The 71,171-nt window shown below is 49.5% G+C and overlaps 1 protein-coding gene across 1 annotated transcript; it reads left to right on the forward strand.

Moving 5' to 3' along the window:
* Nucleotides 1–815: 815 nt before the first annotated feature.
* Nucleotides 816–53,444, forward strand: NTN4 (netrin 4). The gene is made up of 10 exons (XM_054184926.1): nucleotides 816–933; nucleotides 4,684–5,195; nucleotides 23,523–23,810; nucleotides 34,135–34,261; nucleotides 35,581–35,769; nucleotides 42,050–42,266; nucleotides 43,062–43,174; nucleotides 44,327–44,395; nucleotides 45,885–46,055; nucleotides 51,680–53,444. Exons 1-10 carry the CDS (start codon nucleotides 867–869, stop codon nucleotides 51,814–51,816), a joined length of 1,890 nt encoding a protein of 629 aa, XP_054040901.1. The 5' UTR covers nucleotides 816–866; the 3' UTR covers nucleotides 51,817–53,444.
* Nucleotides 53,445–71,171: the final 17,727 nt, after the last annotated feature.

Below are 71,171 nucleotides of genomic sequence, written 5' to 3' on the forward strand. Positions count from 1 at the left end.
AAGAAGTACGAAAACATTTTGTAAAACGCTTGCAACACGCTCATCTCCCAGGTTAGGTTCAGATAAGCAAAAAAAGTGACTGCTCTGAAGCGCTCCACCCTTGCTCTCCTAAAGTTCCTCTGCTGAGGTCTAAAAAGGTAATGATCTGGCGGTGAAAAATAGATGGAACTGTGTCTTTTCCTATTTTCAGAGCCCAGAAACTTCTGTTGAGATATGATGACCAGTGCTATTGAACTGATCAGACTACATGGGACTTCACAGCTCTTAAAAATTGTGAGTTAAGCCACAGATTGCCAAATGATGGGAAAGAAGGGAAAACCTCTTGGGTTTTACGAGGCGCCATCCCTCAGTCCTTCAGTCCCCCGAAAAGAGCTAATTAAACATGGAAAGTCTTCAAAGTTTTGAGCAACTCGGGCTTGGCTTGGGGCTATTTAGTTCGCTCTGTCAAAGCCGAGCCTGGCCGGCGTTTCAAAGCCGGGCTCCCCCCGCCTCCGCCCCGACGGCGCGCCCGGGGCGCGGGTCTCTCTCCCGGGCACCAGCCCTCCCGCCCGGGGCTGCGGGGGCTGGCGGCGGTGGCGGCTGCGGTGCCCTCCGCTGCAGTACCGCGCTTCGCCGCGCACCGGCAACCGCCCCCCCGCGGCGGGGAGGGCGGGCGGGCGGAGTGTCGGCGGCGGGGCGGTGCGCGGTGGGCGGCGGGGCGCGGTGGGCGGTGGGGCGGTGCGGGGCGGTGCGCTGCGGGCGGGCGGGCGGGCGGGTGGTGGCGGCGGCGGGGCGGCGCGCGCCCGCCCGCCGGTGCCGCGCGGGGCGCTGATGCCGCGCGGGGCCGGTCGCGCCGCGGGGCGGCGGGGCGCGCGGGGCGGGCGGCCATGGGGCGCGGGATGCGGCTGCCGCCGCTGCTGCCGCTGCTGCTGCTGCTGGGCACCGCCGCTGCAGGTGGGTCGCGACCGTCCGGCGCTCGGCGTGTTCCGCCCGCCGCGGGCGTACGAGGCAGGTTGCGGGGCCGTATGGACGGACGTATGGGCGCGTGGGCAGACGTACACGCGCGCGCGGGCGCGCGCGTGTGTGTGTATGTGTATACGCGTTATGTGCACGCACGCCTCTGTGCACCGCGTATCGCGTACGCCTGTGCGCACTATGAGCGCACGCGTACGTCTGCGTACGCGCCTTTCTGTATACCCGCGCGTACGCGTGTACATACGCATATATATATATACACACGTACATACGCATATATGTATGCACATGCTGTGTATGCGTGTGCCCGCACACGCTGTGTGTGTAGGTAGGCGGTGTGTGTACGCGGGAGCGCTGGGGGGGGTGGGCCGGGGCTGCGCTCCCAGCCCCTCGCCGCAGACAAAGCGGGGTCCGGCCGCGCCGCGCCGCCCGCCGAGGCTCCCGAGGGGCGGCGGGGGGGGGCGGGCTCGGCCCCGGGGGGCTGAGAGCCGGGGAGCCGGGGGGTGCCCACGAGAGCCGGGCACGGCTGCGGGGGGGACGCGGAGGAAAGACGGTGCGTGGGCTCCGCAAGCGCTTTGGGGCGGCGGTGCCCCCCAGCCGTCGGGGTGCGGAGGGCAGGGCAAGGCGGGCAGGGTTTTCAAAGCCCTTCTCCCGCAGCGTAAAACACTTTGCGGTGAGATCTGCCCGCAGCGGGGTCCCGCCGCGCCGCAGCAGAGGCAATTGGGCATAAACAGTTTGCGTAACGCTTCTTCCCCGGCCCGTCGCAAGCCGGGTGCCAACTTTCTTCTTTAAAAAGAAGAGAAAAACCCAGATGGGAAACAAACATTTAATCGGGCACAAGATAAAAATGAAACATCACAAGGCAAGTGTTGCTAAAATGCTTAAGCAGGAAGCATATGATTTTCCATGGATGTTTTACAGGTGAGTCATGGTATTAGCTGCATGCTCTTACTCATTGCTGAAGATCCTGGTCCGGTGGCATGTACAGTATATAGAATGGGAGTATTTAGTCAGGCAGATTCATTAAGTGCAAGAAAGGAAAAACACCTTTTCCAGGGCTGTGGCAGAGCAGTTGCGCGCGTGGGGCTGACGGCATGGAAATCTTTATCCTCTCATTTGTCCTTTTCCTGAATTCCTGTGGCAGCCAGCATTACACTAGAAAGCTGTCACTTTTCATAACAAGCGGTGCTCTGCATCCGTCGTCGTGCAACTCCTTCCAATTCAAGTGAAAACAAACACCCGTTTCAAAGGGGGTTTCCTCTCCCCCCTTCCCTCCCCTGGGATGGGAAGTGGGGTCTGCGTGCCAGCAGCATTTCTCAAATCCTACTGAAGCCAAGGTCCCCGGCCCCAGATCTGGCCCCAGGTGAGGAAGGGACCCTCTGTGCCTGGCCCAAAGACAACTGCAGTCAGTGACCGTGTGTGACCGGGGCTGGAGCATACCAGGAGCTGGGAGCAATCGAATACTCTCAGCTCACAGGGTCTCGCATGGGAATTTGGTAGCCAATCCCTCCTGGACGGGCTCAGGCAGAGCCTTGCCCCTGCCCCGGGACAGCTATGCCAAGCCCTGCCACCCCTGTCACCAGGAAACCTCCCACTGACCAGCTCCTGCTCCACTGCCTCCTGGGGGGCGGTACACCACCACGAAAAACAGAGGGACTTCACAAGCACGAACAATAATCTCGACCTGTCTCAGGGTGCTGACTGAGCCCCCCTCTATTTACCTCTTCTCAAATCCGCCTTGCAGTCCCGCAACTGAGGGAACCGCGGTAAATGTTCATCTGTTTGTTCAGCGAAGAACTGCACTGTGTTACATGTAGCCAAAGAATCCAGGAAAGCAGCCAAAGACATAAATTAGGCCAACTTGTGGCAAGCCTAACTGATAGTATGATAATAGCACTTACTTACCTACCCCTCAGGAGGACTGCGTAGGTTAGTTAATGTTTATACAACACTTTGAAAAGGATGTTCAGGAGATGTAAGTGATATTGCATTAATTTTATGGTTACATTTGTTTACTTTTCTAGACTAAACGTATTCTGCACAGTTAATATATATCATCTCAGACACAGTTTTACCGGGTCCCTGTAAGAAGCTAACTTGACTGAGCATTTCTTGTTCACTAAAAATTTCCCAAGACTGTTCACCTGGTGAAATCTAGAGACTGGATTCAGAAGTGCTTTGTAATGGGTGCATAACTAGCAGCAGTCCACATCTGTTCTGAATAATTGGTATAGAAAACCTGTATAGACCTTTGGTGGTAGAAATGTTTTCTTTCCAGTGTGTTTCTTGAGGAGCAGGAGAAGTGGGGAATGCTGTCAGGCTTTGAAGGCTTAGCCTCTGCTAGTGCGTAATATAGCTTAATTGCAACTATGAGCCTGTAGACAAAAGTTGAATAAACCCCAAATAAAGGATTTATTGGATGCTAAACTGAAACAACCTTTGGACGTAACAAAAATGCCAAGAAGAAGCAATAATAATTGGTGCACAAAGCTGACTATGTATGACTGGCCCGGTGATAAAAATGACATTACGTACCTCAGATGGTTTGGCTTGCCCACATTCAAGTCATCAGAGCCTTTTTTTTTTTTTTAATGTTAAATAGTTGTGGTTCATCACATACAGCCTTGACCTTCTGTTACATTTATTAATAAAGAGGTGGAGAGCCCCTAATCAAACATTCCTGCACCAGGAGGGTTACATTGCAGATGTTTTCACACCAAACCCCATGGTGATTTTATTTTTCTTTGACACTTTAACTGTGGATTTTTAAATGGACAAGGCTTCCAGAGAAACTGGAACAAAAACCACAGAACATCAGCTGCGAGGCAGCTTGCCAGCATCATTTCAACCAAGGATTATTTATTTTTTTTCCCCCTCCTTTACACACAGCAGTGACAGCTTTTCTAAACTTAAGCAGTGCTTCATTCGATTCGACCCTGACCTCAGCAGCAGTTTGGGGTAGGGACGGAGGGCTGGGAAAGGGGGTGAAGATTTGAGGTCATTGGTGGCAGAAGATATTCCTGCAAGGAGGGTGAAGATTGAGGTCATTGGTGGCAGGAGATATTCCTACAAAGGGGGTGAAGATTTGAGGTCATTGGTGGAAGGAGATAATCCTACAAGGGGGGTGAAGATTGAGGTCATTGGTGGCAGGAGATGTTCCCACAAGGAGGGAGATTTGAGGTTAGTGGCAGGAGATATTCCTACCAGCTCTCACACCCCTGGCACCCAATCTGCCACACGGTGAGCTGGGGTACAGCAATGCTGTCCCCCTTGGCCGTCTCCTCGTCTTGGCTTCCCCGGTGTCGCTGGCATCCCGTCTTTCTCGTGGTCCCCTTCCTCAGGACCACCTGGATGCCCTTGGAGGCCTCGGGGCAGGGGTGGCATGGCCATGGCTGCTGCCCCCAAAGCCTCAGTCCTGCTCTGGGTTCCTCGGGGTAGTAGGGTGAAGTGGAGGCATCTCTCCTCCCGTGTTGCCTGCTCTGCTCCACAGCTTACCATAGGGATTTTCCCAAGTGCAGGGAAGCCCTGAGGGTTTTTTGGTTTGTTTTGCTGTTATAGAGACACTGAGCTCCATGGAGGGGAGAGCCGAGGAGCAGTGCTGCCCTCTCCCTCGGCCCCTCTTGGGGGTCTCACTGGGGGACAGCATCCCCAAAAAGTGTCCTGGGGATGGGGTGGGATGTGCCCACCTTGGGAGCCGGCTTCACCCCCCTCCTGCTCTCTATCTTGTAGGTCTGGGCAGCCCCTGCGAAAAGGCCTGCAACCCCCGGATGGGCAACCTGGCGCACGGTCGGGCGCTGCGGACGGAGACAGCCTGTGGGCGCCATGCCGCCGAGCCCTTCTGTGCCTACGCCGAGGATGCCCAGCGCCGCTGCAAGCGCCCGGCTTGTGGCCGGTGCAGTGGATCCCATGCCGGGCTGGCCCACCCCCCCGCCGCCATGGCCGACTCGCCCTTCCGACTGCCCCGCACTTGGTGGCAGGCGGCTCAGGACGCCCCCCGCGAGACCATCCAGCTGGACCTGGAAACCGCCTTCTACTTCACTCACTTGATCTTGGTCTTCAAGTCGCCCCGGCCAGCCGCCATGGTGCTGGAGCGCTCCCAGGACTTTGGCGAGACGTGGAAGCCTTACAAATATTTTGCTGCTAACTGCTCGGCCACCTTCGGGCTGGAGGATGACGTGAGGCAGAGGGGAGCCATTTGCACTTCCAGATATTCCAGTCCCTTCCCCTGTACCGGAGGAGAGGTAGGTCTGCCGGGATCGGGAAGAGAAAGCCCTCGCTTCAGCCCTCTTTCACTCTGCAATCTCTGCACAGGCGTTTATTCCTCCTTACCTCACAGCCATCCCTTGTCATTGAATGTATTTCGCAAGGTGAATTCACATAATTCATTCCAAGCTGATATAGGCATCGCCCTGCCCCTCACTTTGCTGAGGGGCTCGTAATCTCCCTCTTTTTCCTAAAAATTCCTCTCCCCTCTCCTGAGGAAACTGCCCAGCACAACTGCAAATAAGTCGGATGCTGCCGATTCCTCGGGAAAGCCAACGGGAACGTCATCGCTCTTGATGGTCTTCTCTGGGTCTTGCAATTGTGTGGTTTGGGGTGATGCAAATCAGTCCAACCTGGACCAAAATGCAACTAGGTTAAAATTAACGGTCACCACATTCACTTTTAATAGTGACCACCTTCGCTGAGAAGTAAGCATGTAACCAGTCAAAATAGCTACTGACCACACTGAAGTATGGTTCCCATAAACCAGATTAGCCAGGTAATTAAGGAACTTACAATTTATCTTTCTTTTTTTTTTTTTTCTTTTCTGTGCACACTTATGCTCTTGTGAAAAGAGCTTGACAAAATGAAGAAAAACATCACATTTGCTAAGAGGAAAAATATATGGGAAGAAATCAGATTATTTTCAATATCAGAAACAGCAGATAATAAATCATGCATTTGGAGGTGCTACCAATAATGCTTTTCCCTTTGGTGCCTAAGCCTGTCCCGTGGTGCCAGAGAGCCTCCCCTGGGAACCACGGCCGTGGGGCTGTCCTCCGGGGTCCCCACTTGTGGGGAAGTCTCCCTAGTGACCAGCTCTGGACTTTAAAGGCTGCTCCCTCTAGTGGCCTTATTTAACGAGCTTGTCGGAGGGTTTAATGAAACTTAAAATTGCCCTCTGACCTAACTCAGAGAAAGGAGCAAATTCAATTAGTGAATCAGGTTATATCATTTTAGATTCTGCTGGTAACATGTTTTGAGGTGAAAGCCTGGTTCTTGGAGACCAACATTAATGTCTGAGAAAAATTACGTGTTCGGACGCCTTTGCAGTCATTTGGGGTCACCTCTAGCCATGCTCCAGCTAGGAAGCCACTCTCTGCAAAAATACAGAGAGCTGTTTTTTCACCAAAGTGTATCTCTTAGCTGCATCTCAGGATGCATCCAATGTCCTGCTCTAGGAGAAGCTGCTCTGTGCTCTTGTCAGCTCAGGAACCAGGATCTCCAGACTTACCAGACAGACCCAGGGTGGTTATTCCACTAGCCCAGAGAAGAGTTTAAATCAGATGGCTGGCAAGAGAAACTGCTGTCTTCCTCTATTCTCCTGCCTCCTTTTGCTCGTGCCCCCAAAAAGCTGCCTGAACTTCCTTTCACAGTGAAATATGTAAAGGGGCTTATAAGAAAGGTGGAGGAAGATGTTTCCCCAGGGCCTGTTCTGAGAGGACAATGGGCAATGGTTTAAACTGAAATTGATTTAGATTGGATATAAGGAAGAAATTTGTTACAGTGTGGGTGGTGAGACACTGAAACAGGTTGCCCAGAGGACCTGTGGATTCCCCATCCCTGGAAGTGTTCAAGGCCAGGCTGGATGGGGCTTTGAGCAGCCTGGTCTAGTGGGAGGTGTCCCTGCCCGTGGCAGGGGCATTGAACTAGATGATGTTTGAAGGTCCCTTCCAACCCAAAACACTCTGTGATTCTGAGTCGGGGCTAACTACAAAGTAAGACCTAAAAAAAACGATGGATGTACCTTGATGGGAATTTTCCAGGTCCTCAGCATTCCTGCCAGTCTCTGTGTTCCACCACCTGAATCATAAGGCCTGCAATACAGGGCAGGGGCTGAAATCTATAGCTCTCAGGCCAGCCAGCAGGACGTGTCTGGGCTTCTCTGACTTGCACGCTCCTTTTTCAGCTTTCCCAGGGATAATTCTCAGGGGTGAGAAATGCAAGGCATCATGCAGGGCAGTATTTGTCCCGTTTGTGCTGGGTCCTGTGTAGCTAGCACCTCAGTGTGCTTTTCGCCGTGGTCACCTCATTCATGTGCCTGCACACCAGGACGGGGTCTGGCGAGAACCTCTGCAAATTCCGACCTCGCGAGGGCTCCTCTGTAGGTTGGTGCAATGCATGGTGACAGTAGGATGGAGGTCTTGTGTGTAGAGACCGGTGCCTGTCTCAGGAAGGAAAGGAATTTGTTGTGTTTGATGCATCTGCAGTAGCATGCTGCAAAACCAGACTATTTACCGAGCTTGCTCCTGTGGGATCTGTTCTTTTGGCATCGCTTTAGCTTGTGTTATTGCAAAGAAGCTATAAAAGTCAAGATCATTTCATTATTCCAGGTTTTAAACAAAAGTTGAGTCCAAGGGGCTGGAGCTTATAAGGTTTTATTTATATGGCACACTTCAGTTCCCTGCACTTAAACACCACTTTTTACCTGCAAAGTAATAACAGCAGCTTTCTGGTGACCAGATGGCAAGCCTGCATGCTTAGCAAATATCACATTTAATTTATTACAGTGCGCTACATTCCAGCAATTACTTGTAACTGCCAATGGCAACATGTATCTCACCTAAAGAAACATCAGAGTTTTGTGTTCTGTTTGGAGTTATGTTGTGCCGTACTCCCACTTCTGGTAGCACCTAATTTCAGACATATGGAAACAGTAATTGCACTTGAAACAGTGGTTTCAAATATGCAGTCATCTGAAATGTCCAGGTCTGAAGGGTATTATTTAATTGCAGCTCAGTTGCCGCCGTTTTCCTTAAAGCGCAAGCATAAGTTCTGCGAGTGCTACCGGATTTCTTTGTTAACTTTTTAAAGTTCTTTGGAATTGCGATGCAACAACTGTAACCCGTCATCCAAACTGCGCATCCCACCATCTGTATAGCACTTTCTCCCACTTCAAACGTTTCAACCCCACACGTGCGTTGCCAGGCGCAGAGTCGGGGCTCGCAGGGTTGTGCGGGACGGTGGGGTCTCTGCACGCTGCCCACAGCTCGGTCGCCTCCGCCTTGTCCCCCTGGATGAGCAATTTGCAAAGCTCAGGGGAAGGCTCAGGAGACGGCGTCTCACCCCAAACGGCGCCGGAGCTGATCCGCCTGCGTTTCTGCCGAGCATCACGCTGCCTGTGAGCCCCGTTTCAAGGCAGCAGCATGCAGAATCTCATAGTACTCGGGGGCTCACGGCCTCTTTTTTAATAAATCACGTGCTAATTTGGAACAAGCATGTATCTGCTTCAGTTTTTATTGAAAAGTGAGGCTTTTTGCATTTCTTCTGCCCTCGTCATCATGAGTCATTCCTCAGATGCCTAGTTCAAGTCTTATGACAAATATCCTCCCTCATCACAAATTTGCCATGATGTTGATTTTGAGGAGATTTATGTTACCGCAGAAAGCAAGCTGCCAGGTCTCTGGGTTCATTGCAAAGACCCAGAGCTCCAAGCTTGTGGAGAAATGAGAGATGCTGAATTGGCTCTGGGAGATGCCTTTCATCTTTCTTCTGTAGTAGAGTGGCTCTGGGCTTCCCCTTGCGGTGGTGGGACTGGGGTGGTGAAGGGTGCTGGGAGAGCGGTCTGTGCTCGGAGGTTGGCACCATGCTGCGGTCACCCAAGCTGGGTGCCACCACAGAGGTGGGGGAGGTAATGTCACATGCCATGTGTGGCACTTGGCAAGTCTACTGATGGGTAGAGTCACCTCAACAGGGACTTGGCAGGTCTCTGCTCTTCTTTGTTACCTGTTGCTGATGCTGCAAAACTACCAGGCATGGTTGTGCTCTGCTTAGTGTGCACCTGAGTCCTCTACCCTGAAGCAGGCATGAGCTGGAGGATCAACAGCCCAATGGTGGGATTAGGAAGGAAAGGGCACATCCGGACAGAACCAGAGAGGAAAGAAGTTGAAGGCTGCATGGCACAGTGGTGATGTCAGGAACACTGAACCGATGCCCTGGGTTTGGTCTTAGAGGCTTTCTCAGTGGAAGTAAGCATGAGTTCACAGGTCAGCACATGCTCAGAGACTTTGCCGATGCACATGCTGGAGCAACCTGGCCATAGTCTGGCCTTATGCGAAGAAGAACCACCCTTTCAGCAGCCAGGAAAGCTTCTCTGCAAGGATCCAGGAGCCAAACAAAACATCTGAGCCCTTCCTCAGTAGGGAACAGAGGAAACGAGGCAGATGGTGGGCGCCCACCTCCTGCCCCATCATCCCCAGGGACTCAGTCCATGTTCATAAAATCGCCTGCAGGCTGGCACTGCTTTTGGGACCTCTCACCACTCAACATCTAGGGCCAGGCTGTCCCCTGTCCTGGCGCCCATCCAGTATGGGTGAAGGAGAAGCAAGAAGGAGGTGGAAACCTCAGTACAACCAAGTCGGGTTTCCAGCAAGCTTCAAGCATCTGCCAGTTTGAGGGGTTGGATTTGCAACACTGATCAGCTGCACACAGAGGGGCCACTAAAGTCTTTCTCCATGCTTAATTTAGTGAATTAATTGTCTCACAGCAGCAGTTGGTTTAGCATAGGCAGAAACCTCTATATGCTGGCCTTATATGATCAGTGTTTTAAAAGAAAGGCTAAGTTTTAGCCTGGATCATCCAAATGTGCTACAAACCCAGAGTGTTTCCACTGTTTTCCAGGGTGTAACCCTTCAGCCACATTATTGCAAGGGAAATCAGAACGGGATTCAGCAGCCAAACATAATCTGATCTAAGTAAACAAGATGCAGAAATAAACTCTCTCATGCTCAAATAGGAATGCCAATTTTTATTAGTAGGCGTAAAAGGCTGTCTTCCCTCCCATAGTTCAGATCGTATTAATATTTCTTCCTTTACAGCCTAATCTGATCGCTGTTAAGGGCTCATTGACAAGGGGCCCTTAGCAGATGTTAATTCTTTAACCGTGAGCGAGAGTGACTGTCCACTCTGCAATGCAATTATCTCATTCACTTTACATTCCCATCTGTGGTCAATTCAGATTAGCTCGCCTGAGTGTCCCCATTTAGACAAGCTCCAGGATAAAAGGACTTAGTGAAGCAGAGTCTCCTTGACAAGATTTTAGTAAATTAGTAACTTATTTGAGTGTTCATCTATTCAGAATACTGCTAATAAATCACTTTGAGACCTCAGCTATTGTTGCTGTTTGCTATTAATAGGAGAGGCGTATTTGCAGCTTGACTATATTCCAGCAACAAATTCTAATGTGCTTTTAACTTTTGAAACATCACATGCTGCTGTTTTACTGCGGGGTGTGTGTCTTGCTGAACATTTTATTGATCTCATGTGCCTCTGTAGCAGAAAAACCTTCAAATGTTTTGCCTCGCACTGTTACTGCATGCAGCCTGCCTCTTGTTCCTTAAGGATTTGGGCACCAGTCCTACTGGTTCTACCTGAAATTAGCTGCATAGAGGACAATTAAATTGTGTCCTGCTACTCACAAGTTTGGCCCTGATAGACAGTGAGGAACTGTAACACTTGCCGACGCAAACAGGAGTTAAAGATGCTCAGTGATTTTTATTTTGGAGCCCTAATTTTGGGTTGTAGAAATACTATGTTGCAACCTAGAAGCCTTTGCCCATTTTTTTTGCCTGTCTTTTAGGCCTGAGTAAGGTTATCACTGCTGTCCTTAACTGAAGCTACATCTCCATTGCTCTGACATCCTCCAAGGATCTTGTGGGTCACGGGAGGTTTGAGTTCAGTCACTCGCAGGACTTGGGACTCTACAAAGAACCTGGGCAAATATGCAAGAATAACTTCAAAACAGCCTGGGATGTCAGCCCATTAGAAGGCTGCAAATGGCTTTTTTAATTGTTCTGTGCCACTGGTGTCTGCACAGAGAGAAAACAAAGGCCCAAACTGACACGAAGAAAAGAGGGAAACTGGCTGGTGTTCAGTTGTGCTCAGGACACATGAGGACGCAGCTAGGGAACTGTGTTTTCCAGTCCCATCTCTACACTTTGTAGAAGTGCATTTTGCGGGGGGGGGAACAACCACAAAAAAATCCTCTTTAACAGCATCTTCCTGTTCATTCGGTCTTTGGAAAAACACAAATTGTCAGTCTCTGTACAAAAATGCCACATGCGAAAGAGAGTTTGTTCAGCTAGGGGCCAGGGGTGATGGGTCTGATGGCCAGACCAAGCCCAACTCCTTGCATTATATCCATGAATTTAGCAAAGCACGGGGGACATTATTTCATAAGCACAAGAATAACGATTTCTAGGGGAAAATTTAATGAGACGAAGTAAACAAAGTCAGGCCGGAGTCAATGAAATGGTGTAGGAACCTGGAAATCCCAGGCTGCAGCAGCTGGCCATTCATCATGGGGTGGCTGGGGAGGGTTCCTGAGAGCCGAGCAGGATGCCTCCTTGCCGGCCTGCACGGCACAGGGCTCGCTGCTTGCAGCAGTGCTGGCAGCTGCGGCACACCAGCAGGATGCTGTCCCTCCACCAGCCACCTTGCTGATGGCTGTGGTGGGATGCATCTCTTGGCTTGGCCACCAAGCTTTCCCTCCTGGCAGGGAAGCCCGTCTTCCCAAGCCCTGTGCGGGGTTTCCACTGGCTTTAGCACAGTGAGGTGGAGGGGAGCTTCCCCCTTTAAATAATGGGGCAGCAAAAAGGGGATTCAGGGAAAAAGGGGAAACCTGAGCTTAGTTTTTAATCTGTGCCTGAGAGGACAGGAGATGAGGGCAGTTCTGGGCACATGTGGAGACAAACCTTCAGTCTCCAGGGAATTTTACCATGAAAGGTACTTTCCCTCTAGAGATTGGGTGCCATCAGGGCCGAGTGACACAACTGCTGTTTTCCGGGCACTGGCACCTGCTTTTTAAGCTTTCCGTACGTGGAGTACCAGGGATGATACTGTCAGGTCTCTGGGCCAGGTTGTGTCAAAACACTCCCTCTCTGCTGCAGGCAGTCCCAGAGCAGTGACATGTCCCTTTGCTGGGCCTCCCAGGTGCTCAGCATCTCTGGAGGACCAGGACACGCAAGGGGCAAGACGCTTCTTCAGCCTGCCTGGTGATCCTCCGCATGATTCTCCCCATTGCAGCTAGCCCATGGGAAGGTCTCATCATCTCCTTTTCTCCCTGGCTTTCCCAGTGCTTTTGACACTTGGAGGTTGGCCCTCCGCTTGGCCAGCTCTTGAAACGCAGCCGTCCCTGAGATGGAGCATAGCCAGTGTTTAACAGTGCATATCGGCGGTCCTCTGTTGAGAACAGCAAGTTTCTAACAACGTGTGGATCAGAGCTTCTGGATCGGCCTCCAATTATGGCTAAAACAAATTATTCCTCAGAGTGAGCTTGACTGGTCTGTGAAAGGGGACATATTGTAGGCTGCCAACAGCAGGAGGGAATGAGTCCCAGGGCTCCAGGAGACCCTTTCCAAACTTCTTATGTAGGAAGTGAAGAGCACTGTACCCACACGAAACAAGAGGAATTTGGGTAGGCAGAATTTAATTCTCTAAATTGGCATCTGGCCTTGTTAGCGGGGACTATTGCTTCCCTTGAGAAAAGTGCTGAGGGGTTTTAGCAGCGCAGCCAGGGCCGCTCTTCAGGCACTGCACCCCACGGCTTCATTTTCACAGTTCATTTTTGGCGTGAAGGGCGGACTGGCCCACTTATTTGTCTCCCAGTTCGCTGGCTGGAAAGTAGGGCTGCCATGTTTCTCTTTGGGATTCCTGGATACAACCGGTTACACGGGAAGTGTGTAACCTAAAGCAGTGAATCGACACATCTCAGAAGTTTTGGATCAAAAGCTCATGGGGACTTAATCTGAGATTAATCGCCGTGCACAATGGGTGTCGGCGTGAGATATCCTGTCTACCAACATTCAAAATCCTACACAAATGGTGAAGTCCTGAAATTCTCCCTGGGCAACATTTCCAGGAAGAAAAGAAGTTAATGTCCAAAAACAAACTCACTAGACGCATATGCCATGGCTCCCTCACCGGTGTCTGCGCAGCGTCACTCATTGCTGTGTAGCCGTGAGTTGAAACGGCAGTGCTGTTTCTCATGGCCTTTTTGACTAGGCGTATTTACATATAATTCAGACAGGTGTTCTCTTTCCCAAAATTAAGTGTAGCTCATGGTAACTGGATGGTTTAAGCAGCCAGCTCTATAGACAGAAAGCCTTTTCATTATAGGCAAGAGCAATTGAAAAATATTCATGAAATCGGGTTACTCTTAGGTTGAAAGAAATCCCCTTGATCCCTAGTACTGTTGCAGGCATTCTTGCTGAAACGCTAACCTGCTGCCTTGCGGGCTTTTGCAGTGCTGCATCGTGCTCAGAAGCTGTTAAAGGAGTTATTCTGCAGCTCTGGGGAGTGAGCCAGCTTTTCTTACAGCCCTGCCTACAAACAAGCAAGTCCAGTTCACTGTTGGGCTCTTTGGAGGCAGCTCCAGGTTTTCTTGGTCTTCCATATGCACAACAGGTACTGCTGGCAGGCCAAGGCTGAGAACATAAATCTTTGTGGGGATAGGGAAAGGAGGGGAATTGCTGGAGGGAAGAGTATTTAAATACCATCTTTCTTGCCAAGCAGTCAAAGGACTTCTTCATATCATCAGCTGAAATGTGCTGGTTCATTTTCCTATGCGGGACAGTGGAGCCTTGGAAACGGTGATTCTGAAGATGAGAAAAAAGCAATAATTATTTTCCTTGATACTGCACAGTCAATGATATCATGCATCTGGAGGGTTTTGTGAGCCAAGAAACTGAGTGTTTTCTGTTTGATGAGTGAAGGTAGCGATTAGGCAAAATAAAACCATTGTGGAATAAACTGTCAATTCTTGGAGCAGCACTGTTAACTGGAGGTGAAGAAATCCAAGTGTTTTGAGCTGTTTGAGCTGGAGAGAGATTTTTCTGGTAAGAATATTGCCTCTGTGATCATCGTCTGCATGAAGACAGGCATGACCTAGCAGTGTTTCATTTTCATCTAACGGAATTGTGCTGAAGGGAAGCTGAGAAGATGACTCTTGTCTGACTGATTATTGCCAGAGATGTCATGGATCCTGGAGAAATCCCAAGGCTCTTGCCTATCTCTCCTCGTGCTTTTTCCAGCCCCCCAACCAGCCGGCTGCTGCGCATGAGTAGGAGCTCGTCCCATACAGCTTCTTGCCTTTGAGAATGGCATAAGAATGCCTTGAGTTTCCCAAAAGATAAACGTTGCCTTGGTATAAATTAACTTGCCAAGGTCCCCGCAAGGGCTGGTTATTTGAAATAGTTGTATTTTCCTCCTGAAGTCTTCGTAAGACTGCCTAACTTTTGGATGGCGAGACAAAGGATTATTTGCCTTGTTTTATGCACTGTAAAAGATTGTAGAAGGTCTGTAGGCATGGGCCAAATGCTGTCCTTTGTTAAAATATATGAAGCAGCCATAACAGCTGCAGGAGTGCCATTTCTCCAGCATCTTGAGAAGCTCAGGGGCTGCTGCTAGTGGTTCGCGGTGGGTTTCTGTCACCGTTGCTCGGGGATGTGGACAGTGTGCTTTAGGCCATTGCTTGAAGGACAGGCTCCACTGCTCACTTTGTTCTTAGTGTCTCTGATGGTCACCTCTCTGCAGTGGCCAGGCAGGTTTACCAACTTCTCTTGCTGTTTCATCTCACCCGAGTGGTGCTGAAGTGTGCACCGTGAATGTGAACATGCAGGGGATGGTCAGAGGTCTCCAGGAGAAAAAGAGAATCTCTTCTTTCCTGCGATCCACTTGGTGTGACAGGCAGAAAACCATATTAGAGGAGCTGGTGGGTGATTATCTGCCCAGTTTAGGCTGATGAACTTCCCACACCATGTGAATTATTTACAGCATCTGCCAAAAAAATCTTTTTTTAGCCTAGGGTCATTGCAATGAACATAGCACAGAGAGGCACATGGGTTTCTCTCTTAAAAGCTCTTTTACTTGGTGTGGTAATACATCAAATAAGTCCGTTTTGTCAATAGAGCGTTACCAGCATTGTGGCTCTAGCAGTCTTCTTCACAGGGCAAGGAGTCCATGAGGCTTGATTTTGTGAAGGAACAAGATTGTTTTCATAAAACTTTTAGGAGCTTAACATCTTTAAGATATATTTTGCAAATGTTGAAGTTAGCCAGCAGTTTCAAAAGTTTTTAGGGTGGACTGATGGACAGGCACATAGATACACATGCAGTGCAATGGCACAAGGCCTATTTCAGTAGGGAACTAACCTGAAAGATATGGCTGTAAAGGCTTTGCAAGCGAAACACTCCTCTGCAGGCACAGCTCTCCCCTCCAGGAAGAGCCAAGGAGACAGCCTGGCAGAAGGTGACCACACTGACGCAGAAAATGCTGGCATGGGGTTGAGCCCTCAATACTGAAACTGGGAGACAAGAAAAACCCATCTGCAGGATATCTGTCTCTCTCAGAGGATGTATGTGGGCAGGGAATATGGTGGTTGTTGTTGGCACTAGGTCTGGTGGTTAGACCATGCATCTGACAGATGAGACGCCTGAGCTGCTCCTGCTCTGGGAGGGCTGAGGGAGCCCTGTTAGACAGGGTGGCTTCTGTGCCTGAGGCTTCCTGATGTAAAAAGGGGTCCCCAAAGGTGTCAGGTAGGAATGTTGCTGCTCCCCGTAGGTACCAAATAGGATTTATCGCTGTGGAGTGGGTCTCACTGCTTGGCGCAGCAAACCTTGCAAGTCAAGCCATCCTCACGTGTACAGTAAGACAGTCTCACCTCAGTCTTGCATGTGTTGTTGGGTGTTAGGCTTAATTAGACTTAATTACTCTTTCCTGGGAAGGTGCAGGGGGATGAGCAGGGAGCAGTCCCAGCCCCAAGGCTCCTCTGTACCACCAGGAGGTGACCGAGCAGGGGTGAGCGAAGGAGGTGTGATGACACTCTCTCTGAAGCAGGAGCAGCTGGCTGGTGCTGGATTTTTGCAGCTAAATTTATATCCAATTCCCTCTGCAAGTGAAAAAAAGAAAAGGCTTATCAGGCTTTTGTGGTGATGATGCAGTTTCTTGGGTGGAAGGTGAAATCAGATGCCGTGGCAGGTTCGTGTTGTAGAAAGCCCCAGGGGGCACACACATGTCATATCATTGTTACTATTCTTTCCATTACCCATTTCTACAACTCAGCCTTATTGCCCCCTGTGAGCTTTCTGTAACACTTACCGGGAGAAATGATGACGACTTTTAACTTTTACATCTGTTGAGAAGGAAAACCTTAATTGGCCCAATAAAATTTCCCAGCTAAGTTTCTCCTGAACAAGACTAGCCAAGGCTGAAAGCGGTTGCCACTTCTGGGTAGTCCCTGTGGGAGGGGGCCTGGGCTGTTAGATGGTCTGGGCTGGCTGTGGAGAGAGGCACAGGGGGACGGGGCACGGGTGCAGGGACACAGGAGCTGGGGGTGGCAGAGGTGTCCTGGGCAGCGGGTATAGCTCGGAGCATCTCAGCTTGAGCCATGGTTGCGTGCGGCTGCGAGCAACAGCCGGGGCCTGTGGGCACCAGCAGATGTGAAGCGATGCTGGGCACACAGCTGGAAATGCCGGGGTTGGGAGGTGGGGGACGAGGGCTCCCCTTCGCCTTAGCCCCAAGCGCCTGGCAGGCGGTGCCTAACCTCAGCCATGTGCCGGGCTCCAGGGAAATTCTTCTGGAGGCAAAAGGATGAGGTCCTGGACGCGCTGGCAGAGGTCTACCACTGCCTTTACTGCCTACACTTTCAGAGCGTTGTCCAGGCACTAAATAAACCAGATAGCGTCGAGTGACATGGAGATTCAACAGGGCCCCATAATACAGGCCAATTAGCCACATTTATTTAGTGCCTGCGTACCAAGAGGCACTGCAGACTCCTAATGCAAACCTTTTCTGTTAAACACTTACCCAGATATCACATGCCCTTTTGTAATGTGGTGCATGTCCCTCCTTGCTTTTGCTCTCTCTCTACTTGGAGAAGATAGCAAACCTTACATTCTTTTTATTCTTCTTATTATTTTTTTTTCCTGTGTTCCTGTAAAATACATTGAAAGGAATAAAACCACCAGCAAAAATCAAATAAACCAGTAATGAATTTATCAAATGCCCATGAGCCAAATAGATGAATCAAAAATATGGGTAGGTCATTATTATAGAGTGCTCACAGGGGCATTTTCATCAGACAATACAGGGTAGAGTCCATCAGTCTCTTTTGGCAAGAAAACACAGACACTTCATGCAGTGCTACCACCTTGGTTTTCATTTACAACCAAATAAAAATGTGGTTATGTTTTTAATATTTGTTTATTGCTTTTATTTCTGCTGTATTCCTGTTTGTTGGCTTGTTCCCATGCGTGTATGCTTGTTGAGCCTCCCATCCGTTTTTTCTCTCTGTAATTTGCTAGTGTTGTCATTTTGTGAACCACCCCCTGATGCCTTCCAGGCTTGGAGGGGAGAAACTCTGGCCGAGGCCGGGCTCCCACTTGGAGTTTGGAGCGTGGCACCTCTAGCCAGGCACTGGGATCCGTGGAAGAGGCACATGTTGTGGGGCTGCAGGTCCCTGTCCACAGCCTCTGTGGCTGTGCCTATTTTTGAAGGTCTGTGAGGAAGAAGCTTCTTGTGGATCAAGTGTGTCTCTTCAGTGTCGTGGCCATGTGTGACCCAAAGGGCCCCACTTCATCAGTGTGGCCACTGGTATCTTGACAAAAGTCTGGGCCCCCGTAGCTGCGGTGGGTGGAGGCTCCAGTGGTCTGAGACGCACCCGTGACTCATCGAGAAGGCTTTGCTGACAGCAAATCTTTCATTGGATTTGTTGACTTCCTCAGGCAACTTTGACTTCAGAGCCTATTTTGTTGCTCTCAGCATCGTTCATTACCATTTTCCTTCCCACTGTGGATATATATAAAGATGTCCTTTCATTGCCTCTCGAGTGTAAACATACTAGGGTACTTCTTGCAAAGGGACTTTTATGTATTTATAAATCGAGGTCATTGTGGTGCAAGCGGTTACTTGAGTGCACCATGCACATGGCTGCCGTTTTATTTATATACAGGGCTACATTATTGCATCTGCGGAATGGCAAGTAGCTAAGGCTTCTTGTGCCACTAAGACAAAATAAAGTGATCAACAGAGCAAGAGCTGCTCATGACAGCCCATAAGGAAATTGAAACGCTGTGAAAATTTATAAGAGGGCATCTATGTAATGATGTGCCCGAACTGCAGACAGCTGGGAGCGGTCTGGCTGAAGAGCAGAATATTTTTACTCCGTGGCATAAGCAAGGCACCGCGGGGCAGTTTCTCTGCTCCCACTTTCCTGGGAGGGGAGAGGGCTCCCTCCTGCCACCCACCTGCCGGACATCCCACATGGGAGGTGAACCCGACCTTCTTGAGGGATAGCAGTGGCATTCCTCACTCAGGGATTGCAGCCCATGGTTCCTATTTGGCTGTGTAGAAACACTTCTCCCCCACCAAAAAAATCCCCATGCAGCTTTTAAATCCCTCCTCCATTGATGGTGCTTCATGCAAAGGTTGCATTTATAGGACATGGAATCCAACAGCATTAATTCCATGTGACATGGAAGTAACGTTACCCCAAATACTAGATATTTTGTTTTAAAGGCAGAAGTTCTTTTTATTTGCCTCCTGGTTTGTTACATGTGCTGTTCAGATATGAGATATTGCTCGATACTTAGTTTTAAATGGAAGCTGAGATAAAGATTCGGTTCCTGGGACTGCGTTAAAGAAGAATCCCAAATATCATAAGATTTACAGTGAGCTAGCAACACTGGGAATGAAAATGTCTTTCTGATAGGATATATTATGGCATGTCTAGCATAGAAGTCCTGTGGATTTTCCATTTATTACTTCCTACTTGTTCTACAAAATAGAAAATTTGGATTAGTGCATGCACATAAGAGTCACTGATGTAAAGATCCAGGTCTCCCACCCTTTGCTATCATACGTGCTGCTGACTACTGGGAGAAGTCACATCGTCTACCTAATGTTGTAATGATAGGTTTTGACACGTTGTTGGTAAGATACATACACAGAGACAGACTTGAGCAGAAAAGCCGCAGGTCTGGTCACCATGGGGTGCTTTCTGATGAGGCTTGCTGCATGCAGATGGCCAGATTCTGCTGCCATTGCTCCACCGCCAAGGGGGTGTGTTCCCCTGAATGGGGTGGAGCTTTCTACTGGCAGATGCCTCACTCTGTGAAAACAAGAATGGTGTCATCTATCAAAAAGGAAGTTCTCCCGTACCTTATTGAGCTATTTATCTCCCTTGTGTAATCACAGCGCTGCTCTTTGGCAGGACCCTCGGGCACGGTTTCTTCCAGCACTTTTGGGATAAGAAGAGTAATGGACTTGATGGCTCTGCAGGCAGTGACTTCGCTGTGGGGGGGTGGGAGGGAACTGCACTCCCCCCGTAGTGTCTGGCAGAGGAGCTGCCCCAACAGCTAAAAAGCTGACATGACATGTGTCCGTGTCAGCCAAGACCACGACTGCGGTGGCAGAGTCACTGGGGAGAGTTTCTCTCCCTGTTAGTTGAGCCTGGCGCACATGGTTTCTATGTGGCTTTAGCAGGATAAACCCAGAGGGCTTTGGGAAGCTGTCAGGAAGAGGAAGTGATGGCTGTGGGTTGGGGACATAACCACGAGCATCCCAGAGCAGCTGGGGAGCCCTGGACCAACAGCGTCGATCAGAGGAGCTGGCTGCCTGCGGCCAGGCAGCGGGACCGAAGTCCTGCCCAGTGGCACCAGGGAGATGATGGGCTTGCAAAACCCCATCATCAGATGCACGTGTATGTCAGCAATGCATTCTTCTCAAATCCTGCCTACATGCTTCCCCTGCACCATTAAAACTAAAAAATATTTTCATTGAAGAGGCCTCTGGCTGTGGTGGCCAGGGGTGCCAGCAGAACCACAGGCGTGAAAACCCAGTCAGGTTTGCTGTGCGAACCATGGTTTGTTCATAGACAGGATGCTGCAGCCCTGGGATGGTCCTGTCAGTGGGAGAATTGCACAGAAAAGTCCAAGGAGAGGTAAAAGCAGGAAAACTGGCACCCACGTATGTGTGTACGTGGGGCTGGGGTGCTGGGCAGCACAGGGGTGCAGACCCATAGCAGCTGTACGAGGGTGTTGTGGCCCCAGAGATGTGCTGACTTCTGAGACGGGCTGGAATAAATCAGCGAGGTTAACAACTGAACGGGGAAATCTTGCTGGGAAACACGTCCTTGACCTTATTATGCAGCCTCTGGGGGCTCAGCTCAATCGGCCTGGGGCAGAGCAGAGAATTGCTGTTTGTATGGCGTCCCACATGTTATAATGACTGGCTTGTATTTTATTAAAACAGAACTACTAGCGTCTGGGACGGAGGGATGAGGGTGTTTACTGTGTTGGCAGCGCTGAGACCAGGCTCACTGTGTTATGTTGCCCTGCTGCAGGGTCCAGCGCGGCTCTGGATCCAGGGCTGGGGATGCTGGGCATGACGGGAGCAATATGGGGCAGCTGGGGGGAGCGGGTGAGAGCCCTGGGAATTACAAATGGGGCTCATGTTTAGCATCACTCTTTTCAAGTAGCCATAAAAAGAAATGTTTGTAACGTTTTAAGGCCTGAGAAGGAATACTGGCTCCATTGAAATCTGCGGTATAACTCCCCCTGAATTCCACACAGGCAAGATTTAACTCTCTCTGCATGAAGGCGCCTCAGGGTTATTGACTTCCTTGCTGTGATTGCCTTTACTAGAGCTGCAGGCATCAGTCACGCGCATTAAATGGGCATAGATAAACAAGAAAAAGTGAAAATTATGAGAAGAAAGTCTGCTGCTAAATCTAGCATAAGTTGTTCCCGTTTATGTATTTCCTTCACCATTCACATCCAAATCAGGACGAACAAAGAATTCTCTGAGATGCAATTTATATAATCGCAAGGAACCCAAACTGCTAATTTTTACTGAAAAATTTCAGCATGGCATTTTCCATCATCTCCACTAAAAGGAAATCAATGTCTTCAGTTTGGATGTTTCCCAAGGAATTTTCTTTCCATATGTGAAAGCATCTTGTGTTCACAAAGCCACTAACGAGTAAATGTGATCAGAATGACATTGATTTAAATTTGGGTAAATAACAAGCCTTGGGGAGGGGTGCAGGGCCTGGTAGTTGGGTTCTCCTGTGTTTCTGTTCATATCAGCTTGATATTTTTATTTTACAAGAGCAGAAAAAACTCTGTATGTTCCTGAAAGAGAGAGGGAAAAAAATGTTTTTAAAATGTGTCACTATTTACTAATATCCCTCATCAGACTCAACACTTCTGCACAAGGGGTGTAGCGCTCACCAGCCTTGCCCTCTGACCACCTCTCCCGGTTAACCTTCTCCCTTATCGAGATCTTTCTGGCAGAAGACGCTGGAATACCTTTGGGAGGAAGCGTTTGCAGGATGGCAGCATGGAGATGCAGCCACGATGTCCGTGCCAGCACGCTGTGTCCAGCACCAGCAGGCCCAAGCCCCGCTGTCACTGGCACATTGGTCGCAACCGTGCTTGGCAGGCTGACGGGATGCTCAAAAGCACACTGCTGCCATTCAGCTCCAAAACCAGCTCTAAATGTCCATCCAGGCCGGGACAAAGCTCCCTCCGGCTGGATCCTGGCAGTCCTGGAGAAAAGCCAGGTCACGGCCAGGAGCGGTGCCAGCAGCCGCGGGGCTGGTGGAGGCGGTGGCTGGCAGGCAAAGCCCACGGGCAGGCAAGCTGGCAGCACCGGGGTCATTATTTCCAGGATATGTGAATCCTGGTGATATAAAAGGGAAGCCTTCGTCAGCTGAAGGTGTATCAGCCACAGTTGGGAGGAGTGGATTTAGGGAGAGGTGGCTGTGATCCCCGTAAGTGTTGCCGGCAGGCTCACACGCTTCCTTTTGCTGGGCACCTCCTGGCAAGAAATGATGGTCGCCCTTCGCTGCCTCACACCTCGGCAGGAGGCTGGCCGGCATTTCAGGTGGTGTGGGTGCTTATCGGCAGGGCAAGCAGGGTGGTTTGAGGAGGTTTTAAGCCGCTGCTGGGAGCAGTGCATCAAGCCATGAGACGGCGTCACACACTCGAACACTCATCGAGTGGCTGTTTGGATGTTGCTTACAAATATTGTAGTTCATCGGGCCTTTGGCGGCTTCGCAGTGAAGAGCTATTTAACTGCTTAGAAAGTGTCACTGTAAATTAAATGTACAAGTAACTGATACACGTGTTGTAAATACGTCGTTTTATGTGAATGGTAGTTATATGCTGTTTCTGGTGTCACGCTTTAGGCAGCTAGACCAAGTTTAAAATAAACCTCTTCAAGAAAACTGGTTATTTTTATCCAGTGCTCTCAATTTTCAGCTTGAGCCAATATTTACCTACCCAATCAGGCCGAAGTTAAAATAAAGACTGACTGATAAGTATCTGTTTAAACTTCAGAAGCCCCCCACTTTTCTTTCTTTCTTATCTCGGTTTTCTCAACTATCAGCTTGCTGTCGCTAATTGCCATGCCTAATCACTTTTCCACTAGGAAGCAGCCTGGGACTGATAGGAGCCAAATATTTGGAAAACTGAGCTTTATTTGCTAAAAAAACCCCACCCATTCTGAGGGAGGGAAGATTAATGAAGAGTGCCCTGCCTGAGCATCACCTGCAGCACTGCTGGTCCCCGTGCTGGGCCACGCCATGTGCCAGCAGCACCAACCTCTGCCTTAAGTTAATGGCAAAATGTCGCTTGATACCCGTAGGGTCCAACCTTCGTGTGGAAAGGGGCATAGGGGATCACAGGGGGTCACTTCGCATGCACGGGGGTGGAGGTGGATTTGCTGCTCCCACTGCTTGTGGAGGGGGAAGAGCATCCCAAGAGCCTGGTGCATGCTCCCAGGGGATGTTCCCACCGCCATCCCAACCCCCAGCCCACCACAGGGCTGGCTGCAGTCAGCAGTCTGTGACTTCATCTACTTTGAAACAGGCTCAGTAGAGAGTTTATCAATGAACTGTCTAGTAAGACTTATTTATTTTTTAAAATAGCACCCCCCTAAACCTGCTCCCCTACCCCAACTTTCCATAGCTTGTGTCTCCCATGCCAAATGTATTGCTAGAAGTAGCTGAACTCTTCTAGTTGCACCTTCTGAAAATCAGCTTTGCAAATCTGAGTGTGCATCTATATCACAAAAAAATGAAAACTGTCTTTAAACCAAAAGTAACAGCCTGCCTGGGCTATGTGCATTGTTATTTCTACCTTTTGTTGGATAGATATGAAACGATGATTAGTTTTGAGTACTCTACCTCTGCAGCTTATCTGTGTAATATATTCATGTATTTTCTTTAATTATATCCGTTTAACTTGATTAGTTATGGAGTTAAGACGTCCTCCTTTCTGCTTCCCTTGCTGCGTTTCTCTGCCCAGGTGATATACCGAGCCCTGTCACCGCCTTACGCCGCAGAGGACCCCTACAGCGCAGAAGCCCAGGAGCAGCTGAAGATCACCAACCTGCGGGTGCGGCTGCTGGAGCGGCAGGGCTGCCCCTGCCTCCCGGCCACCCCGGCCCCCCGGCCCCCGCAGCCCCCGCCGCCCCTGCACTACGCTGTCTATGACTTCATCGTCAAGGGCAGCTGCTTCTGCAACGGCCACGCTGACCACTGCGTCCCCGTCGCCGGATTCAAGCCCGTCAAGGCAGCCGGCGTTTTCCACGTGGTATGTGCGCGCACGCAACAATGTCTGCACTGCAGGACAGCAGAGTTTTAAAAATGTTAGGGAGAAGTATAGAGTATGGTATACGTCCAAGTAGATGGTATTTGACATGTGATGCCCTTCAGGTTCTTCTCAGTGGTGCCCAGTGACAGAACAAGGGGCAACAGGCACAAGCTAGAACATAGGAAATTCTGTCTCAATATGAGGAAAAACTTCTTTACTTTGAGGCTGGCAGAGCACTGGAACAGGCTGCCCAGAGAGGTGGTGGAGTCTCCTTCTCTGGAGATATTCAAAACCCGCCTGAATGCGTTCCTGTGCAACCTGCTCTAGGTGACCCTGCTCTGGCAGTGTCTAGATGATCTCTGAAGGTCCCTTCCAGCCCCTACGATTCTGTGAATTCCAAGCACAGTGAGCAAGAGCGGTGTTTACACAGGGGGTGGTCTGAGGCTGAGGTGCTGGACTTCTCTTGTGCCTCAGTGTAGGATCCACCGGGACTCTCATTCTTCAAGGGTGCTCCAGAGTAATTTAAGTTTATTTATTTCAGGTGGATTCTTAAAATAAATCAAAATTGCTGACTCCCTTCTTCCACCAAATGCTAACTCTCGATAGCACAATATCTAAAAGATAATAAATGCAGGCTATTTTGATGATAGAGTTTTAATGATAGAGAGGGAGGAGAGCTTCCTCGAATGTACTAGGTATCTTGTGATTGCCATTGCTTCTGGAGGATCCTCAAACACTGAATTGTATCCTGAGCTGAAAGGCAGGAGAGCTGGGATTTGCCTCTCACTCCCAGGCTTTCCATTGCACTTTGTGATACCTTTCTCCGGATAAAAACCTGTTTTAAAACCTCCAGTTTTGAGGGGACTCCCATCACAAGAGCTCTGAGCTCAAATCCCTTGGGAATGACCAAGACCTGAACCCCAGTCCTCCCACATCACAGAGAAGCGAGAGCTGCTAACCCGTTGGGGAGGTGACGGGCACAGCAGCAGCTGATGTGTTGGACACCTGCGGCATGGCGTGCCCACACCCTGCCAGCCCGGGGACACCCCGATCTCGTTGCCCTCAACACATCATGTCCTTTCTCTGCCTGTCTTGGCTGGCTCTGAAAGTACTGGCTTTGGTGACGGAGGAGCAGTAGGGAAAGCCGGGGCAGTCAAACATATTGTGCTGAATAATGTTAGAAAGGGAAAGATCATAAAAAAAAAAACCCAAAACATCAGGCAGTTACTCGAGGTAAGGAGGTCTGGCGTCTGGCCAGCTCTTCGGGGAACTCTCATTTCACTTAAATTATGGTCTCAGACATGAAGCAGACAGCATGTTTCCCTTCTAATAGAGCTAGTCCTGCAACAGCTCAAAAATACGGCAATTTGAAAGCGTGCAGTGCTATGATTGATAAGGCTGTTTCAAGTAGCGCCGCTCTGCTTTCCACAGATGTTCCCTGAGCGAAAGTCTTTGAAAAGGGGCTGTTTGCTCAGCATTATTTCAGTGGGATACAATTGCACGGGAGCATGCCTCGGAGCACCGCTGAGAGTTGTGACAGCCTTTAGCCAAAAACGCTTCTGGTGCGGCTATAGCCTATGGAAACCATAGCGCACAGGTAACAGGCGGTGCTGTGGGAAGGAATCAAGTGCCAGAATCGCACAGAAAACCAAAGCAAGAAATAGCAACAAACCCCTGCGCCAGCCCCGAGGGGACTGGAAATTCAACTCCGGTTAGAAATGTTTCTGTGGCAGGATTCCCAAAGGTGACGTTTCTGCAGTGAGGCTGACTCATTTTACTGTGCCTTACAGCTTATCCCGCGTGTCCCATAAGGGATGTGCCTGTGTAGGGGTGACGTAGCCCTGTGGTTTGCAGGGCGGGCCAGGGAGTGGTAAGATGTTTCCTCTCCCAATTCCACTTTTTCCAACATAGGACTGGGGCTTCTGGGGCCAAGCCCGGTCTGTGCCAGGCTCCTGCCTGGCATGAGGCTGCTACCATTTGGGGACTGTGGTGGCACCGCACAAGGCTGGGGTTTGCCAGTGTGTTGCTTCAAGATGGGAAGAGCGGATTATTTCCAACACGTGTGTGAATGAACAGAAAAGGGACGAAAGACTGTGGGGTGTGTGGCTGATTAGCTGAGAGAAGTCAGGGGAATTTCTGAAAAGAGAGTAGGACTCCAGAGAGGGAGCATTTTTGCATATTTCACCTGAAAAAGTCAGTTACATAAAAGACAATTCTGAAGAATTGTGGTCAGTCTGTCAAGTGTAAGATGGGAACTTTAGTCTTCTTGTCTTTATGTAACGGTATCTATAAGGGGTTTTGGCAGAACCTTCACTGTAAAACCGCAGACAGCAAAAGCTGAGAAACACATTACCATTTCTCAATATAGTTATAAAATCTAACTTCTTTTTTATGCTTGTTTTGACCAGAGCATTCCTGGAGAATATCCCCTAAGTTAGAGAGTTAAGATCAAAATTTAAGCAAGTTTAAGATCCTTTTAAAAAAAAAACCAAAAACAACTTTTCTGAAAAAGTTATACACAAGTTTTCTTAACCGCCTGCTTGGTCTTAGCCCACAGGCAAAATCCGACCTGCAGGCTTTAGTTTCAGTCCCTACTTGACCAGTGGAAGAACTGGGCATGATATATTTGTTTTTCTCTTGGGCTGCTCTGGGCAGTAAGCCGGGGTGTCCTGGCAGCACTGGGCATGGCTGCCAGGTCTCGGGCAGATCTCACAAAGCCACCAGAAGCATTTCAGCCATCTCACCCAGAGAGGATCTGACCGAGCCACGTGGGGATGCAGGGATGCTGCTGGCTGCTGCTCAGGCCGGTTTGGTGCAGGAGCCTGACCCAGGGGGGCAGGACGCTCCACTCAGCCTGGGACGTTGGCCCGGCTTGCTGCCAGGGGATTCCTACCATCAGATACATTTTTTCTTGACGGCAGGGCCATTGTGTGCTGGGAGTGCCTGAAGGGAGGCTAGAAGTCCAGCCTGGCCATGAGATAATACTGACCCAGGACATCCTTGGGGCATGGGAATGAGATGCGAGCAGGGTGGCTTTATGGACAATAAGGGGCTCCTTCCACCCCAGCAGAAGCAGCTCTATCTCCATTCACTGGGGTGGGATAACCCACTTTGTGATCCCTCTGAATCAGGTCAGAGCAAAGGGGGACTAAAGTCCAAACACTTGCTGTGAGAAAAAATTGCTTCACGTTAGCCCCAACAGCAAAAGTCGATAGGCGAGACCTGGTAAGAGAAGAGGTTTGGTCCTGTGCCCTCAATACTCTCCATCTGCAAAACTCTTGCCTACGTCAAGAATCGGACCTGCTCTGTAATCTGCCCGTGATCTGAGTAGAATCATAGTTCATAGAATTGTTCAAGTTGGAAAAGACCTTTAAGGTCATCGAGTCCAACCGTTAACCTCTTACTGCCAAGTCCACACTAAACCACGTCCCTCAGCACCACATCTACACGTCTTTTAAATACCTCCAGGGACGGTGACACCACCACTTCCCCTGGGCAGTCTGTTCCAATGTTTAATAACCCTTTCAGTGAAGAAATTTTTCCTAATATCCAATCTAAACCTCCTCTGGCACAACTTGAGGCTGTTTCCTCTTGTCCTCAGGAGCCATCTGATCTCTCTAGGCTCCTTCCGTAGTTTTGAAGGGGTGGGGGGATACAGTATGGCTAGGATCCCGGGTAGACCAAGCTACCATGCTAAAGCACTTCTGTATAGTCGTGAAGGGTGAATATTCCTCCCCCTTCCCACATGGCTAACCCAGTGGCTGTTATAAATTGTTATCATGCTACTGACATCAAAAGATGCTGAAGGTCTTCTCCAGCAGCACTGACAGAAGCCTATTGTACAAGGAATTAAAAAAAAACCCACCAGACAGCCCCCACACCCTGGACAACAAGCTTTGTATTCTTTCACAAGAACGAGATAGGATATGAGAATTTTCTCATGCATAAATTTGGTTGTCTGGTGCTTTGGGAAAGAATACCTCCCTGCATGCTGACAGCAGCCAGTACACATCGGTTCTAAAATTGGCACAGTGGCTCGACTGCAACACAGTTTAAAAGCTATCGTTACAGAGTCGACGTGAATGCCGTGATTTTCCTTTAGGCTGATATCACGCCCGTTTTCCATGAAAGTAAAAAAAAAAAAAAAAAAGAGAAAATACAATTTTAGCCGTTCCAAGAAAGAGACTCTATTAAAAGCAGTCGCCCCTCCCAGCTATTTAGCCTATTTAGACTGTCAGGTCTTTGGGACATTGTTTTTCTCTTAGTATGCATTTGTGTTGGACTCTATATAGTGGGTGAATTTTTGCCATATAAACCAATTCATAACAGGTGACTGAAAGCATTTTTCCCTCAACGCAGCATTTCTTTCTCACTGCCCAACATTTTGGAACATGATAAAGAGGGAGGAAAGTATTTTATAAGCCTCAACTAAAGAAGAAAACCCATGTATTTGCAATCTGAAAGGAAGCGCTGGAAGGTTATAATTCAGCAACAAAAGGCTCTGGAAGGAAGCATGCCCTAGCAACTGTCTTTGTATAGAGAAATCAGTCGCTCGTTTATCTTACAGAAGTCAACTTTTGTAACACTGTTTGCATTGTGCCCTCTAATGACTGACGTTGCGACGGGGCTGTCGAGCTAAGAAGGGAAACAGTGTGAAAGTGAACTGGGATGTAAAGGCCCATGACAAAATGAAAAATGGTATGAGAAGGCTTTGCCGCTTAAATGAGTCGAGAGCCGTGTGAATGCTTAAAGGGGGGAGACGTACTGGGAATTGTGTTTGTGTACTTAGCGATGCTCCAGAATGACCCAAGTGGGTGCGCCTTGCAGTTAAATGTAAATCGAAGCGAATGAAAAGGGAGGGAAAAATGTCCTCTTTCCCTTGTTGATGTGTGGGGGTCACATTCTGCCTTCCGAAAGGTGCTGAGATGCCAGAGAAAATTCCATGGCCAGGTACATCATTTCCCTGATCTACCTTGGGTCCCAGGAGAGCTGCTGGGCTGGTTTCTCAGCCCCGGCTCCCAGACGCTCCCGGGCATGACAGGGAGTTTACAGGGCATCGCAGTCTCGCATCTGGCCTTCCTGCAGCTCTTACAGGCATTAATTTCACCTGGTGTAGGCAGTCGGTTGGCTGTTTTTCACCTGCCGCTGCTTCTGTTTTCCTTCTGTTACCCCTTCTTGTCCTTTCTTTCTCCTATTTTCAGCTGTCACAGTATTTCTTTATAACTAAAAAAAAAAAATACACCTGTCTGCCTCTGGGCTGCAAGAAAGAGCTTGATAATATTCGCCTTCTTTTGTTGTTTCTGATGCATAAAAATCTCTTCTGTCATGCTGGAATTATGTAGAAGAAAAAAGAGATTTTCTTCAATGGGATAAAACTAGGATGGAGAGATATTTAAAGCAGAGCTCTTTTGGGGAGTAATCATCATAATGCTACGGAAAGAGAATGAATACATCAGCCTGAGGCAAGGTTTTTGAAGCACTTAGGTCCGACTTTCATTACATTTCTGGAAAAAAGCAATAGGGAAAAAAAGGTATTAAGTAAACAGTTGTACTGAGGAACAAGTTATTAAAGAGCTGGTTTCCCTCCCCTCATTTGGTAGAGATGGGCCATTTAGCTGTTCAGCTTGTTCATTAGCAGGTCTGCACCCCGCTCTGCCTGGCTGAGAGGGGTCAGGGCCACCGTGGGACCCAGGGGGACCTCGCAGAAGCAGAGTTTTCTCAAGGTCCAGCCTGTTTGAGTAGCGCCCCTGGATATCTACTCATCCTAGGCAGAGGTTTTGCCCCACAAAGGAAGAACCAGGGATAGCACAAAAACCATGAGTGACCTTTACAGGCTCGGCACCACGGGAATTGGGAACCCAGCTGCCTTTTTCAAAGCTTGCTCCCGAAGACCGGAGCCTGAGCGGCTGCATCTGATGCAGAAGCGGGGCCAGCCAGGCCATCGCATCCTGAGCCCGCATGGGTGCTCACCCGGACATGATTCCTGCTGAGATTATGAGTCACTTGCCCCACGGCAAGCAGGGGCACACAGGTTTGCAGAGCGTATGGCAGGCTGGGCCACTGAATGGCCATCCCAGCCCACGCCGAGCTGAGCAGCTCCTGCAGAGGGGGTGCAGGACCCACAGCAGGATCTGGGCTTGGGAGGGAGCATCTGTTGAAGATGCCGAAGCATCTGGTTGTGATAAACCCTGGAGGAAAGGAGACGGCAAAGCAGCACCCTTACGATAAGGACCGGGAACACGAGGTTTCTCCTGACCCAGGCTGAGACAGCCCCTGCCGGGTGCTGAACAGTGGCCCTGAGAGGAGGTTTTCAGCTCCCACTGGGAGCCTGCACCCATGGACCACTGTGCTGGTCCGGTACTTGCCATTACCCAGAAGTCAGAATTGTGCTATTCTGTTATTTTTTAAGCTTTTCAGCTAGACCATTCATTTCCTTCCCCTAGGTGCATGGTACCTTTACAAGCAATCAATACCAGGAGCATCATGCCCTGCTCTGCCTTGGGGACTCTCTAAACACTGGCTGGCTTGATTTGCACCATCTCCAAATTTGGCTCTTTTGCAGCACTCCTTGCCACAGCAAGTGAGAGCCCACAAGCCTGCTGTTGCTGCAGCAGTTTTTTAAGTTTATAAAACCTCTTTCTTTAGCATTCACATACAGATTAAGAAGTTGGCGCACAGCTATTCAGGGGTTTACTTATTAGCTCTGCATGCCAAATTAATGGTTGCACATCAGGTTCTCGGGATACCCATCCTCTTCTGTTTTATTTTCCCCCATCTCCCCCTATTCTGGCAACACGGCATGCTCTATTATACAGTACTCGGCCTTTCAGAAAGTGTGGGCTCTTATGCCTTGGGACCGTGAATGCTCCTCGGCGGGGAGTTTTGCCCTGCTCTGTGCCGGTGTCTTGGGTTGCTTAATCCTTTGAGGGATTCTTAGGTGCTGCTGAGTTTCAGAGTCGTATATTATTAATGCTGAGCAGCCGCTGGCTGATTGATTAAGTCCCCACTGATTCTTTGTGCAGCTTTGGCAAGGGGAGAGTTGAATTTGAGGGGTGAAGCTGCAGGCTGCAGGCACAGAGGCACGAATCCCCACAGTAATCCCAAGAGTCACCGTGTCTGAGACATAGCCTGTTTGCAAGTCTTCTCCCACATCTCCCTTACTTCAGCATTATGATCACCAAAGCACCAAAGAACCACTTGGTTTTGACCATGGCACCCTCTGGCTCCCTCAGGTTGCCTTCCCAGGTCTGGTTGGTCCCTCTACCCTAAGAGCTCGGGCAGTCTGGTGAGGAAAGAGCTGAAGGATTTCTCTGGCCACAGGTGTGGTTCAGGCTACTGCAGCCTGTTTAGTGCTAACCGCTTAATGGCCAAAGGACTTGCAAGAAACCCCTACCGAAAATAGCATCAGAGTTAGGGCTCCATCAAAACCAGCAGAAAAAAGATGACCTCGTGACTAATACAAGTTTAACCAATTTCTGTTTCCATGCAGATGGATCATAGAATCATAGAATCATAGGGTTGGAAGGGACCTCTGAAGATCATGTAGTCCAACCCCCCTGCCAGAGCAGGGTCACCTAGAGCAGACTAGACAGGAACGCGTCCAGGCGGGTTTTGAATGTCTCCAGGGATGGAGACTCCACCACCTCTCTGGGCAGCCTGTCCCAGTGCTCTGCTACCCTCAAAGTAAAGAAGTTCCTCCTCCTGTTTAGATGGAACTTCTGATGTTCAAGTTTGTGCCTGTTACCTCTTGTCCTGTCCCTGGGCACCACTGAAAAGAGCCTGGCCCCATCCTCCTGACACCCACCCTTTAAGTATTTATAAGTGTTGATAAGGTCCCCCCTCAGTTGTCTTTTTTCCAGATTGAAGAGACCCAAATCCCTCATGCTTTTAAATATGTGTAAAGTATCTCTGTAACATTGGTTTGTGTGTGGACTTTGCCTAAAAAATATATGAGAGAGAAACTTCGTCAAAGAGTGATAATTTAGGAAAGCAAGGCATCTGAGAGTTTGAAGAAGAATGCTTTGTAGGTGGTAGCAAAAATGAAAATGTGAAAACATGAGACATACATTGAGATCTAAATGTTCCCTCTGCAAATTTGTTTTGTTTCCTTTCTATATTTACTTCTCATTATTTTCAAACATTAGCACACATTCAAGCATATGTCAATACAATAAGCCAGACAGACCAACTAGTATCTGTGGTGAGACCAGCTGCTCAATGCGACGAGGCCAAAACAGCACAGAAAGCAATGTTATCTTGGTATTTGCGCTTTAGCTCAGATGCTTGCATGTTCTGTCTGACCCCATCTGTACCTGTCCATTGCTTACCCAGTCCAGTTGCTGTACTGTTTTCTTTATTCCTACTTTGATGATCCAGACATTTTAATAAGGCAGGAAAGGATCACTTGAAAAGTTTTCAAAAGATTTTGTGGTTTGCATTGCTGCTAAAATGTCTTTTAAGTACCTTCAAGATAAATTTTGAAGTTTTATCTGTACTGATTACAGCTGACCCCTGTGAAATAGCAGCTAAAATCTATTTGTGAAAAAGAAAAATCAGAAAGTCATCATTAGTCAGGAGTGGCGGCGTGGGGGTGGTGCACCTACGGAACAAGCGGGAGCTGTTTACAACGTGCTCAAGGTCCTCTTCTCTTTTGTTTACTGGTCAGGCTTTTCGTAGGAACCTTTTTTGTGGTAGGTCTCGGCAGCAAGTCATACAGTTAGGAACTGCACACTTGTAAAACCACAACTTACACAGAGTGGAAGTCAGCATTTTCCAGTAGCAGCTGAAGCCACACCCGAGCTCCGGGCTGGATCACCAGCTGCCCGGCTCCCGATGGCGAAAGCAGCTGGAGCTCGTGCAGCTCCCCAGCTCCGCTGGTTTTATGGCCAACCTGTGGCATGAGCGTGGGGCCACACTGGCAGGTCAGGCTGAGGTCTCCGGCTTCTACCGAGCAGCAGGAGAAGTGAACCACACTTGGTTTATTGCCTTCCTTTCTCTATCACTTTCCCTGAGAGTGGTGGAGGAAGGAGCACCAGGGTGGTGAGGCACCGCTCAGCTTGTGTTTCATCAAACAAGATTTCAAAGCCAGGCTGGATGGGGCTTTGAGCAACCTGGTCTGGTGGGAGGTGTCCCTGCCCAGGGCAGGAGGGTTGGAACTAGATGATCTTTAAGGTCCCTTCCAACCCAAACCATTCTGTGATTCTGTGAAACATAGGACACCGGTCGTGCCTTTACCCTGGCCATGCAACAGATGTCTGGAGACACTTGCAGCTAAAATGCTCTTAGTAAAACTGTATTTAAAAGCAAAACTTTTAAAGTAAAGCTGCAAGCACAGGCAGCCACCAAAATAGCTATGGTAGGTAGCTGCCCACCACCCTCCATGGAAAAAGGCAGGGCCTTCAGCCTTGCCAGCAGGGCCACACTGCTGTGGAGCTTGATTTCATTGCATCTGGGGGCTGCCGGGCTGCTCTTGCCCTCTGGCTACATCCTGTTTTCTTTGCATTTGCCAACAGCGTGAGTAATGCCAGCAGCTGACAGGGCAGCTGGCATCGAATGTGCTACGCTGGCTTTTCATCCCTAATTACCCCCTTGCACTACACTGTCTAGCTGTTAAATTACCTATCTGTCATGAAGATATCCGAGTATAGTCACTCATGGTCTTTGTGCTATCCCTTCCTTTGTGGGGCAAAAACACTGCCTAGGATAAGTAGATATCTATGGTTCAGGGGGCTGAATTTCTTTTTTTCTCATACCTATTAATGTTGGGGATGTCTGGGCACATGGAGCTGGGTGCTGAGGTTGTGTGTGCTATTCCTGCAGGTGTGCAAAGGTGTGTTGATGTTTGGGAGGGTGAAAAAGAGAAAGGTTTTGCAGGATTTCCCAAGGATGCTTTGGATCTTGGCTTCTTTTAATCTCTCCTGGAAATTCATGCTGCAGCTGGAAACTCTCTGCTAAACGTTCTTTTACATCGCAAAAAATAAAAAAAGCTGCGATTATACAATACCATGACATGCAGATCCACAAATACTAATCTAATTGAAAGTTAACTGCAGAATATTTGCCTTTGACTGAATTAGAGACACATCATGCTAGCCCTCTTTCCAGATAATAGAATCATAGAATGTGTTGGGTTGGAAGGGACCTTTAAATGTCTAGTCCAACCCCCCTGCAGTAAGCAGGGACATCTTTACTAGATCAGATTGCTAATAGCGTCTGTCAAATAGCATCTAGCTTGCGTGGTATCTCCTGTACACAGGCATTACTCGTGCCCCAGAGACTCTTTGGGCTTTGCTGTGGGTCATCCTTGCTCTCTTTCCCCTACTAGGTCCATGGGAAATGCATGTGCAAGCACAACACAGCAGGGTCCCACTGCCAGCACTGCGCCCCGCTCTACAACGACCAGCCTTGGCAGGCTGCCGACGGCAAAACCGGAGCCCCCAAAGAGTGTCAGTGTAAGTAGCCAGCCAAGAACAGTATCTGCAGAGCCTCTATGGGAGCAAAATGCTTCCTTCCTTGTGTGCCTTTCTTCTGTGTTTCCAAGAGACAGCAGATAGTGGGGTGGTGGGCAGGTGCTTGCGAAGCAGCTCAGCGAGTGGGGAGCCAACACCACATTCCTGCCCGGCACAGACCTCATGTTTGTATGGTGGGGACAGCCCTATTCACAAGGCTCCTCACTTGGAAGTCCTCAGAAGACCTCTGTTAGTTTGACCTTTCTGTGGGACCCAAGCATATCTCCTTGAGATATGGTCTTCTGCTGTGGGCGGGCTGCAGCCTTCCAGGGTGCCTTGGAGGTGACGGGGGGCCAGCAGTGTCCCTTCCATGGGTACCACTGACAAACGCATTTGCGGGAGGTATGGCTTTCTGCTGCTGGATATGGGCTGTGCTCAACCCTCGGGCACTCGGGGCAGGAATAGCCACAAGCTCTGGGGAGGTTTGAGGATTGCTTCTGCGGTGCCGGGGAGGGATGCTGAGGGTGAGTGCAGGCTGCAGGGGATGACAGAGGTTGTGGGGCGATCTGCTTCAGTAACAGCAGCAGGCTGGCCAGAAGGGTGTTGAGGCTTAACAGCATCACCCCAGAAAGTTTTGCAGGCATGCTGAGTGCTGTCCTGCCATGGCTACGATGCTCTCAACACTTAAGCTAGTGTCAGCCTGCCTGTGGAGGCTGTGGTCATACTCATTGCCGTATGGATGTTCCCCAAGGGAATGACAGTGAATCCCTGTTTCCACCAGCAGCATTTGATGAGCAGGGCTTGGAACACATCTCACTTGGCCCCTGACTTCAGGCATGTGGGCATCCAGACTTTACTCCACTGCCTGCGCAGGGAAAGGGGGATGCTCGCCCTCTCTCACACACCTCTCCTCCGTCTGCCTTTTCCCTCCTCAGATGCAAGGAGCATCCTGACAGCACCCACGCGGCAGATGCTGTACAGGGCACTGCTGATTTCTAAAGCAGGGAGGGAAGGATCCTGCCCCAACAGGACCAGTGGGAGCTCTCCCTGCGCCGACCTGACCATGCTGCTGTCCTTGTACCGGGAAACCCATGCTGGGAATAAAAAGAGATAAAGAAATTATGTTTTTTTAAATGTCGCCTCTAGAGGTTGGGAAGTGTGGATGAAAATGTGATGATACTTCATGCATTTGAATGAATAACAGGTTCATAGGTCAGGTCTCCCATTCCAAAACATGGTTTGGAGTTTTGTGTCTCTTTTTCATAAATCAGCATCTTTCACTGCCTTAATGAGTCTTTCTGTTCCCCTTGGCCTTGTCTCAGCGTGCAAGTGTAATGGGCATGCCGACACTTGTCATTTTGACATGGATGCGTGGCTGGCATCGGGCAATCGCAGCGGCGGTGTCTGTGACAACTGTCAGCACAACACGGAAGGGCAGCACTGCCAGCGCTGCAAGCCGGGCTTCTACCGGGACCTCAGGAAGCCTTTCTCTGCCCCGGATGCCTGCAAACGTAAGTCAGCGATCTTTTACTTGTAAAATGCTTCTCAAGTGGCAGGGTGACAAAGAAAAGGTGAGAGCTTCCTGCCCCTCCTTGAAGCAATCTTCTTGCTTCAGTGAAGGACAGGCAGCTCTTTGAATTCCCTTTTTGATGCTGTTTGCAAAAAGCAACGGTGCGGTTTGCAGGGCAAAAGCTTGCAGATGCTGCTGACAAATCTATCCTGAGGCAAATCTCCTGTAGCTTGGAGGCAGGGGAAGAGAGATGAGTCATTAACTTTCTCCTGCTATTTTTGGAGGGCAAAAGCTGCATCATGTTTGCATGCTCTCCTTGTTTGGTGCTTGCCGCAACCTCAGAAGTGGGGTGCCTCAGCCGACAGGGGTGCAGCTGATAAATAGCATCGCCCACCAGTGCGTGTTCACAGCAGCAGCAGGTGGGTACGGGGGGAGAGACGGGAACATGAGTTAAGTGATATTCCAGAAGGCGTGACAGCGAGGAGGCCCGCCAAAGGCAATGACTTGGCCACATGTGAAATTAAATATTTCCCAAGCAAAAGCAGCGATCCAAAAGCCACACTCCCCAGGGACCCCAGTGAGCAATGGTGACTCACCGCGGGGGACTCCGGATCCCCAAACTGGGCTGAGCTCGTTACCTCTGGTCAGCTAAATATAGGGTGCTGGCATGCTCTCTGCTCTGCAGCCACCCACCAGTTTCACCAGATTTCTCCTCACTGACCCCAAATCTAGAAGAGGACCCTCATGGGTGGCAGAAAAAAAGTCCGACTAACACCCTGCTTGTGTCATCTGCGGGGGCCCCGAGCATATCTCTCACCTCCAAAGGAGAAGTACCCTCCAAAGGAGAAGACTTTTGTCCCACTCCCTCGCTGTGCATCATCCTTGTGAGACTCCCGGTGTCCCCGGTGTCCCCGCCAGCCTGTCGCAGAAGCCCTCCTCCTCTCCACCTTTCGCTTGTTGCGAGGAGGAGCAGCAACAGCTGAACCGCCTGTTTTACAACCCTAATTCTCTTTATGAAAACAGAATTGACCACAGTTCTCCATTACTTGTGTAAATAATTATTTCACTGCTGTAGTATGTACACAAATTTGTTTTTTTAAACAGTGAATTTAACGACTTTTTAAAGCTCCTTTACCTACTTGTGCACATTGAAGTCCCAAGTCTCCTTCTCTGAAACATCAGATAGTTTCCCTCCATAATTACTGACACAACTTATACAATAAACTTTTGTTTTGGGGTCTGATTAGTAAAAAACCAGGTTTAAATCTTGCACTTAAATCCAAAGCAGGGGTCTGAGGAGCTTTTTTTAACACCCATGGATTCAGCCTTGATGATTTAAAAAAAAAAAAAACTGCATTAGGTAACTCCAGGTAGATAATGCAGGACGAAAGACTGAAATAAATTCTGTATGGGATTGTCAAGCTCCGAAATGCACTTTTACTGGGGTTGTGCTCCTTTGCTAGGATTGTAATTCCTGATGCTCTTTGTGTGCCAGTTCCCATCAGGGAAGAGCACGCACTTTTCTGAGGCCACTGAAGCCAAGTCAAGCTTTGGCACTGATTTGAGTGTAGTCTTCTGAACAACTGAAAATAACACCCTTCACATTGGAGGTGGTAGAAGTGTCCGCCACCTCCTCCGATGTCTCGTGCAGTCCATCAAGGAGGTGGAGTTTCACAATGGACCCATCATAGGGTTTTCCTGGTGCCAAAACGCTGAGTCTAAATCCTGTGGCTGTTTGGAGGGTCCGAGATGAAGTGATAGAATCATAGAATGGTTTGGGTTAGAAGGGACCTTAAAGATCATCTAGTTCCAGCCCCCCTGCTATGGGCAGGGACACCTCCCACTAGACCAGGCGGCTCAAAGCCCCATCCAGCCTGGCCTTGAACACTTCCAGGGATGCATATCCTGGGCCGGCCAGCACGGAGCCTTGCAAAACCAGATGGAAACAGAGGTCTTGGGACATATCGCTGCAAAACAGCCATGGCTCAAAGGGAAGGCTGCCAACAGCGTGCGCGTGCCTGTGTGCAAGTCAGACCAGCGCTAATGAGGTCAGGCATTACATCATGTCATTAGCTATATGTTAGCCAAATCCCAGGGGACTTGATTAAAAAGTTTCTCCCAGCCCTTCTGGGCTGGAGGAAGCTGTGGAGATGAGATGATTAATGGGTATTTTTGTTGACGTATGACGGTGCTCAATCCTCTTGGATTTCTGCATTCATCTCTAAATCACTAGCTCATGGCATTCCACTTCCCACTTCCCTCCCCCCCCCCAAAAAAAGTGTGCCTGACATAAAGACTATAAATTTGTTTCTGTTATTCTTTAATGCAACAATCCAGCCTCTTTATGGACCACTATGTATTCATGAACTCTGGTGTTTAAAGGCCAAAGGTAACATATGTTTGACAAGAACTGTAAGACAGCCTTGAGTACAGTGAGAAAAAGTCTACATTTATTTACCTTCTGCATTAAGTACATCTACTTTGTTGCTCTATTTTATTTTTTTTTGGTATTTATAAATTACAGAGCATGAAGTACTCAACATCTCAGGGAGACAACTTTCCGCGGCATAAACTGGGTTCCACAAAAATGTTGGGATTGTCTGAATGCTTTCCTTTCAGGGGCCTTATTGCTACAAAAACATGTATTATAACACAAACCCTCACAAACTCTCTTCTCCCTAAGAACCCTTCACCGTTTTCCTCCTGGTCTTCTGCTGCCGGGGCTTCTCCATGTACCCGGGGACCCGGCATCTCGCAGGGGAGCCCGAACGCTTGCAGGGCCGTAGCAAATGGCTAATGACTGTTAAATTAAATTATATAAGACCGATTACAGCCTATGCCTGGCACGTTTCCAAGGACCGTGCCATGGTCTGCAGTAACAAGGGATGTGCGTGGTGTCCTGTTATTTTTTCTGGGAAGGCCACAGCGTTGCCTGCTTGCCTTCTGGCTCAAGGCACCATTATTGCTCAACCGCGGGGTAGCATTGAAAATCTAAAAATGCCAAGGTCAAAGCAAATAAAGGAGTTGTTAAGCCATAATCTTTAAGGATACTTTAAAGATTCTTGTAGGCAAAGAGTGTATATAATATTTGCTCAGGAGTAGGTGTGTACCCGATAAAACGAGACGTTCTACCGTTTAAAACAGCAATCTGATGACTCTTTCCCCCCGCCATACCTATTGGTCCGTTTCTTTACACCCCTCATGAATTTTTAAGCCTCAACTACAGTATAATTGCAGACAATAAATCAGGTTTTATAATTGCCGAGTTTATTTTTGCTTTTCAACTGTAGGTTTTTGAGGGTAAATATTTGTAATTTCCAAAGGTTAGCTGGCAGCTGAAGAAAACACAACAGTATCACCGATCCCGGGTGGGGAAATCCAGCCCCGCTGGAGTCCCGCTCACTGGGTTTCGATCCCAGTCAGCAGATGCAACACTGGGACGGGAGGTTGTTAATCCGTATGTACATGTAAAGTCCCGTGCAAAATATTGGTACGTAGTACAGGATGGTAAATTGGCATTTTAACGATGCTGCTTACAAATCAAAAAGAAAGGAAAAAGATCAAGCTTGTGGAAGGTTTCTCTTGGTCCCAGGCTAGTGGTGCCCAGCCAGTCCTTCTCCCGCTGGAGCTCCCTTGGCCATGGAAACCCCCAGCCTCCCCACGGCACATGAGAGAGGCACTGTCCCGAAGTCTCACGCTCTGCGCCTGCGTATCCACCACAAAGTGACATCCAACACTGTCTGTAGCTGCTTTATCTGCTGCGCGGCTGCTCCTCTCACCTTGCTGGAGGTGGGTCTCCTACTACCTGTGCTACAGTGAGGTGGAGATTGGGTGGAAAGAGGAAAACCGGGTCTAAACCCAACACTCAGCACAGCAGCCCATGAGGGAGCAGTAGCTGCAGCTGCCAAAATATTGTACAATCTGTCCTGCAGTCCTTTTCTTCCTGCCATTGCCATGGTATAGAAGCACTTCGTCCTATTTTCATACATTTCTTTCAAAGCCGGTACTACACACTCACATTTGAGCTCCAGAATCTCATTTCTGTGCTTGGTGTGTAGTGATGGGCTGCCCTTTATGTCTCTGCATTGCTCAGCACATTGCCACTGCAGCACATCACAAACGTTTACCGTGTTGTACATTTGCCACCCAGAGCACCCAGATAAACGCCACTCTAGTGTCATCTTGGGCCTCCAGCCAAGGTGCAACACCAAAAAGCTTCAATTGACCGGCTGCCATTGGAAAGCAAGTAGGTGCTTTGGTAGCTCACAGAGGAGCATCCAGAAAGGACAGGGTCCATGGACGTGAGTGCACAGCCCTTGTAGAAATGACCAATGCTTACAACACATCGCTTTGTAGCTTTTATTAAAAGGTATAGCCAACTGCATTCTTGTTTTTAATTGCCATTTGATTTGCCTATGAGCTTGCTGCTGTATTTTTCAAAATAGCTTTTGTAGATTTCATATTCTTGCCTCACCATGGTGTTGCCACTGCCATTAAATTTTCCATTAGGAAAAAAAAATGTGCGAAAGCATTGTCTAAAACATAAAAAACCTCCAACCCCAATAGGGTTGGGTGTAAAACTCAGCTGAAACCCAACCGAAACAGGACCCAATCTCTCTCTGAGCAGTGGGTTTAGCTCACTGACTGCAGGAGAATAGAAGAGCTTTAAGTGCTTGATATTTCCCCTGAAGGGGCTGAGGAATGCCAGAAATACCCACCGCATCTAGTCAGAAAAGAGAGCATTTGGCTACATGTGTCAGGTGTAAAACACTTCACAGACTTCAGGAGAAAGGTATGCGAGTCTCGGTGAGCGCCGTTGAAAACTATGCTATTAAAGGAGTTCACTGCCTGCAGCTAGTTATGCAGTTTGTGGAGAGGCTTTCTAATCTTTTAATTTTATATAATTATATTTGTTTGGGAATCGAAAGGGCGGGGAAAATTTGGGGATTACTTTGGCAAGGATTTTGGAATCGTAGTCGCCTCTAAGTTAACTGCCAATATTAATCTATCCTTTAATATTTTGAAACGACACTCCAGGTATGTCAAATCCTTGAAACCACAAAAATGTTGTCAGAGCAAAATTAAATATACGTATGCAGCGATAAGTATTTTAAGAGAAAGAAAGGTTGTGTTGCATGCAATGGCTTTGCTGCTCTATTGCCTTCACAGCTGCAAAATAAAAATATTCATATTAGAATTTGGTGAAAATTTTCTCTCCGAATGAAATTTTTATGTAAATGGAGTTTTAGACAAAGGTCTGTCAGCAGGGATTCCTTTGCTATAATGCACAAGGCTGACCGTAACACGTCCTGGTCAGAGAGCCAAACCCTGAGGGAAGGAGAGCACAAGTCACCCGGCTACTGGTCCTGCGGGGCACTGCATTGCCAGCTGGCCAGGCCAGATGGCCAGAGGTTTCACTCACGCTTTTGATAACTGTATTTCTGATCTTTGAAAAGATTAACATCTTTGGGGGAAAAAAGATCGTAGTCTTGCAACAGACACAAATTCCATTTACGCAAAAGAAAAATCCTAAGAAGTAGGTAAGGAAAATTTCACACCGCCTATTTTAGGGCATCCTTCCTGATGTGTGAGAATGACCATTTCTCCCAGAGTGTCCCAGTATGCTTCCAGGGCATCGTTCTGCTGCAAGGGGCTGTTGGGGGGGAGGAAAAAAGAGCAGCCGGTGTTTCTGACATGCACTCTGCAAACCCGTGTCCTGAAGTATAAATCTCTGCATCTCTGAGCCATCCGTGGCCTCGTTCATTTCTTAATGTTTTGAAATGATGGCTTTAGAAGAAAATCAGACAAGAGGCAGAGGGGTACCTTTTGCTCAGCCTCCATTTTAATTAAAATAACCATTCTGAGGGGTTTTTTAACCTCCTGGCAGCAAGGCAGCTGTTAGAAAGCAGTTGCGCTCTGATCCATTTTTTGCAAGGAGGCACCTCGACCCTGATTCCACAACTACTTAAACATCTACCGCAGAGCCAGGCACATCCCTGGGTACTCGGCTGGATTGGAGTCCAGATGCTATAAGGATAGTAATAAAGGCCTGTTTGGCAAAACATAATGTGAAACCAGGGTAAGTTGACTAATTAAGATACTTCACAAAAGTTGAAGTTTCTAAAGGGCAATTCTGGTCAGATTTGTATAAGCAAGAGGGAAAAAAAGCCCAGAAACATCATTGTCCCTAGGCAGAGCGGTGGTTTTGCAGGCATCTCCTGCGCCTTCGTCCCGTAGAGCTTTTGCACTCACACACTCTTCCCCCACGATGTCCCCCGCAGCCTGCTCCTGCCACCCCCTGGGATCGGCCACGCTCCCCCTGGGCCCCCGCACCTTCTGCGACCCCAGCACCGGTGACTGTCCCTGCAAGCCCGGCGTGGCAGGGCCCCGCTGCGACCACTGTCTCCCCGGCTACTGGGGCTTCGGTGCCTACGGCTGCCGCCCCTGTGACTGCGCCCGCAGCTGCGACCCCCGCACCGGCGACTGCCACAGCAGCAGGTGAGTTGGGGGTGTCCCGGCCACCCCCCTCCAGTCTCAGCAATCCCCCCGTGACCTCCATCCCAGGGAAGGCACTGCTCCGACCCGATTGATGCGTGGCAAGTGGTCTGAAAAATATCCATTGTATAAAATATTTGAGGTTTTGTAGGGTCAGGAATTGGGGATGGGGCGGGAGCTGAGGCTGCAGTTCACCTGGGTGCCTGGCACACCGTGGCAGGGCGCCAGCCAGGTGGGATTATTGGCTCTTGGTGCTGATGTTAATGCGTGGGAGAGTTCCCACAACCTTCATCGTTGCTTCCTTCCTCTCCATGAGCAAAATGTGAGTCTCGGGGAGATCCGAGTGAGAGGAGACCAAAGGGTTAATCTTGTTGCTGTTGCAACTCAGTTTGCATTGACTGCGCTGGACTTAGAGTCAGTCTCTGAGTTTTAGAAGACAGCACATTTTAATAATACCCCACTCTCCGGATCTTATGTGTTGCTTTTTTTTTTTACCATGCTGGGGATATTTATAGCATATAGAATCATGGAATGGTTCAGGTCAGAAGGGACCTTAAAGATCATCTAGTTCCAACCCCCCTGCCATATATAAATCCCTATAATGCATTTTAAACCTGAAATGGATTCATGACCCACTCTGGCAACAGTCAACCTGTTTGTTCACGTTCCAAAACTGACCCTTGCGTTTAACACCACCAAGATGTCCAGTCACATTGTGCCCAGAGGATGGGTTGGCAGTGGCCCAGCTTTCTGCCAGCTCCAGGAGTAAGGCTGACCATCTCTCTTTCCCCCCAACAGCTCGGATGTGACCTGGCACCACGAAGCACCTCCTTTCCAGGCAGTGCTCAACGAGAGCGAGCCTGCTTGGGACTGGGAGGACGAGCAGGGCTTCTCGGCACTCCGGCACTCCGGTAGGACGATGGCTTCTCATGTGTTTCCCTGCCCCATCCCTCCTGCCAGCAGCCAGTGTGGATACAGTCTTCTGCACTGCCTTGTAATTAGTGCCCTGGCAGTTGCAGGAGGGAAAGGACGTTCCCCCGTTAATGTCCTGTGTGACCACCTCCTTCCCCTCCACGAGCCGGAGGAGCCGTACAGCTCATCCCACCAATGTGAGGACGTGCCAACTCTGTAGGGAGATGCTCCGTGCTGCAAGCCGGCACCCAGCCTTTAGCTGTCGGTGAGGCAAGAGTTGCCTGCCTGAGTTTGCAGCCCCAGCTCTGAATTTCAAGGCTGAACACTCTCTTTATTTTCATGATTTAAATGTGGTTTTGTATTCACTAGAACTCCTACATGTTGGACAAACTATCAACGTTATTTAGAGGGTGGCTTTTGCCACTTCACGGGCAGGGAATTGGAAATTTCCAAATTTCCCCGATACCCACAACAATTTTTGGCATCAGTTGCAGCTTATGATGCAATTCGAGATTGCCTCGCATTTCAGCCATGGTTGTTTGTTATTTCCCCCCGCTAGTCTGGAGGCGGCGGGTGCTGCGTGAGGATGCTGCGAGGCAGTTTGTCCCCGCGGCGCAGCGTCAGCCCGTCCTCCCTTGCAATGGCTGCATGCAAGCAGGCAGGCGTCATTTCCTGCGCTTTCAGAAAGCGGCATGATAAAATCTCAAAGATACAATAATTGAGTTAATTGAGGGGAAAGCTCCATCGTTTGTCTGGACAACTTCATTTTAAACGTAAATAAGTATATCATGTTATTCTTTGTTCTAAGATCACGGAAGTCATTAATCTGCCTTAACCTCTGCAACATTTCCTTTTAAAATTTTGTCTGGGACATTACGGTGTGGAAAATACCGCGGGCAAAGACACGCGTGTTATTTGCATCCCAAGGCAAAATAATAAGGCCTTTGTTTCCCTTCCCTTCAAATTGTAAACAAGGAATAACTGCCCTTGGACTAAGATTGTATATTCAGCCTGGATCTGAAAATAGAGGGTTTTTTTGCATGGGGCTTGTGGACCACATGAAAACCTCTGGCAGGTTCCAGGCTCTCCGCACGCAGGCTCCCGTCTTTTAAGCACAATCCACACCTGTTTGCTTCCTTCTGTTTCCCCAGGTAAATGCGAATGTAAAGAGCAAGTTTTAGGGAATCCCAAGGTCTTCTGCGGGATGAAGTACACCTATGGTGAGTTTCGGGTGAGGTGGCAGGGGCATAAAGGGAGGTGCTGCGAGGCAGCGCAAGAGCGCAAAGCGTGGGAGGTGCTGCTGTGTGCACTGCTCCGTCGCTGCAAACCCAGGGACTACTTAGCCTGGGCGCGGGTCTTTGACCTTTCCAAAATATATAGGTAACGTGGTGCCAAGTCAAGGTGGGTGAAGCGTCTTGCTCTGTTACCCACCTCTCTTGCTACCAAAATACTCTTGTGCCAAAATCATTGGGAGGACAAGAGCTGGAAGGGTCCCTAAGAGGTTGTCTAGGTCCCAGACAGAGTGGAAAGCACCATTAACATAAACAGGTCACTAAAACTCTATCTGTGGACCAGATGTCCCAAGAATGGTCTAGAAATCGCTAAATCTGAATTACACTGCATGTAAGGAGGGACAGTGACCACCACACAAGCCAGGACATGGAGGAAGTGTCGCTGGCAGCTACTGAAGCCTTCCCCCTGTCAACAAAGTTCAGCTGTTGCAATGGGGGGGTGTATATTGTCTATGTGCCTTTTGGGTTTAAATGAATGAGAGGAGGCGCTTTGTTTCCCAAGACCTCTCCGGTGTGTGCCAGTGAACCGCCTCCTTCATACCACAGCAGAGCAAGGAATGCTCTGTGGAGCACTCCCTTCCTTCACAGTCTTCCAGGGGTCTCTTGCACCTGCTTCGTCTCGCACTGAAGTTGAAAACGCACAGAGAGATAACCCCTACCTCTGCAGGCGGTGGAGCGACCCACAAAGGGAAGTTCAAGGTGCCGCCAGCTGTTGAAATATAGCCCTGGCTTAGCGATATTAGGAAAAAATCTGATTCTGCTTTGCTTTGCTCCCTGGCTGCGATAGCGACCATGTTTAATCTTGCAAAAGATAAGAAATAAAAAAAAAAAAAAAAGTCACAAAACCCCCAAGTTCATAAATCTTATCTAAAGTGCACTCAGGCTTCCCACCCTTTCATCACTCAACATGCAAAGGTGTCAGCTAAACTGGAGAGACAGGTGAATTATGGGGCTCATCATGAGCTTCAGGAGACCTCCTACTGTAGGAGGAGAGCTTTCCCTGAGCTTCCTAATGTTCAGCACTGAATAAAGCACCACCATATGGTGATACCTACACGGCATCGGCACAGTCGAGGGGAGGCTCATGTGTGGGACCTGAGCCCTAAGCCTCAAAAAATGACCTGAAAATCAGGTCATTGGACCTCTTCTACTGAGGTCCAGCGTGGCAGGTCTAGGGGCTGTGGCCAAACCAACCAGCAGCGTTCCTGCCCAGGGGCATGGAAACGTATGTGCTCCCCCGGCAGCTGTGCTGACCCCGGGCTCCCCGGCAAGGACCATTGGGCTGACTCTACTGTAACGAAGTAATTGTCCTTACTGCTTTGCCCAGACACCTGCATTAGACCAAAAAAAAGAAAGCAAACAAAAAAGACTTGTAAGTAGTTGATATATTCCTGGGTTTGAATGTGTGTCTTCCCAGTGATCAAGACAAAGATCTTGTCAGCTCATGACAAAGGCTCCCATGCAGAAGTCAATGTGAAGATCAAGAAAGTCTTGAAATCTACAAAGCTGAAGATCCTCCGGGGCAAGAGGACGCTCTACCCTGAATCCTGGACTAACAGAGGCTGCACTTGTCCCATCCTCAATCCCGGTAGGTTTGAATCCCTGAGCGGTACATCTCCACCACATTTACACAGATTTCATTCCCACCCCTTGATCCCCTCATGCCAATGAGCTGAGATTACAGCCCAGTGTTGATTAAATTACTAGCTGTTATTTCATTTGTATTCCAACAGCAATCTTCATCAAATTTGGATTTTTTTAGATAAAAACTTGGTTCATTCTATAGACTTTCAAACATAGGATTCTCTTTTTGAAGCCTAATGACAGTCTTACATCTTTACCAGTCTTAGTCTGTTCCCAGGCAGAGGTCACACCATGGCCACGTTACGTATCTTTTCAAAACTAATGCTAATTTGAATCCATAAAAATGCATTTAAATCTAATTTGAGTCATGATATTGTACTGGAGTTCTAATCTACACTCAAGGGAAGATGTCTCTTTGAAAGTAATACTAATTTGCATCTACAAGATTTGGAAGAGATTCCCTTATGCAGTGAGAGGGTGGTTTTGGCTTCACAGTTTTTTCTCATCTTTGACTGAAATGGAGTATAACCAGTGGTGGCTAAACTGCACATGCAGTCTCTGGTGCGGACGAGGAGGTGCAGAATCGGGTTTCTTCAATAGAACAAAACTAAGCTCCAGCTGACACACCTTTCTTTACAAGTCCGAGATAAACCGACAGTTACCAACTCATTCAGACAAAGGGTTTTCTTTTCGTGAGGCGCACACATCACTTGGAAATCACCGATCGAAACGTCGACTTCGGTGCTGAGAGGTCCCTTATGTGTGCAGCACTAGGAAGTTACTTGGGGGGAAAGGGCTGTCTGTGAGGCTGGATCACAAACAAGAAAGGTTACTCATTGATGAGGTGTTTGCGGTCTTCTTTCATCTCCACCGGAGGGACTGTCTTTGGCTTTGAAGGCAAGCTGCCGTGATAGCACAGCTGTAGTCAGGAAGCCTTGTCAGGTGCAAGGGTCGGATGAATCAGCAGCATTAGGCAGGACTTTACTGTTTAAGCACAGTAAGACTTTGGATATTGGTAAAGCACCATAACTCTATAATTAAATAGATACAGCTGGTTTATTTTTCCATACGCAATGCAAGCGCAAGCAAGAAAGTCTTAATATGAACCTGGAGGAATGCTGTGGAAGCTGTCAGACATTGATTGTGCAGGGCAGCCCCGCACCTGATTCAGAGGAGCTTCACTGATTTTCCCCAGCAGAGGAAAAGACAGCAGTAATCACAGAAGATCCCTTGGACATCAGTGGAAGGGTGGAAGTGCAATTGTCTTTAGGGACAATCCAGGCATCTGACCCATCAGGTGTTACCCCCTTGCCAGCTCTCATGATTTACACTGCAAAGCTTAGTGTTTTCTTGAAATGCAGCTGCTGGAGTCTCATGAGTATAAATTAATCTCAGCTTTCATGTTGGAAAGAAGTTGTGAAGTTTGGTCCTAACAAGAAACTTGAAAACATCATCTGAGTTCATCTTTAAGATTCAGTCATTTCAAAGCGGAAAAAAAAAAGATCACAAATGTTTTTTAAGATTTCATTTTCTTTAGCTACCACATTCATTTCTGGATGGTCAGCGATAGTATACTAGCAGATTAAACCCTCTCTCTGAGTAAGAGCTTCTGGCCTCCAGATGAATAAACCAACAGCAGCCCGATAAAAAGCCAAGCTGACATAAAACAATTTCCTGACATATAGCTATAATGGAAACTCCATTTATCAAATCTCCACGGGCTGTTTTCAGATGATGAATGTGCTTATGTTCCCGTGAGAGGATATTCACTACCCTTGCACACCTTCCCCTGTGCATGCACCCACAGAGGCAAGCTGGACTTCTGGGGGGACACTGAGCTGAAAGGTTTAAAGGACTCAGAAGCCCCTTCCCCTCCTCGTCTCTGCCAAGCACAGACACAAATACGCAGAGAGCTGCCTGCCAGCGATGCAGGGCAAAACTCACAGCCTCAAGTCCTGGCTTGTGGCATCTCGGTCATTTGATTCCTTTTGTTGTTACCTTTCTGTAACGTCTGGTTGAAAACCTAGAAAGCCCTACTGCATCAGCAACCACAGCAATATCTGCCTGCTCTCTGAGGGTGCATGCCACATTCCTCTCTCAAGGGAGATAGATTTGGGAACCCCTGAAGAGTGATGTTTATGACATTGGCTTGACATGACCAAAACAAATGTCTTACAACGGGTGATACTGCCATACACATATCCTGTGTTTACTTGGCAGAAGAGAGGATGTGTGTGCCCAAAAACTCAGATGAAGTAGATAACAAATTGTACTGAATTAAAGAAAAACATGCTTGACCTTTAACTAGGGGACACTCTCCTTTTATTCTGAACCATAAAATGAAAATCCAAGCAAACATGAGCAGACTCCCTGCTGTGGCCGGGACACAGAGGGGTGACTGAGAGTGCTGGGGGAGACCCATCACCCCCAGGCTTCTTTGTACCACCATGTGGTGCTCCCTGGACCAGCGCAGGGAGGAGGGGTGTACAGGGAAGGTCTTATGCTTGCCGTACCCTAAGCGTGCTGCAGCAGGATGCTGGCCCTGGCAGGGAGCTCCTCCTGCTACGGGAGGAATTATTCTCCATCTTATACCCATTTATGGAATGTTTGTGGCCCATTTAGGCTGTTGGGGTCACAGAATCACAGAATCACAGAAACTTCAGAGTTGGAAGGGACCTCTAGAGATCATCTAGTCTAACTCCCCTGCTAAAGCAGGATTGCCTAGAGCACATTACTCAGGACTGCATCCAGGCAAGTCTTGAGAATCTCCAGAGAAGGGGACTCCACAGCCTCCCTGGGCAGCCTGTTCCAGTGCTCTGTCACCCTCACTGTAAAGAAGTTTTTCCGTGTATTTGAACGGAACTTCCTATGTTCCAACTTGTGCCCGTTGCCCCTCGTCCTGTCACTGGGAACCAATGAAAAGAGTCTGGCACCATCCTCCTTCAACCCACCCTTTAGATACTTGTATGCCATAATAAGGTCTCCCCTCAGCCTTCTCTTCTCCAGGCTAAAGAGTCCCAGCTCTCTCAGCCTTTCCTCATAAGGGAGGTGCTCCAGTCCCTCAGTCATCTTAGTTGCCCTACGCTGGACCTGCTCCAGTAGTTCCCTGTCCCTCTTGAACTGGGGAGCCCAAAACTGGATGCAGTATTCCAGCCGTGGCCTCACCAGTGCAGAGTAGAGGGGGAGAATGACCTCCTTTGACCTACTGGCCACACTCTTCCCTATGCAGCCCAGGATTCCATTGGCCTTTTTGGCGACAAGGGCACATTGTTGGCTCATGGATAATTTACTGTCTACCAGGACCCCCAGATCCTTCTCCTCAGAGCTGCTTCCCAGCAGGTCCACCCCTAATCTATACTGGTACTTAGCATTCTTCCTCCCCAGGTGGAGGACCTTGCACTTGCTTTTGTTGAACCTCATTAGGTTCTTCTCTGCCCAGCTCTCCAGCCTGTCCAGGTCACGCTGGATGGCAGCACGGCCCTCTGGAGCATCAGCCACCCCTCCCAGTTTGGTATCATCAGCAAACTTGCTGAGGATACACTCTGTCCCATCATCCAAGTCATTAATGAATATACTGAACAAAATTGGACCGAGTATTGACCCCTGAGGGACACCACTGGTTACAGGCCTCCAACTAGACTCTATGCCGCTGATCACAACCCTCTGAGTTCTGTCACTCAGCCAGCTCTCGATCCACCTCACTGTCACCTCATCTAGCCCATACTTCCTCAGCTTCCTAATGAGGATGTTGTGGGAGACAGTGTCAAAAACCTTGCTAAGGTCAAGGTAGATGACATCTACGGCTCTCCCCTCATCCAGCCAACCCATTATAACATCATAGAAAGCTATCAGATTGGTCAAGCATGATTTGCCCTTGGTAGATCCATGCTGACCACTTCCAATGACTTCCTGTTCCTCTACGTGTTTGGAGATGACATCCAGAATGAGTCGCTCTATTACCTTCCCAGGGACAGAAGTGAGACTAACCGGTCTGTAGTTCCCTGGCTCCTCCTTCTTGCCTTTTTTGAAGATTGGAGTGATGTCAGCCTTCCCCCAGTCCTCAGGCACCTCTCCTGTTCCCCATGACCTTTCAAAGACGATGGAGAGTGGTCTAGCAATAACATCTGCCAGCTCTCTCAGCACTCGCGGGTGCATCCCGTCAGGGCCCATGGATTTATGAATGTCCAGCTTGGCCAAGTGGTCTCTGACCCGGCCCTCCTCAACTGAAGGAAAATCTTCCTCTCTCCAGACCTTCCCCCTTGCCTCCAGGGTATGGGATTCGTGAGAGGCAGCTTTAGCAGTGAAGACCGAAGAAAAGAAGGCATTCAGTAGCGCTGCCTTCTCTGTGTCTTCCACCACTAGGGCACCCGTCTCATTCATCAGTGGGCCTACATTTTCCCTAGTCTTCCTTTTTCTATTGATATACTGAAAGAATCTCTTCTTATTGTCTTTAACTGCAGTGGCCAAGCTGAGTTCTGATTGAGCTTTGGCCCTTCTAATTTTCCCCCTATATAGCTTTGTTATATCTTGATAATCCTCATAAGTTGCCAATCCCTTTTTCCAGAGAATGTAAGCTTTCCTTTTTTTCCTGAGGTCCAGCCAAAGCTCTCTATTTAGCCAGGCTGGTCTTCTTCCCCGTCAGCTCGTTTTTCGAGACATGGGGATGGCCTTCTCCTGTGCTTCTAAGAGCACCTGCTTGAAGTATGACCAGCCTTCCTGGGCACCTTTGCTCTTCAACACTGCCTCCCAAGGGACACTCTCGACCATGCTCCTAAACAGGCTAAAGTCTGCCCTTCGGAAATCGGGTCTGTGGCAGTTTTTCTTTAGCTAATTCAAGCCAAAGGTCTCGCTCCATTCCCCCGCTTAGCAGTTATTGCCTGGCTCCAAGCACTCTTTGAGTCATCCCCCGAAAGCCAAGCTCAGATCTGGATGCCTGGGGCGAGCCCTGCGGTGGGGCGCTGCGGGACCATGCTCCAACCCTTTCTGGCAGCTTCTGGACACCAGGCAAGGCTTCACCAGATGCTGCTGCTGTCGTGTCTCTAAAACATCTGGCGGAGGTGGAAGTTGATGCAGCTCTTTTAAGTGTGACTGCCACCCCCTCGGGCTCTTCTGGGGTGCTCGCGCTGGCAAACCTAGTATTGCCTCTCATCAGAGTCCGGCATGCCTTTGCCTGCAAGGGGGCACTGGCCATTTTGAGCAAGACACCAGCACTGGGCCATCCTGCACTGTCATTGCTGGAACATGCTGAACTGACCCATTTCCAGGCCAAGGTGTATTCAGGGAGGCATGAGGCAGGTGGCTGCCAAATGAAGGTAATAGCAGTTCACAAACAAAGTATAAAAACTTGTAGTGCAGCCCCAGACCTCAACTTCCATTCATATTTAGAAGCCCACCAATGCAAAGTTTGTATGCTGCATGTCACTGACAGATAGGCCACAGAGATCATTTTTCCATAGATACAGATAGAGGTATAGATATACAGATATATGAGAGAATCAGTACGTATAAATATTTCTTTGTGTAAGTGTTTTTTTTAAATGCTACTAGATATCCAGGTTGAGTTTTCAGTGTCAATAGGCCTCTTGAGCATAGCGCTGTGCAGTTCCTGACCACTTTGCTGGTTTGCAGGCTTGGAGTACCTTGTGGCAGGACACGAGGACGTCCGAACGGGCAGACTCGTCGTCAACATGAAAAGTTTTGTCCATCAGTGGAAGTCGGCTCTCGGAAGAAAGGTCCTGGAGATTTTGAAAAGAGACTGCAACTAGAGGTGCGCGAGCGCCTAAGGGCATTTCTTTATGCACAAAATGCAACAGCCTTCACAGAGAGAAGACCTCTAGGATGAAAACTGGAATGTAAGAAAATAGTGCCAAAACCTGTAGCGAGGCATTCGGAGTTGTAAGCGCTGTCTGATTTAACCCTTCCTGGCCAATGTTCACTCACTCGCCTGTAGCTTCCTTGCCAGGGGCTCGCCTGAGCCCAGCTCATCACTACGTTGAGGGAAACAAGAGGAAGGGCAGACACTTGTCTTGCTCCAGTGAGATGTTGGAGCAACTCGAGTGAAATGATGAAGCCACTGGTTGCCCCAGACTAAATTGCCACCTTAGAGAGGGAAGGTATGCCTGTGAGCTACAGCTGAGAAGCAAAACACTGCTGCCAGTGCCACCAGCATGGATCCTGCGTGACTTCCAGAGGCTCCATGAGGATGCTGTGGGGAAGATGACGGCTGCAGCGGTGGGCAGGCACTGGTGGCAGCGACAACCGCTTTTTAGAAACACCCCCTCAGGTTAGGACATGGCACCTGTCAAAGAGAGTCGAGCACCACGTGCTTTTAACCTGGTCGCCCCGCTGAAGGTTTCGGGGGCTACGTTCTCTGGTGGTGCTGGTGAGAACGGAGCTGCTGGAGTGAATCGAATCCCTCTGCTGTGGCACAAGCGCGGCGCGAGGCAGAGGCCAGCTCTCCACCCACCACATGGCCGCAGAGGAGAGCCGGCTCCGGAGGGTGTCTGAGCTCTGAGTCTCTGAGCTTTTGTCCTTGAAGTGTTAAAAAAATGAACCTAGCCCTAGTGTAAATATTTCATCATATAAAGCACTTTACTGCCTGCCACTTCACGGTGCGGGAAGTCTGTTTGTGTTGGGGAAAGAAGAGGTTGAAGGCGGCACGTGAAAAAAAACCTCCCTGAAACAGAAGCACTCCTGAAGACACCCCCCCCCGGTTGGATGGCGTTAACGGTATAAAGGGAACGGCCAGCCTGGCACTGGCCACTCAGAGTATCTGAGGATACAGTCTGAAAGATAAAAGTATTTGCACTGAAGTCCCAGCTTCAGACCAGCACTTGGACCCCGTGGGCAGGACTCCAGCGAGACTTCCCAAGCAGCGTGAGAGGAAGAAGAGACTTTGAGACAAAAAAATGCAATTGCCAGAGGAGAAAAACTCTGCCTGCAGGAAAAGGAGTGGATGCGGAGAACGGAAAGGACTCGCATTCGCATATCACAACCCAGTGATTCATGGTGGGCCTGGAGTTTATTTTATTTTTATGTTAGTATTTAAAACCGAACATTTTATTTGTTTTCTTCTGTGTTATTGTTTGCAATATATACGGCCATTATACTTCCTTATTAACACCAGTATGGAATATAGCACAGTTTACTGCAGTTTTCAGCACTAAAAGGTATCTTTTCTGTAAAGCATCTTTAAACCACATTGCATAGAGTGTATTTTGTTCATGAGTGTGAGGGGAAAAAAAAGAAAGACATACAACACCAGAAAAGTCACGAGTCTACCAATCCGCTTTACGTATGTATTTTTCTTTCAAGGTCCTGTGGACTCACAAAAAAAAAATGATACTATTTTGGTAATTTGTTTTTATATCTCATGTATGTAATAAATATAATATGATTTCAACATCGTCATCTCCTGTTACTGTTTACGCCACTGGCAATGCAGTCTTCATGCCTGCACTAGGAACACAGCGAAGATGGCGATGGGTAGGGAGAAGCTGCCATGGGGGATGTTTTCCTTTCTGGGGAGTAATATTGACCATATGAAAAAAGCCAAGCAGTGCGGGCGGCTCACAGAAATCCCATTTCACCTCTATTTTGTGAGGCTTAATCACAGGCTCTTCTCAGAAGAAGGGGAATTGCACCTAAATGTTTTCAAAGCTGGCCAGATCCTTGCATCCACACAGGCCTGATGGTTGACCTGCACAGCAGTTACCCACAAAAAGCAAGGCGGGCATGGTGGAAATTAGGCTTGCTCCCTACATTTGAAACATTGGAAACTGTAAAGGGCAGGGGGAAAAAAGGCTGTGGGAAACGAGCGCTGGGGCAAAAGGTCTATACAAACACCACAGAGTGAAGTCAAGCATCAGAAATGAGCAGCCAGGGGGTCAAGGCGTAACCCGCAGCGTGGGCAGCAGCTCCCCGGGCAGGCGGTTAATGAGTGACCACTGGGGCAGCAGCCGGCTCCCCGTCAGAGGAGAAGAGGGCATTGAAAGTCTCCTCCTGTGGCAACACTTGGAGACTTAAGAGCCTCCAGTATCTCCATTTCGATGTAAAACTTTGTGGTTTTACCTGCTTGACATAGAAAATATTTTATTTTAATGCCACCAAAACTACATTTGCCAGGGCAAGCTGGTTAATGTGGCATCATGAAAGCTGGAAGGTATGAGCGGAGAGGCCCGCAGTCCCAGCTGACTCAAGCACCGCTGGGAACCAGGATGGCTTCCTTCGGTAGTGGACGCTGCTTATGGCATGTTGTCTGATCCCCGTCCTAACCTTGGGTCTGGGCACTGATGGTTTTATGAAGGAAAGGGATTATCTTCGTAGGGCAAATCTGCCCATGAGAGATTTCTGCGAGCGAATTTTGGCTGGAAGGAGAAGTATCCTCTTACCGAAAGCAGGGCAAGCTGGATATCCCTCTGTCCATATGTGACAGGATGGCCAGCCAAGCCCTTCCCAGCAAGAAAAGCTTGTTCGGACAGTAAATCTTTGCAGCTGAGTTCATGGAAGCAGCCTGCTTGGTTTACCTGTTTAATCCCATCTGTTACATGGATAAGAATAGGATGTCTTCCCCTGCCCACCTGAATAGTGGATTTGTTGTTTGACAACTCCGGGAGTAGCAATGCCTTCACCGGTCCTGCTGTGTGACAAAAGTCAGTGGCAGGAAAACCAACCCGATCATAATGAAGTTGGCAGTGAGCTGGTTTGGGTGCACAGCAGTATCCACAAAAGCGTCTTTTCTTCCACAAATGACCCTCTGGCCTTACAGACAAGAGCTGCTGTTGGAGGCAAAGCTGGCAGCTTCCCAGAGGCTGAGCTGCCCCTCTCTGGACCGTGCTGCTCCTGGCAAGAGGAAAGCAGAGGTGGGTGCCAGGGTTTCAGGGACCAAAGTGGTGACAGTGGCACCAGGAGCTGCAGCAGCTCTCCCCAGAGCATCCCCATGCTGTCCTCATGCCTCGCCTGCACCTAAAGAGCAAGTACCACCCTGCCACTGAAGGAAGCACGGCGGTGTCTTCGAGGCATCCCTGTTTCCCATGCAGGAGGCTAGATGTAAGCAGTGGCCGGGCGACAGTGACAGGGGCTAGGGCTGGCTGCCAGAAACCCCATGCTCCTGGTTGTCTGTCAGCACTGCAGGAGTGACACTCAGATGGCGACACACAGCTGGGTTGGAGGAGGTAAAGCGGGTGTGTTGGAGCCAGTTGCCACCACAGCACAGACCCAAAGCAGACTGTATTTCCCCCTCCAGTGTGTCTGCATATGGCCCAAACCTGCAGCAGATGTTATGGTCCAGAGAAGGGGAATGCCCAGCCCCACCAGCAAGTTTTCAGTCCCTCCTTCCACAGTACATCTCTCCGAGCTCATATCCTGGTGCCATGAGGGTTCTCAGGACCAGGCACTAAGCTAAATCCATATGCTGCTGTGCAAGTGAAGCTTTCTCCACTGTCCTCTGACACCACTGCTACTTATGGAAGAAAGTGGGATGAACCACCCAGATCTGCTCATTAGTTTTCGCTAACTTGAAGCTGGGTGCTTGGAGGAGGCTGTACTCAGAGGTGTCCCACATCCTCCTTCAGGGAGGTGACCTTACACACATGATTGCTCACAAGTAAACATTTGCAAACGGGGTGATCGCTCCCCTGGCTCTGCAAGGTCTGTGGGATGGGTGCTTCTGCCCAGCCTGTTCAGCAGGAATTAGGAGGTGACCGGACAGAGGTGTTCAGGTGAAACATCTGCTTTTATTCTGTTAAAGAGCATTTTGCTTTTCAGACCACCTCAACAGACACCAACTGTGCAAGGAGGGACAGGGGAGAAGCCGCCACCAGCCCTGGCCACATCTTTTCCTGCAGCAGCAGCTGGCCATAGGGGTACTGGGCAGCCCATGGACCCCAACAGCATGTCCCATCACTTCCCAGGAGGTCATAGAATCATAGAATCATAGAATTGTTGAGGTTGGAAGGGACCTTTAAGATCATCGAGTCCAACCTTTAGCCTACTCTGACAAGAGCCACTTCTAAACCATGTCCCTAAGTGCCCCATCTACCCTTTTTTTAAACACCTCCAGGGATGGTGAATCCACCACCTCCCTGGGCAGCCTATTCCAATGTTTAATAACCCTTTCAGTGAAAAAATGTTTCCTAATATCTAATCTAAACCTCCCCTGACGTAACTTGAACCCGTTTCCCCTCGTCCTTTCACTTGTCACCAGGGAGAAGAGGTCAGCCCCCATCATCTCTCTACAACCTCCTTTCAGGTAGTTGTAGAGGGTGATAAGGTCTCCCCTCAGCCTCCTCTTCTCCAGGCTAAACAACCCCAGCTCCCTCAGTCGTTCTTCATAAGGTTTGTCCTCCAGACCCCTCACCAGCTTTGTAGCTCTTCTCTGGACACGCTCCAACACGGAATCACGGAATCACGGAATCACGGAATCTTCAGAGTTGGAAGGGACCTCTAGAGATCATCTAGTCCAACTCCCCTGCTAGAGCAGGATTGCCTAAAGCACATCCCTCAGGGCTGCATCCAGGCGGGTCTTGAAAATCTCCAGAGAAGGGGACTCCACAACCTCCCTGGGCAGCCTGTTCCAGTGCTCTGTCACCCTCACTGTAATGAAGTTTTTCCGTGTATTTGAACGGAACTTCCTATGTTCTAGCTTGTGCCCATTGCCCCTTGTCCTGTCGCTGGGAACCATTGAAAAGAGCCTGGCTCCGTCCTCCTTAAACCCGCCCTTTAGATACTTGTAAACATTAATCAGGTCCCCCCTCAACCTTCTCTTCTCCAGGCTAAAGAGTCCCAGCTCTCTCAGCCTTTCCTCATAAGGGAGGTGCTCCAGTCCCATAATCATCTTGGTTGCCCTACGCTGGACTCGCTCCAGTAGTTCCCTGTCCCTCTTGAACTGGGGAGCCCAAAACTGGACACAGTACTCCAGCTGTGGCCTCACCAGTGCAGAGTAGAGGGGAAGAATGACCTCCCTCGACCTACTGGCCACAGTCTTCCCTATGCAGCCCAGGATGCCATTGGCCTTCTTGGTGACAAGGGCACACTGCTGGCTCATGGATAATTTGCTGTCTACCAGGACCCCCAGGTCCTTCTCCTCAGAGCTGCTTCCCAGCATGTCCGCCCCTAACATATACTGGTGTTTGGCATTCTTCCTTCCCAGGTGCAGGACCCTACACTTGCTTTTGTTGAACCTCATTAGGTTCTTCTCTGCCCAGCTCTCCAGCCTGTCCAGGTCACGCGGGATGGCAGCACGGCCCTCTGGAGTGTCGGCCACCCCTCCCAGTTTGGTATCATCAGCAAACTTGCTGAGGATACACTCTCTCCCCTCATCTAGGTCATTAATGAATATATTGAACAAAATTGGTCCAAGTATTGACCCCTGAGGGACACCACTCGTTACAGGCCTCCAACTGGACTCTGTGCCGCTGATCACAACCCTCTGAGTTCTGTCACTCAGCCAGCTCTCGATCCACCTCACTGTCACCTCGTCTAGCCCATACTTCCTCAGCTTCCTAATGAGGATGTTGTGGGAGACAGTGTCAAAAGCCTTGCTAAGGTCAAGGTAGATGACATCTACGGCTCTCCCCTCATCCAGCCAACCAGTTATAACATCATAGAAAGCTATCAGATTGGTCAGGCATGATTTGCCCTTGGTAAATCCATGCTGACCACTTCCAATAACTTCCTGTTCCTCTATGTGTTTGGAGACGACATCCAGAATGAGTCGCTCCATTACCTTCCCAGGGACAGAGGTGAGACTAACCGGCCTGTAGTTTCCTGGGTCCTCCTTCTTGCCTTTTTTGAAGATTGGAGTGATGTCAGCCTTCCTCCAGTCCTCAGGCACCTCTCCTGTTCCCCATGACCTTGCAAAGACAATGGAGAGTGGTCTAGCAATAACATCTGCCAGCTCTCTCAGCACTCGCGGGTGCATCCCGTCAGGGCCCATGGATTTATGAATGTCCAGCTTGGCCAAGTGGTCTCTGACCCGGTCCTCCTCAACTAAGGGAAAACACCTCAATGTCCCTCTTGTAGCGAGGGGCCCAAAACTGAACGCAGTACTCGAGGTGGGGCCTCACCAGTGCCGAGTACAGGGGGATGATCACTTCCCTAGTCCGGCTCACCACACTATTCCTGATACAGGCTAGGCTGCTGTTGGCCTTCTTGGCCACCTGGGCACACTGCTGGCTCATATTCAGCCGGCTATCAACCAACACTCCCAAGTCCTTTTCTGTCGGGCTGCTTTCGAGCCACTCTGCCCCAACCCTGTAGCGCTGCATGGGGTTGTTGTGACCCAAGTGCAGGACCCGGCACTTGGCCTTGTTGAACCTCATACCATTGGTCTCAGCCCATCGGTCCAGCCTGTCCAGATCCCTCTGCAGAGCCAACCTACCCTCAAGCAGATCAACACGCCCGCCCAGTTTAGTGTCATCTGCGAACTTACTGAGGGTGCATTCGATCCCTTCATCCAGATCATTGATAAAGATATTAAAGAGAACCGGCCCCAGCACCGAGCCCTGGGGGACACCACTTGTGACCGGACACCAACTGGATTTAACTCCACTTACCACCACCCTCTGGGCACGGCCATCCAGCCAGTTTTTTACCCAGCAAAGAGTACACCTGTCCAGGCCATGAGCAGCCAGTTTCTCCAGGAGAATGCTGTGGGAAACAGTGTCAAAAGCTTTGCAAAAATCCAAGTAGCTAACATCCACAGCTTTTCCCTCATCCACTAAGTGAGTCACCTTATCATAGAAGGATATTAGGTTTGACAGGCATGACCTGCCCTTCACAAACCCATGCTGACTGGGCCTGATCACCCTGTTCTCCTGCATGTGCCGTGTAATGGCACTGAGGAGGATCTGTTCCATGACCTTCCCAGGCACCGAGGTCAGACTGACTGGCCTGTAGTTCCCCGGATCCTCCTTCCGGCCCTTCTTGTGGATGGGTGTCACATTTGCTAACCTCCAGTCAGCTGGGACCTCCCCGGTTGTCCAGGACTGCTCATAAATGATACCAAGGTCCTGCTGACGGAGATCTTCTCCATCCTTGACACCTGCCAGACCAAGCTGGTGAGCTGCAGAAGCGGTGTCCCCTCCTGCCACCATGAGAGCCGGGAGAGGGCTCTGGGCTGTGCCGGCTGCACGTGTGTGTGGCCTGTCTGGCCAGCTATTGCTCGCCCCAGAGGAATGTGATCTTCCAGTCACAGTGGAAAATTACAGGCATGTTTAATATAGTTGCTCCGTCGGGCTAAGTCTTCTGGGATATGACCATGTTGCTGAAAACGACTGAACATCTGGTACTACTGGCCTGCCTAAATGGAAAGCCGGGCTGGTATGGGTAAACATAACAACTCGGGAACAAATAGCTGCACTGTATTTTATTATTTTTTTTAATCTTTATTTTTAGTTACCGTATTGACTTCAGTATCAACACTGGATAGAATAAACATCTCAAAAATGTCCGGTGGCTGCTGCCCCAGCATCCAGAGGAGCCCTCTCTCCGATAAGGCAGGAGGAGATCGGCTGCCTGTGGTCCTTCTGGGCTGATGTGTTGACTTTTTGATGACGGTCTTTCCAAAGCATGCCCTTGCCCAGGGGTCACAGCTTCTTGCCGCTCTTTTCCCACAGTTCAGCATGGAAACATCACGAATGCCTTTTATTGCTTCAAGGGAAGGCAACGAGGCCTCGGCAAGGCTCACAGGCTGGGAAATATACTATATATGGGAAACTTGTTGGCATACTGAAAATGTTAGCATGGCCGAGAGGCCGATGTGCCGCGGCCAGCATTGAGAGAGCCGCTCTCTGTGCCCAGCCCTGCTCCAGGCTGTGCCCATCTCCTCTCTTCTCCATTACTCTGGTTGGGTCCTTCAGCGCAAAAGTAATGCTGGGCTGCTTGCAGATGTGATGTGCTCATGGGTGTGATGCACTCACGGGTGTGATGCGCTCACGGATATGCTTAGGCCCAACTGATGCACGCAGCCCAGGGAAAATTTTGTCGTGCCCAAGCCTTGTTGCCTGCGTTGCAATCTGCAGCCCAAGACATCTCCAAGCTCTACGTGTACACTTTCTCAGCAGCAGAAGATGCATAAGAGAAGTTTATCAGGCTGCTGAGAGGTCAGGGAGGGGTGTAGGTGTGGGTGCGGGTGCGTGCATGTGCGTCCCCATGGGACCGCTCACTGCTTCATTTCCCAGATGGCGTTTTCTCTGCTCACGTCTCTGATCTCCCCCTGTCCGGGCAGGTTGCTCACACTGCTGGCATTTCTTTCTTTGGCCTCTTCTCTCAGTCTTACACATAGAAGTCATATATATTTATCGAGCACAGGACCTGGATTTTAAGTCATCTGGAAAACAGGGCTGGCAAAAGGCCCTCGGATCTGTATGAATATTGCTGAGAAGAATAAAACTGTTCCTAAACCTAACCTAACCTAAATTAGTGAAGTTTCCCTGAACTGACTTGCTGTAGACATGGATATGCACCCTTTCAGCGGGTGCAAAGCACAGTCTGGCTGCAGACTCAGGACACACACTGAGGTCCTGAAACTAAGAAAAAACAGGTAAAAACCGAGCAACCAGCCATTAGGATGGCGTTAACCTGGGGTAAAGAACGTTCATCACTGTATTTCCCACGCCTGATTCACACAAGCCACCACTACCTGGTTCAGTAGGAGATAGTTCTAACATTATAAACATTATAACCTTAAAACGTATAGCTGCAAAAAACGCAATTGCTCTCTGTCTCTGCTCTTTGTAAGAGCTGGTTTTCCGCTCCTTTGTTTGCATCAGGTGCAGCTCGCTCCCGGACCTTGAGCATTTGTGCAGCCTCCGTGTGGTCAAATCCGCTGCATAATCTCTACTTGGGCTTTATCTGAATAACACCTGTAGGAGATAAGGAAACATTATTTCAGGTTTACAAACGAGGACTGGAGATTCGCCCCACCTAACATGAGGTGGCAGTCTTGCCAGGATCCCCTGATCTCCCCAGGGCTGCAGAAGAGACCCAGGAGCACCCCGAGGGGGCCATTACAGCTGCCCAACTGCCCCACAAGGGCAAGTCGGGGGCAGGAAGGTGCACAGGTGCTTTTGTAGCTCGAAGAGCATCACCAAGATGCTCTCAGCAGAAGAGCAGGGGATCAAACACACCTTCCACAGGGGCAAGGAAGTTAAACAGAGCAGAGGCCCAAGCGGGGACATCGCGCAGCCTCTTCTGCTGCCTCCGCAGCTGTAGGCAAATGCAGGGACAAGGGATCCCAGCGGTGGGAGATGAGGAAGCGTCAGCCATCGCTGCCGTTTTCGCTTGCTTGGCACGGCTGCCCAGACCTGAGCAGCCCCTTCCCCCAAAAGAGCTGCAACGGGGTGTCATTTCTTGACCTGCAAAGCAGGTCTTTGAAGAGCTGCTGGGGTGACAGGAACAGGGAGGACGATTTGGGGGAGCCTGAGCCTGGTCACTGCAACGCACACCGGTGGCAGCCACCTTAAGGAGGTTGAAAATGCTTGTACGGAGCTGCATGTGCAAACTAAACGTGCCCATGGCTGCTCTGCTGTGCAATCAACACTCCTCTGTGCCACCAAACACCTCCAAACCAGACATTTTGGGAGGGACCCTGGCCCCCGGCAGCCCCCAGGCCGGTGGGTCAGGAGGGGACGCAGTGGCACAGGCCACAGCTGTGCCAGCAGCCGTGCTAACAACTTGGCGGCACAGATGATCACCTTCCAGCACCCGGAAAAGTTCCTGAAAACTATGTAATTTATTCGCATGTCCATGCCTCCAGAGAAGCAGCACATCCTGCCCCGTGACTTGGCCCCAGCCGCAGCCAACAGCTACAAAGGCAGGAGGAAAAAAACAACAACAAAAAACCAGTAGCCAAGTTATGCAGCGCGGGGCGGGGGGGGTGGAATATTTCCCTGGTCGCAGCGGGTGACCGACAGAAACCCCAAAAGGGGCTGAAAATACAATGCAACATGGACAAACAGCCCGGCCCCGGCTCTCCTTCCCCGCGCCCCAGGAGCCCGATGCCCCACAGCAGCGCTTCAGGGACGGGGACGGTGGGACAGGCCAGCACTCCCAGTCCTGCTCAGGGACGTAAACAGGACGTCCCACCCCGGGCTGATACCGATCAGCTGGACGGGGCAGAAGAGGGAAACAAGGCCCCCGCTGCGCCTCGGTCACCTCTGAAATGACAAAGCGATATCGCAAGTGACAAAATAGGAGCAAGATTGCAAAGAGCTTCAAGACCGAAGGGTGAAAGAAGGAGACGGCCCAGAGGACTTCTGCCACAGGCTGTCCCCTCTCCTGCACTCCACGCTGGGGACTATTTAACTTCGACACATTAAAAGCAATAGCGACCGAATTCTTCTGAGCAAAAAAACCACTTATAATTGGATAATGGCCACTGAGCATCAGTAGCTGGGTTGCCTAACGCCTGAAGGAAAGCAGGAGAATTTTTTTTCCACCCACAGACCTATTATGAAGCTGACAAGGTCCTGCTCTCTGCAGTTCCCATTAATTTCACTGCTGGGCTTGAAGATTTATGACAGCTTTGTCTGACATTCATGAGGCAGACAGGTATTGTTACATGCCGACATAAGCCAGGTAGCAGCCACGGGTTGTTCTCCACAAATGACTGCACTCCAGCCAGCTTTGGAAAACTCCCGGCTTTTGTACAGGGAAATACTAAATAAATAAGAATCGCTCTAAATTCCAGTCTCCCTTTCCACCCTCAGGGAAGCCCTACACATGCCAGAGAACAGGGATCACTGCTCATCTTGTATTCAAACAGCAGGCAAGCTTAAATCCTTAGAAATCCTTGAATACCCAGCAGATGATGACATACACCAAGGACATACCATACCTGTCATTTAAACCCTCTGTGATTTGGAAAAAATCAAACACGCAGCAGTTATATTAGCCAGGGGCAAAGGAGGAGTGACCAGCGGGCATCCTCATTCTTCTCCTTCCAGCACTCTGTTTTCTCTAGCTGTGCAGTCTTTTTTTTTTATATATGTAAAGTCCAAAATAGAGAGAAAACAAACAGAACCAAAATAGCAACAGTACAAGAGAAAATACCATCAGGAGTTCCTGTTCACAAGGCTATCCTGGCATTTATCTGGGGCTGTTGACATATTTAATAGCCATCCGGTCTCTGCCAGCTGGATGCCAGCTTCAAGCTCGAATCCACAACTGAGATAACTTCTTGCTTCGTGCTACAAGTTCTGCACTGTTATTTTTCCTGTTGTGTGAGTTAGCAGCATAGCTGGGGGGGGGGCAGCTTATCCAAAAGCATCCTGAAAAATAAACCTACATGCCGAATACCTGAGTTTCCCTCACCTGGGGAAGCAAGGATTTTGCTTTCATGTTATGTTAAGGATGGGGTTTTTTCTGAGTGAATTGCAATGAAGAAAGCCTGTTGCTTTGCTGGTGAAGGACTGCGAGTGTTGCCGTGATTTTAGTATAGTTTCTGAAATCCTCTGAATCTTCAGTATACTAATAAACTTTTTCGTTTTAATTATCTGTAGTCCATGGAGACACATCCATGGAAAAAGGCTGGGGAGTACCAGAGCTATAGTTTTCCCAGTCGGTGCAGCAATTGCACCCAGCTTGTTGGTGGAGGCTGGTGGTGAGTTATGCTAGATGCTCCCCAAGGAGATTTTCCCCCAGAGACTGCAGGATCTGAGGGCTCCAGGGAGACCAGGGCTTTGGGGAGAAGTGGTGTCACCCTTGTCTTGCTGGGAAGATTTTTTTTTCCTTCCCTGGGATTACTGAGGAGCAGAGCAGGGCTGAGCTTTTTTGACCCGCATTGTTCTTATGGTGAGACCACCACAACTCAGACTTGCCGCAGTCCCAACACAGATTTTGCAGAAGCTCGGGGAGTCCGTCCCCTCCACTGGCAGGCCACTATCGAGCAGCAGATGCCATGGGGGCAGAGGCAGAGCCCACCGTGTGGCTGCAGGACCCCAGGTCCCGGGGAGCACATGTGCTAGCACCCAGCTTGCTGGTGAGGGCTCTGCTGCCGTGAAACAAGCCTTCAAACTCTATATGGTTTTAAATCCCCTCACCTTCTGTTTTCCAGAGCACATGAAAGCCATGACAAAATGCAAAGCATGGATCCAGAGCCCACCACAGCCCACCTCTTGTAGGCTTGGGGCAGGGAGGATCGCTCTGCTGAGAGAGTGTGGAGGTTTGAAAGCCAGCCGGGGGTCACCTATTGAAAACCAGAGGTGCTATGGGCCCTAGTTGCTGTGACCAAGTGTGTTTATCCTAATGACTCGCAAGCTGCTGAGCAGTGACCTCCACTCCAATTCTCGCCTTGACGCTCCTTGAATAAATGCTATTTTAATAATAATGAGCCATAAAGGTTACTGACTCGTCCTTCCTCTTCCAGTTAAGGAAATGAATTAGTCAATTATCTTAAGACTCACGTAACTCAAAAAAGCAAAGATTTCTGTCAAGGGCTCCACTGTGTTGCCCATGATAAACTGAGAAACAACCTTCAGGTATCAGTTCCCAGCCAACACCACATTTGTATGTGTTATAATTAGACAAGGGTTTTGTTGCTGCACAGTCCCGGGGTTACGGTGCTTTCCACTGTAAACCCACTCGAACTGTGTGACTTAGCCAACGACTCTGACCTTGTCTCATCAATGAAATACAATATAAGTTATTTTTGAGAGAGCTGGTGCCTCTGAATGCTTTATTTCCCTTGACACTGCCATGCAACCATGATTACTTTATTAAGCAGAGGGGAAAATAACAACAGTGGCCTATTCTAGTGTATACTGGGAAATATTTTTATTTTTTTTAATGCAAGTGGTACACAGTAAAATCCATTTTGATTCTGTATCACGTTATGTGACAAGAGAGTGAACAAACAGAGACAGCTACCCTTCCCATGCAAACAGACACAAATTAACACAGTTAATAAAATTTTTCCTTGACTTTGCCTCCCTCACATTCACAGCCTTGGAGCCCTCCGGTATCTTTAAGCTGCTGATACGGCGGATCACCATTCCCCATGCTGTGCCCATCCCTTCAACGCTCACTGCCCTGGGAAAGTCCCTCCTGGCCCTGGCCACTGTCACATCCTTCACACAGGAGCACCAAAGTGGGTCCTTAGACCTGTTTATCTGTGTCATTCACAGCAGCGTTCAAGGCACACATTTCAAGGCACCCTGGCACAGGCAGCAGCCCTGCTGGGGGACACCCCTATAGGCAGTGGGGGCCACCAGCAGCCACGGTCTTTGAGTGCAAGGGCAGTGCTGGTGCTGAGGGTGAGCGTGGGATGTGCTGTGCTTCCTGAATGTCGGAGTGCTGGGGTGCTTCTCCAAACCTGACTGCGAGCAACAGAGACGGGGAAGGAGATAAAGTGATAATAATGTCCAAACGGGACAGATCTGATTGATCGCTGTAGGCAGAAACATCCCTGCTATGCGTGGGTACCATGTATGGGCATTGTGAGCTTCTTAGAAGAGTGCATGTAAAAATATCCTTTTAAAAAGAGAAGAAAAGTGACAGACACCGGTTGGTTGCAAGGAGGAACCTGTAGAAAGACAGCAAGTATGGCAAAAAAACTGGAAGCGGGCAGAAAAGACAAGTGTTCAAAAAAACCATCTCTAATAACTTAGCAGGAGCTGGTACCCAAGGGCTTGAGCACTTAAAAGAGCTGAATATCCATAAGTCTTGTTTTGGTCTCCATTCCAAATGTCGCTTTACAAATAGTGACAGCTTGCAGTTCATGTTTAGTAACGTGTCTGAGAGGTGCACAGGCCTAGGGGAAACTCTGAGCAGCCATCTCAGCACAGGTACCTGAAGACTTGTCTTTTTTTCAGCTGTCCCTCTTGGTTTAGTAAAAAGCTTCACTCCTTGATGTGTACCTTCTTTCACCTCTTTCCTTAGACCACCACAGGCACCATGTTAACATGATAGCATTCCAAACCACAGCTCCCCGAAGGCAGAAATGGTTTCACCCCCACCACCACCATCTGACCCCACTTGGGTCAGGGTCTGGGTTGTGCCTGCAGTCAGCCAGGCACAGACTGGGAACGTTGCCCACAGCGGGAACAGTGGCCTGGCCAGCGTCTCGCCGGCCTTGCTCCCGGGCAGCCGAGGGCAGAGCTTGGCTCCTCGGCTTGAGTGCCGCACCGAAGGTCTGCAGGGCAAATTGCACCACGCTACCTGGCACTCAGCAGGGGGCACGGATGGGCAGCCGTGGGCCTGCAATTTACATTTAAAGAATTAATAAAAATTCCAGGCCAGAGAGCTTCTGTGGGGTTTATAACCTTGACATTTTTTTATCACCCCCTGGCTTGTTTCTTTTTCCCTTTATAACCAAACAAACCCATACAAATTAGTATTTAAAAATATGCAATTAGCAAGCTGCTCCTGCAGCTATGCAGTTCTCCTGCCACCCAGTTTCCCAATGGGGGGAAATCAACAATGAAGAACAAAGAAAAGAATTTGCTGCCTCATATTAATGACTGCTGTTTGAGGACAGCATTTGTATTTTAAATGAATAGCTTGCTGAGGACAAAAAGGTCAGAACTGCATTTTATGGTAGCGATAGAATAGCAGGAGGACAGAAGAAAGGCGAAAGCTGCGAGCAGACAGGCGGAACACCACGCTCTGCTTGCTGGAGAGGCTGGGACCAGCGCCCGGCCATGCTGAGGACAGGCATTCAGGAGTCAAAATACGGGCACAGTCCTGAAAGGTGGTGAGGACGGCGGTGGGAAGGGAGCACGGTCACCTCCCAGACAAGTCAATGAGCTCTGTGGCTCACAGCGTGGTTTGGGAACCATCAGCTCAGCCCACTGATCCCCTCACAAATCTCCCTTCTGCAAAGCCAAATGTATCCATCTGCTTACACGTGGAATTTTTTTCATCAGCTCTGACGCCCTGAACACACTCTGTCCCCCACGACGCTGCCTGTGGATATGCAATAAGACCCTGCCAACGTCCAGCAAGAAAGCCTGTGCCTACGTGTTGAGCGCAGCTACCTGGGAATGTGCCCTTTGCCACCTTGATGTCTTCAAATTGCCTAAAGTTAAATCTGAATTGAGAAACCCAAATGAAACACGATGCTGGTTCAAGCTATACTGCAGAACTCCAGCCCTCATAAGTGGGGTACTGATTGATACCTTCAGGAGACTCATCCTGCTGCCTCTCTAAGGCTGCAAGATGAGACAGTATGCAACTATTTTAACCTATAGTATGCAATGAGAATGAACTAGCCACACCACAACTGATGATAAAGCTAGCCAGAAAGGAAAGCCAAAGTCTCCAAAAGGGCCCTGGGATCCCTGAGGTGGACACCTCCTCGGGGTGTTACCTGAGCAGAGCAGAGCAGCCAGCTTATAGCCAACTTCTGCAAAGCTGTCAAGAGGAGGAGGAGGCTTCTCCAAGCTCAAGGGCTTGCGCCACTAACTTTTCCCAGTGTGAAGGAGGCTCACAACACCTCTGGGCCACAGGGACTGACTGGATCCCCCCAAGGCTGTGTCTGTGAGGCATGGCTGACTGCCGGGGTACCAGTCCCCTGGGTTGAGATGTGCCACGCGTAGCCCTCACACCCACTGGCCGTCTGCCCTCCCTTGCACATCTTGCTGTCAGAACATCCCCAACCTCCCGGGGAGCCTCCTTGCTTCTTCAGACCGCAGCGCTGGGTCCATGCAAACTTTAGTGAGGACCAGGCCATCAGCGACATCAAGCTGGTATGCCGACAGAGGGAGGGCAAAATCCGGCACCTTAACCCCACCATGCCTTTCCATTTCCGGAGGTTTTATTCCTGGTGCTCTTCAGTGTCCTCTCCTCCTTCCTGGGCTCCTTCCCATTGCTGCTGTCACCTCCTGCTCGTTGCACATCTCCTGGCTGCTCTTCTAGGTGCCCACAGTGTCCAGAGGGGTCCTGGGGTGTTTGTACCCATGTAGGGCCTTCCTCAGAGGACAGACATCCCTCTTGCCCCAGCCTCACTGCCGCTCTGACTCCAGGGCAAAGCTTTTGAGGAAAATGTAGGATACATTAAAGCTGAGTGACTGCTGAGCTCTCTTATTGACTATAATAAGATGGAGAATAACATTTCATTAAGTGCATGTTTCTGCCAATGTAACAAGCCTTTACCTGCAGTCGTGTGTGAAGCACAAATGGCCCAAAGGCATCGCACCTGAAGGAAAAATTCCAGTCCCTTCAATAACGTATTAACATTTTTAGCATACATTCAAAACATTTAATGCAGTAGGAAAAACACGTGTTCTGGTCTCGGCAGCCTTGATAATCCATAAGAGACAAGAAGGAAGACTGTACTTTTTCATCAGCGACTCCTTGGTGTGCATCCTTTTTTTTTGAAATGTTAAAGCCAGGGCAGAAATCAGGAAATCAGCTGGAAAACAAGGATGGCCGAGCAAAGTAATGCAGACTCGTTCTGAACATATTCCTGGAAAGAGTGACTGTAAAACTGTGAGCCAGATGAAACCAGTCCTCTGCCACCCTGAGCCCCACACCCCAGTGCTTCTGCTGCAGCCGAATTACCCAGCGTCTCTGAGATGCCTGAGAATCCCTCTTGGCCTCTCTCCAGGCACTTCAGCTATGAAAAGGAGTAGCTAAACGTGTATCTCTTTAAATAGGTGTTCCCATGGTACAGGTTAGTCCTTGTTTTGAGTAGAGCTGGCAAATAACCCTGCTCCGGGCAGCGAAGGGTGGGAAAAGGTGTTATTTCAGGAATTTTCACCCAGTAGGACTGGCAAGCCGTTAATACTGTATTTTCAGCTGTGACGGAGCTGGAGGGAAAGAGGTGCTGGTGTTGGACAGGGTGCAGAAGCAGGAAAGTTCTGCTTTGTCCTCCCACGGTGACATGCTGTGCAGGGTCCTGGCTTAAGTGTCCCCAGTACCGGTGGCCGAGCACTGCTGGGACACCTGCTCTGGACCTCTGCATGGACTGGTGCTGGCTCTGTGGAGCACCAAATGCACCTGCAAGAGCAACTGAATGGCTGCCACAGGTTCAGCAGCATTTGCTGGGTGTCCCCAGGTGCTGGGGGGCACTGGTGATGGCCTGGCGTGACCCACGGGCAGGGTCCCCATGTCCCTGCCCCCCTGAGAATCAGTGGCATTCCGTCACGCAGCACGCCTCTCCTCCCCTCTCCCAGTCCTACCACAGGCTTCTGGAAGCAAAACAGCTTGGCCTTGATTTTTCAATTGTTCTTATCTTAAAATCCCAGTTCATTTCTGACTTACTGATATCAATAGAAGAAAGGTGCACGGGTACAGTTAAACCGCTTCAGGGATGCAACTTGCAATGATGACTTACATTTTTGCCTTTTTTCTGTGCTTGTACCAAGGTTTCACCAGCCTACAGCCCAAAGGTCTGCCTGTAACACAGAAACATTCTGCATAAACTGTGCCGAAGTTCAGCAAAATCAATTTGCCTGGCACATGCAAGAGCCTGGAAGCAAGAATTCTTGAAAAATGCTAAAAATGTCTTAAACTTGAACTATTCTTCTCTTAGCTGGGAAACCATTCTGCTTAAAATAGAACAGGCAGAGAGATGACAGAATTTTTATGGCAGCCCCTGAGCCACAGGACACAAGCAAATTTTGTTCTGCTTTGGGGTGGCTCAGAAAACACTTTCAGCCCTTGTGCACAGGTGAACTTTCCATTTTGTGGAAGGGAAAATATGAAGATTACTGGCCTCTGGTTACATTTTCAGCCTTTGTACTGCCATGGAGATGGAGACACATGATTTGCATCCATTTTCCTCCATGTTGCATTAATGTGAACGAAATACAATCGCAGTGTGTAAATAGTGGACTTAGCACAGCAGCCCTGCTTGCATGAATAAGTCTTTTAAGCTCCTCTGCCCTTTCTGCCCCACGGCTGCATAGATAAATAAAGAAAAGGCCTTATTATATTTGTGGTGGCTAAAATTAAAGGTCTGTGCTAAACCAAGTAAACTAAGCCTTCGCACTTGTCCCCTATCACTTGGTGCTCCTTAAATCCCTTGGCTTAGGCTCTATAACCTTGTGGGAGAACACTATTCTGGGAGAGTGTTAAAGCTGGAGACAACAGCAGGGTCTTTGCCAGATACGAAGCCCAAAGTCCCACAGCTGATGTTCTGCAGCCCCCTCATTCACATAAATAGACAGAGAGCACTTTATCCAGGGTTTTTTTATAGGTGCTGAGATGTCATTAAAAAGGAGAGAGAATCTGTGACAAATTTTCACAGGAAAACACTTGGAAGCCCATCTGGTTTGAACATGGTCAGTTGGGATATAATTGTTTGGGGGGTAATCCTGGAAGAGGACAAACCAGTCACCCCTTGCCAATTATCCATCCATCCACCCATCCATCCATCCATCCAGGTGAGGGCTGCTGTGGTTTTTTGGAAAGAAAAAAGAGAGGAGAGGGGAAGCAAAGACTGCTCCACCCCAACATCACCTTCTTCCTCCTGAATCCCACATCCTTCTTGACCCAAAGCCCTGGTCGCCATCCCACATACTGCAGAGTTCAGCCTTGTCCCTCACATGCATCTCCGTTGCCTCCAAGGTATCATTCCAGTCTTGTCCACAGCCGACAGTGCTTCCCAACTGGGGCACTGCACTGTGCATACACACACCCCCTTTCCCAGAAGCCCTCCCATCTCCTGCATCCACGTTGGAACTACCCTCCATCCCAGAGCTCCCCACCTCTCCACCCTCAGGTCCCGGCAGTTGCTCCCCCTTCTCCCTCCAAGCCCCTTCAGTCCTCCTGCCCTCTGTCCCAGCCCTGCTCCCCAAGTGTTTGCCCCCTCCCTCTCTTGTTGCCCCCTAATGCCGTTCCCTCCACGGTTGGTGTAGTCACCTGCCCTGTTCCTTGATGGGTTCACAGATCCTGTGTCAGCGGGTGAAAATCCCAATCTATGGCACTGTGCATCCTTCAGGCAGCTCCACAAGACCACAAGTGGAGCCAAAGTTTCTAGGGGACACAAAGCTAGAGCTGGGACATCAAAAGTCCCAAATCGCTGATGCCTGCATACATGAGAGACCTTGCCTCTCACTTGTCCTGACCTCCCCCCCTCTGCCTGGACTCCTTTTCGCGGGTCCAATCCTCTCCTCAGGAAAGTGTTTTGTTTTCCTTTAAGGAGTGGGAGAAACTGCAGGGCCCGGAGCTCCAGCCC

The sequence above is a fragment of the Rissa tridactyla genome, chromosome 1 (genome assembly GCF_028500815.1).
Source record: "Rissa tridactyla isolate bRisTri1 chromosome 1, bRisTri1.patW.cur.20221130, whole genome shotgun sequence".
NCBI classification, from domain to species: domain Eukaryota; kingdom Metazoa; phylum Chordata; class Aves; order Charadriiformes; family Laridae; genus Rissa; species Rissa tridactyla.

What these genes read in the sequence shown, in the direction of transcription:
- NTN4 (XM_054184926.1), top strand. Translation starts at nt 867, where the DNA reads ATGGGGCGCGGGATGCGGCTGCCGCCGCTGCTGCCGCTGCTGCTGCTG. An exon ending in GCTGGGCACCGCCGCTGCAG is followed by an intron (nt 934 to 4,683) that starts GTGGGTCGCGAC and finishes TCTATCTTGTAG; the next exon opens with GTCTGGGCAGCCCCTGCGAA. An exon ending in AGCCCCCAAAGAGTGTCAGT is followed by an intron (nt 34,262 to 35,580) that starts GTAAGTAGCCAG and finishes GCCTTGTCTCAG; the next exon opens with CGTGCAAGTGTAATGGGCAT.